Genomic DNA, 72089 nt, shown 5'->3' with positions numbered 1-72089 from the left:
TGCGCACTCCGCTGTAGAGCCTTCTTCTACTCTACAACCCTAAGACTCGACTTTACACTTCAACTTAGACTGAATGGTTCATCTTCTCTTAGATTAGTCGATCTCTCTTTACACTTAAAGCCTCACTCTATTTATACAATCCCATGGTCTGCGGACCATGGGTAGAACTTTCAAGCCGACATTACTTTACAAAAGTAAGGGTGAACAACCCTATGACTCAATTACAACCTCGCGCTCCGTGCCCACCAATCGTAGAGTCTTGACATTAGACTTGTCAAAACTTGGGCTTTAGGCCCCAAAAATTGCCTTGGGGGATCCCACACCCAACAGGCCCCCAACACAAACATCATGACTCACCCTCGAGTCACTCTGTTGATGCGAAGATCTTTATGTGCAAACCCCCTAACTCTGTCCAAACTCTTACAAGCTCGGCAGCGCACTGAGCAACTACCTATTGTACCTCTTGCATTCTTTGTTTAGTGATTGTGGTATCTGAACTACTTCCCTTTATCTTCTCTTATGTCCCCTGCATCTGCCTGAGCTTGCCTTCAATCGTTATTGTGATGATGAAGGCCTCATCAATCCACGGTTAGACATGGTCCTTCAGAACCACCTCTTTGTGTCACGCTGCATCTACTTGCTCCTTAAGGACTTCTACTTGTTGCATTCATGCGAGCCTCTGTGTAAGGGCCACCATCTGCACGATCCCTTTTATATCGTCATATCTTTGTTGCAGCCCACGTGCCTCTGTTTCTAAGTGTTGTATGTTCGAGTCCTCGTGTAAAGTGGTGAGGACCTTGGACGACTCTTCCAACATTTTGGTGTGGTCCTTCACTGCACTGTTGATCTCTTCTATTCCCGCCGTGATGGTGTTGTCACGTTGTTCCCTTACCTCTGGAGGAGTTGAAGACTGCGCCTTCAACCATAGCTCTGCTATCTGAAGGTTCCTCTCTAGCTAAACCTTGGCCATCTCTTCTCGCACCTTGCACACTCCTGCTACTAACCTCTAGATGCGCACCTCTGCTAGGATGGCCAACACAAGGACCATTTGGGACGCCTCCTCAACCACTTGCACCATCTGTCGATTCTGCACATCTAACTCATCATGATGCAATCTCAGTTTCTCTATGTTGATTCTTTGTTCACTTCACAACTACAGCACGCAACCCTCCCTAGCTTGTAGTTCTGTAATCACTCCATTCTGCTGGACGTAGAGTGTTTCCTGAGGGAGCATAGCCATGTTGATCCCTACTCCCTTCAACACACTAACCGTAGGCTTGTCAGCCTCATTTTCTATAACTAGTGCCCCCTCTGGCAATACTATTGTGTTGGTCATGTGGGCTCGCAACATTTCCTCAATGGTGGTCATTCCTACTGCAAGGCTAGTTGAGAGAGTACCAGCATGAGGAGTGCACACCTAAAACTCTTATATCTGTGCCTTGAGGGCCCCCAACACAATATGATTCTCCTTCGCAAGATGTTGGAGCACCTCCATGGTGACGTTAAATACTGTCTCCCCTATATCATGGAGATCTCCTTCGGTAAGGGTGATCAGGTTGAAAGAAGTCTTAGAAGCTTTCAACCTCTTTCGTGGCCCCATTTGCTCTATCAGGCACTGGCACTTCAACTGTGTAGATGTTGTTTCTGGGTCCATGCCACCTTCCTCTGTCTCAAGCTCTTCCTCGAGCGAGGGCGACTTATGGCCCTCGTGTTCCTTCTCTACTACCTGATGTTGCTCAACTGCTATTGATTCTTTTCTTCTCTTCTCTGCCAACTGCGTCATCTGCAATTTCGCCTCCTCCTTCTTCCACTATGTAGCAAACTTTTCCATTTCTATTGTAGAGATGGCTAGAGCACGCGACTTCGGTGGCCACGCCTCAAGTACGTTGAAGATAACATCATCCATGGCCAGGTATGGCAATTCATTCCACTTCTTCGTGAGTTCCTTGCATGCCATGATGTAGATGTGATGGAAGTCGACCTTAAACTGCACGAAGATTTGTAAGTTGTTATAGACAATGGATGATAACCGTAGCTTGTGGTTAATCCCCATTCTTATGTCAATCTCCATGAACACCTCGAATATTTTACTATCTTGGATCCTATGGGCATCTTTAGTGGCCCACAATAAAGCATACTTCGCGGCCTCCGGGAGATCCCTCAAACTTGGGGGGAATTGGCTGTCATCAAGCAATTCCCCAGCCACCAGCACTATGGACAGCAGAAACCATGCATAGTTGAAGTTTTTCCCCTGTTCTTGTGCCTCGTGGCAATTCTCCAAGAGCTCTTGGTACAAGTATTCATACCAGTTAAACTGGACCCCCTCTGCACACTATTCGGCAAGTGTAACCACTAGCATGGGCACCTCATCCATGCGACACTTCGGCGTGACCTTACCTGCCAGTATCTGGGTTGCAACTTTGACTGCCTTGTTTTTTATATTAGACATCGCGTAGCTTGTTTTTTTCTTCTCCAGCTTATATTTCTTTTTCATGTCCTTCGAGATGACCGAATCACTACTATTACCCTCCAAAATTTTTGCTGGGTCTTCCCCTTTACAAGGGAGTCAGGTAATTCTATGGATCAGGTGGTCCGTGATGGGGATGGGCTCATCCAGCTACAAACATCCATCATACACTAGGTAGATCAGATGCCTAATGACGATGATAGTCACTGGTGCGCGATGGTTATGCGGCACCTAGAGAAGGTTCAAAAACTTTGCCTTTTCGATGCCACGCAATCACTTGTGCAACTCCAACTCTGTGACTCTCATTTGGGTGTTTTTCTTCGACTTCATGAATTGTGAAGTTCCCAAGTGAGGGAATTTATCATGGTCAGTAAGATCCAAATCTTCAAACATCAAACTCGGTACCTGTCTCAGCTGCGCTCCTTCGAAAATGATATCGTCGAGTAGCAGCGGAGTTTGCAGAGAGCGTTTTATCTCATCTAGGTCCTTGGGCACCTTCAGCTTCCCCTTCTATGGAGGAACACATGCGGGTAGCCTGGTTAGAGGATCCATACCCATGGTTTATTTTTCCATGTCTTCTTCCTCATCTTCTTCTATCAGAATGTCCTCAAGGTCTTCCTCCTCCTCATCGGTTTCCAAATTAACTTCTTTCCCGTTTTCTTCCATTGTCAATTTAGTTCGCAGCGGGTTTCGAGGGGACACACGCATCGGAATCATGGGTTGCTTATCTTTCTTGGTTCTTGACGTGTGTAGTGAGTTAGGGATTTTTGTAACTATCCCATTGCTCTTGGGGGCATCTTCTACTGTCATGGCCTGCATGGCCTCTTTGGCAGTCATTTCTCCAATTTTCCCAGCTTCCTAAGACGTTGCCATTTTGTTTGTCCAAAAATCTCTCAACTGTTCAACAAGGTGCTCAAACAATGCTCTCAACAGTTTAAACAGGTCTTACTTCAGAATACTCTGGGCACACGACAGCTCAATTGTCAAATGACCAAGTGTTGTTTGCTCAGCAGCCCTTTGTAATTTATAGCACCTTTTGAATTCACATTCGACTGTTCTCCCTAAGTCTGGTCCATTAATGCTCCCTTGGAAGAAAATTTTCCAAAATCTTGCCCATAAAGCTCACCTTAAATGCCTACCACCCGCTCTGTTTGGTGTCAAACCAAGCATCACATCGTGAATAGTGACTATAATGGTCACTTTCTAGCCAACCCATGCAGCAACACAACCACCTTTACGTTGCCACGAACCTTGTGCCACTTCACTCTTGCACACATTCCCATCACCACGCAGCTCTTGTGCAGGGTATTTTATAGTCCTATTCCTCCTTTCAACTACCTGCAACACTAACACTATGCTTTCCATGGCTAGTTAGGTGGCTGGGCCACTTGTATATGGCTTCAATCGACCACCAATCACTTTTTCTGGGAAAAGTATACCTTTTATCTTTATTATCTACATAGCGCACTTCACCATCTACAACGAGCCATCATCAGTGATCCCTCTAGTAATATACAGTCCAATCCAAGCCGTCAAGCTAATCAACTCTCAGCAGCAGTCCCAAAATTTGTTAATGTAATCATGCACATCCTCTTGTATCACCAAAACCTTTTTGTCATGAAAATCCCTTTTTATTCCTTCCTTCAACTTTTTTACTTCTTCTTCTGCCATAGAGCTTTCCTCCCTCAAGAAAATTTTTTCTTTCATAAGTTGTTGGAGCCTAAGACTAGCCCGCTAGATCTCATTATTAATTCCCAAGTATTCCTCTTCTTTCAACTGCGCGATCCCTTCCTTCAAGGCCCCATGATCTATCATATCTATGGGCGCTACTATGCGTGGACTAGGCATGATATATTTCATCGGCATTTGATCTAGGTGGATGTTGGTGGCCACCTACCAAGTCCACCTGGAACCCCACCATTGTTTCTCTCAGCATTTTCAGTTTCCTTAATTGTAGCACAACTTACTATTTTTAGCAGTTTTTCGGGTCCTGAACTTCCGGAGCCGTTTTTAGGCCCTAAACGACGTTTTTTGGGAAATATGGGGCAACATGGGTCCATGGACCGATGTTGCCTCCCAAAGTAGTAGTGCTCGGGTAGATCTTTCTAACGAGCTATTGTACGCGTCAAAAAAAGATCGTATGCCAAAGTCATGACCTTGGGAAGTTGGTGTACCAATTTACCCAAACGGGGCCCATACTTTGGCTTTTCATCTTCTAGGGTTAGGTTTTGCACTGTTAAGGGTTTTCCATTGTTTCTCAACAATAAATAGGCCTTCGAGCCTCATTGTAACACAGTTTAGAGGCATGTAGCCACCACATCTCTTCTCAGAGATAAGCTACCATCGCCTTAGCTAGTTTGTTTCCATTACCGTTTGTAAGCATATTTTTGTATTTTACATTAATAAAATGAAGTATTATTTCCACTACATATATGTGTTTATGGTTATCTCTGTAATTTGTTACGTTCCTGTTTAAGTCCGGATCAGTGGTATCAGAGCGGTCTGCTTTTTCTCTGTTTTTCTTTGCATGTCCCCAACAAGGTCGGGATATAAGGAGATAGGGCTTGAACTGGTCGAACCTTTGCAAGACCAGCCTCGCAAATCCCGACGGCCTCCCATGGGAGATGACAAGAAAGATGAGGGGGCAGGAGATCCCATCAAAATCTTGCTCGAAGAAGCCCTCGAGCGACAACAGAACGCGATGATGGACAACTTTGCCCAGATCCTTCAGCGGCTACCCAGAAGCGACACATCGGCTTCCAGCAGCCACTCTGGAAACACCATGCCCTTTAAGGTAAAGTTAATTTTGAAATCCCCATATTTGAGGGTCAGATAGACGCAGATGCCATAGATAAATGGTTAAATCTACTAGACGGTTATTTTTCCGTTCATGAATTTTCGAGTCAGGAAAAGATTGTTTTTGCTCTTCTCAAAGCAGCCCCCCACATCAAGGACTAGTTGGAAACCTACTGCGAGCAGAAGGATGAAAGTACTAGCTCACTATTTTCAGCTGCACCCACCTAGAATTCATTCTGGGATGCCATGAAGGAGCAGTACTACCCTGACAGAAGCTATGAGGATGAATACATAAAGTGGACCATGCTGTGGCAGGGAAGGGACCAAGACGTGCCAGAGTTCACCAATCTTTTCCATACCCTTCGCACAAAGTTGGGTATCAAGGATTCAGAGCAGCATTTGATACTAAAATACCGTGGCTGCCTGCACAAGTACATCCAGGAAGAAATACAATTCCTGAACATCTCCTCGCTCGGCGAAGCATACCGATATGCCATCAAGGTCGAATAGAAGTATAAAGAAAAGAAGCGAGACTTTGGATCTGCGAATCTAAAGCAAGGGAAAGGTGCCCCTAAACCACAGAACAAAGGACAAAGCCAAGGCAGGGCAGCCCAAGACAACCCGCCAAAGCTGCAAGCAAAGAACAGCGTCGCGAGGCCGAAAAAGGACACGGGAAAATGGTGTGAGTTCCATAAGAGCTCCACTCACAGCACAAGTGAGTGTCGGGCCAAGCAGTCACTGGTGGCTGAGCTAAAGGTTTCAGAATCAGATGCATGTTCCGACTCTGAGTCAGAAACCGATAAAGGGAATGACAACGAGAAGCAAATCATTGATGCGGATCCCAACGCCACTGTTGCTACCGCCAAGATCTAGAAAAATGAACCTGAAGATCTAGAGGAGGAGGAGCATCTCTTCCACTCCCAGATGTGGGTAAAGGGATCCCCGATACAGTTCATTGTTGATAGCGGGAGTCAAAAGAACCTCATTTCGGCAGAGGTCGTGAAGCGGTTGGGCTTAGCAACCACAGCACATCCACAACCATACACCATTGGGTGGCTTCACCAAGGACGAGATCTTCGCGTGAGCCAGCAGTGTCGCCTTCCATACAACATCAAGCCCTTCACGGATGAGGTATTGTGTGACTTTGCTCCCCTTGAAGTTTGTGATGTATTATTAGGACAGCCATACTTGTGGAAGCGACATGGTGTGTATGAATCAAGGCCCCATGTTGTTATTATTACATTGGGAAATAAGTTGTACAGGATAGCAGAGGTAGCACCACCTACCGCCATCTCTTTGATTACTGCAAAACAATGTAGTAAGCTCATTTCCAAAGCCAGGAAATTTGTTTTCCCGATGATACGCCGTCATGGAAAGAAGAAGACGGTGGCTGCGACCTCCAGATAGGGCCCCTCTACACGACAACTACAGATGGACAAGATCGTGGAGGAGTACGAGGACATCTTCACCTCCCCCGCAGGGGTTCCTATGCACTGTGAGGTCAAGCACTCCATCGATCTGACCCCAGGTGCGCCGCTACCCAATGGACCAATTTATCGGCACTCTATTTTGGAGAACGATGAAATCAAGAGGAATATTCAGGAGCTCCTGCAGAAAGGTCACATCCATCCGAGTTCATCGCCTTGTGGGAGCCTGATCATGTTGGTACAGAAGAAGGATGGGACGTGGAGACTCTGTATTGACTATCGGGCACTGAACAAGATCACTGTCCGTATTAGGTACCCAAACCTGCAGATTGATGACCTCCTGGACCAACTAAAGGGGGTGAAATATTTCAGCAAGATCGATCTGAAGTTAGGATATCACCAGGTACCAATCGAACCCTCTGATGTGTGGAAGACTGCCTTCAAATCCAAGGAGGGCCTTTTTGAATGGTTGGTTATGCCTTTCGGATTGACGAATGCTCCTGCGACCTTCATGAGGCTAATGGATGACATTTTGCAGCCATTCACCAACTCATTTTCAGTAGTATACTTGGATGAAATTCTGATCTTCAGCCAGAGTTGGGAAGAGCACCTCCACCACATCCGACAGGTTCTCCAAACACTGCGGCAACAGAAGCTATGTGCCAATTTGGAGAAATGCGCTTTTGGCATGACCTAGGTTGAGTATCTGGGATACATCATTGATGAATAGGGGGTGCATGTGGATCTAGCCAAGATCCAAGTCATTTAAGATCGACCATCTCCAACCACTCTAACAGAGCTCTGCAGCTTTCTAGGTCTTGCCAACTTCTACCGCAGGTTCGTGTTGGGGTTTTCTCATATTACTTGGCCCTTGAGTCAAGTCACCAAGGGAGGGGCGAAAGAAAAATTCTTTTGCTCTGAATCTCAATAGAAGGTATTCATAGAGTTGAAGGATCACCTCTGCACGGCACCAGTGCTCGCGTTACCATAAATACAACAACCATTTGAGGTCAAGACAAATGGCTCTGACTATGCTATTGGGGCAGTCCTTACTCAACATGGACATCCAGTGGCATATCACAGTGAAACACTTTCAGACACAGTCCAGAAGTACCCCACTTATGATAAAGAGATGTATTCCATTGTACAGGCCTGCCGACAATGGAAGCATTACATTTTGGGGAAGGAAATGGTCATCCACACACACCACCAACCCCTGCAGTTCATACATACCCAAGGGAAATTGCAAAATGATCGCCATCAGAAGTGGTCTACATACCTGCAACATTTCCACTTGAATATCAGGTATAAGAAGGGCAACACCAATAATGTTGCAGATTGCCTCAGTCGACCACCGATCATGGCGTTAACCACCGTGCTCAACTCTTGTGGGCACGAGACTTCTGATTGGCCAATTCTCTACAAAAGCGACCCAGAATTCAGCCACACATACCAGACACTCTTGGATGCTTGGCATGTTCTAAATTTTCACCTCCAGGATGCCCTGTAATGCCACCTGGGTCACCTTTGTGTTCCTTCAAGCGAGCGTGCCAGGATGATTTGGGAAGCACACTACAGTTGGGTTGCTGGGAATTTCGGGGTCGAGAAAACAGTGGCAGTACTGCAATATTATTTCTATTGGCCGAATCTTTGACAGAATGTTGGAAAGTACATCAGATCATGTACTGCTTGTGCCATTGCCAAACTGACCATCAAGAAGCACGGCCTCTATACCCCGTTGCCTACCCCTAGTCGACCTTGGGAATCCATCACCATGGATTGCATATCAGGCCTTCCTTCCATTAAGCACGGAAATGACTGTGTTTTTGTGGTCGTCAACAGGTTCTCGAAGATGGCCATTATGGCGGCCTACAAGAAGAATATCACAGCAGAAGCCACTGCTAAACTCTTCTTTGAATGAGTGTGGGTGCACTTTGGGTTCCTTAGCACATTTTGGTCCAGTCTCTGGTCAATGCTGGACACAAAACTCACGAAGTCCACAGCCTTCCATCCTCAAACTGATGGCCAGGCAGAGGTTGTCAATAGGATGATTGTGCACATTCTGCGCATGTATAACTCAACGCATCCATGCACATGGGACGAGACCCTCCCCTATGTTTAACACAGCTACAACCGAGCTCTTCACAGCTCCACTGGCCATAGCCCTTTTGAGGTGGGTTTGGGATTCCAGCCATTATGCCCCATTGATGTGGCCATGCCATTTGTAGCTACTCACATAAATTCAGCTCATGTCCAGTCCAAAACAAATAATGCCACCAGCTTCATTGAGCGCATCCAACATATTTGCCAGCAGGTCCATGAAATTCTGGAGAAATCAAATGCCAAGTACAAGCAGCGACATGATCAACATCGGGTGCAACATAAGTTTCAGTTGGGCGATGAAGTCTGGTTGCATTTGCAAAAGGAATGCCTTACTGGAGCCTATTGGAAACTGAGACCACTTTGATATGGTCCTTACACCATTACTAAGGCTATGGGAGACAATGCATTTGAGCTCAGCATTCCCCCTTCATTGGCCTGCACCCAGTGTTCAATGTGGACCGCCTTCGACCATACTTTCCACCATTGCTAGACACATCCGACATTGCATAACAGCTCACACCTACAGAATTAAATCCAGATTGCATGGAACAAGCTACAATGGATCAGATCATGGACACACAAATCAAGAACACTCGCCAACATAATATCCAACTGTATCGAGTTGTCAAAGCAGGCCAACTCCTTCACCAAGGCAAGTGGCTCACTAGGGAACAAGTTCAGCAAAAGTTTCCTCACCTCATGGAGGAACTCAACGCAATGGGGACTATTGATTCCTAAAGGGGGAGGAATCATCCAGGTGGATATTGGTGGCCACCTGCCAAGTCCACCTGGACCCCCACCATTGTTTCTCTCAGCATTTTTAGTTTCCTTAATTGTAGCACAACTTACTATTTTTAGCAGTTTTTCGGGTCCTGAACTTCTAGAGCCATTTTGAGGCCCTAAACGACATTTTTTGGGAAATCTGGGGCAGCATTGGTCTGCCTCCCAAAGTGGTAGTGCTCAGATAGATCTTTCTAACAAGCTATTGTATGCGTCAAATGGAGATCGTATGCCAATGTTATGACCTCGGGAAGTTGGTGTACCAATTTACCCAAACGAGGCCCATAGTTTGGCGTTTCATCTTCTAGGGTTAGGTTTTGGAATGTTAAGGGTTTTCCATTGTTTCTCAACAATAAATAGGCCTTTGAGCCTCATTGTAACACAGTTCAGAGACATGTAGCCACCACATCTCTTCTCAGAGATAAGCTACCATGGCCCTACCTAGTTTGTTTCCATTACTTTTTGTAAGCAGATTTCAGTATTTTACATTGATGAAATGAAGTATTATTTCCGCTGCATATTTGTGTTTATGGTTATCTCTATAATTTGTTGCATTCCTATTTAAGTCCGGATCAGTGGTATCAGAGCGGTCTACTTTTTCTCTGTTTTTCTTTGCATGTCCCCAACAAGGTTGGGATATAAGGAGATAGGGCTTCAACTGGTCGAACCTTTGCAAGACCAGCCTCGCAAATCCCAACGGCCTCCCATGGGAGATGACAAGAAAGATGAGGGGGCAGGAGATACCATCAAAATCTTGCTCGAAGAAGCCCTCGAGCGACAACAGAATGCGATGATGGATAGCTTTGCCCAGATCCTTCAGCGGCTACCCAGAAGCGACACATCAACTTCCAATAGCTACTCTGGAAATGCCACGCCCTTTAAGGTACAAGTTAATTTTGAAATCCCCATATTTGAGGGTCAGATAGATGCAGATGCCATAGATAAATGGTTAAATCTACTAGAGGGTTATTTTTCTATTCATGAATTTTCGAGTCAGGAAAAGATTGTTTTCGCTCTTCTCAAAGCAGCCCCCCACGTCAAGGACTGGTGGGAAACCTACTGCGAGCAGAAGGATGAAAGTATTGGCTCACTATTTTCAGTGGCACCCAACTAGAATTCATTCTGGGATGCCATCAAGGAGCACTACTACCCTGTCGAAAGCTATGAGGATGAATACATAAAGTGGACCACGCTGTGGCAGGGAAGGGACCAAGACATGCCAGAGTTCACCAATCTTTTCCATACCCTTCGCACAAAGTTGGGTATCAAGGATTTAGAGCAGCATTTGATACTCAAATACCGTGGCTACCTGCACAAGTACATCCAGGAAGAAATACAATTCCTGAACATCTCCTCGCTCGGCGCAGCATACCGATATGCCATCAAGGTCGAACAGAAGTATAAAGAAAAGAAGCGAGACTTTGGATCCGCGAATCTAAAGCAGGGGAAAGGTGCCCCTAAACCACAGAACAAAGGACAAAGCCAAGGCGGGGCAGCCCAAGACAACCCGCCGAAGCTACAAGCAAAGAACAGCGCCGCTAAGTCGAAAAAGGACACGGGAAAATGTTGTGAGTTCCATAAGAGCTCCACTCACAACACAAGTGAGTGTCGGGCCAAGCAGTCACTGGTCGCTGAGCTAAAGGTTTCAGAATCAGATGCATGTTCCGACTCTGAGTCAGAAACCGATAAGGGGAATGACAAAGGGAAGAAGATCATTGATGCGGATCCCAACACCACTGTTGCTACTGCCAAGATCTAGAAAAATGAACCCGAAGATCTAGAGGAGGAGGAGTGTCTCTTCCACTCCTAGATGTGGGTAAAGGGCTCCCCGATATAGTTCATTGTTGATAGCGGGAGTCAAAAGAACCTCATTTCGACAGAGGTCATGAAGCGGTTGGGCTTACCGACCACAGCACATCCACAACCCTACACCATTGGGTGGCTTCACCAAGGACGAGATCTTCGCGTGAGCCAACAGTGTCGCCTTCCATACAACATCAAGCCCTTCACAGATGAGGTATTGTGTGACTTTGCTCCCCTTGAAGTTTGTGATGTATTATTAGGACAGCCATACTTGTGGAAGCGACATGCTGTGTATGAATCAAGGCCCCGTGCTGTTATTATTACATTGGGAAATAAGTTGTACAGGATACCATAGGTAGCACCACTTAGCGCCATCTCTTTGATTACTGCAAAACAATGTAGTAAGCTCATTTCCAAAGCCAGGAAATTTGTTTTCCTTATGATACGCCCTCATGGAAAGAAGAAGACAGTGGTTGCGGCCTCTAGACAGGGCCCCTCTGTACGACAACTACAGATGGACAAGGTCGTGGAGGAGTATGAGGACATCTTCACCTCCCCTGCAGGGGTTCCTATGCACTGTCAGGTCAAGCACTCCATCGACCTGACCCCAAGTGCGCCGCTACCCAATGGACCAATTTATTGGCGCTCCATTTTTTAGAACGATGAAATCAAGAGGCAGATTCAGGAGCTCCTGTAGAAAGGTCACATCCGTCCGAGTTCATCGCCTTGTGGGAGCCCAATCGTGTTGGTACAGAAGAAGGATGGGAAGTGGAGACTCTGTATTGACTATCAGGCACTGAACAAGATCACTGTTTGTAATAGGTACTCGAACCCACGGATTGATGACCTCCTGGACCAACTAAAGGGGGTGAAATATTTCATCAAGATCGATCTGAAGTCAGGATATCACCAGGTACCAATCGAACCCTCTGATGTGTGGAAGACTGCCTTCAAATCCAAGGAGGGCCTTTTTGAATGGTTGGTTATGCCTTTCGGATTGATGAATTCCCTTGCGACCTTCATGAGGCTAATGGATGACATCTTGCGGCCATTAACCAACTCATTTTTAGTAGTATACTTGGATGACATTCTGATCTTCAACCAGAGTTGGGAAGAGCACCTCCACCACATCCGAAAGGTTCTCCAAACATTGCGGCAACACAAGCTATGTGCCAATTTGGAGAAATGCACTTTTGGCATGACCCAGGTTTCGTATCTGGGATACATCATTGATGAATAGGGGGTGCATGTGGATGCAGCAAAGATCCAAGTCGTTCAAGATTGGCCATCTCCAACCACTCTAATAGAGCTCCGCAGCTTTCTAGGTCTTGCCAACTTCTACCGCAGGTTCGTGTTTGGGTTTTCTCATATTACTTGGCCCTTGAGTCAAGTCCCCAAGGGAGGGTCGAAAGCAAAATTCTTTTGGTCTGAATCTCAACAGAAGGCATTCATAGAGTTGAAGGATCACCTCTGCATGGCACTAGTGCTCGTGTTACCAGATTTACAACAACCATTTGAGGTCGAGATAGATGCCTCTGACTATGCTACTGGGGCAGTCCTTACTCTACATGGACATCTAGTGGCATATCACAGTGAAACACTTTCAAACACAGTCCAGAAGTACCCCACTTATGATAAAGAGATGTATTCGATTGTACAGGCCTGCCGACAATGGAAGCATTACATTTTGGGGAAGGAAACGGTCATCCACACAGACCACCGACCCTTGCAGGTCATACAAACCCAAGGGAAATTGCAAAATGATCGCCATCAGAAGTGATCTACATACCTGCAACAGTTCCACTTGAATATCAAGTATAAGAACGGAAGCACCAATAATGTTACAGATTGCCTCAGTCAACCATCGATCATGGCATTAACCACCGTGCTCAACTCTTGTGGGCACGAGACTTCTGATTGGCCACTTCTCTACAAAAGCGACCGAGAATTCAGCCACACATACCAGACACTCTTGGATGGTCGGCATGTTCTAGATTTTCACCTCCAGGATGCCCTGTTATGCCACCTAGGTCACCCTTGTGTTCCTTCAAGTGAGTGTGCCAAGATGATTTGGGAAGCACACTACAGTCGGGCTGCTAGGCATTTCGGGGTCGAGAAAACAGTGGCAGTACTGCAAAATTATTTCTATTGGTCGAATCTTCGATAGAATGTTGGGAAGTACATCAGATCATGTACTGCCTGTGCCATTGCCAAACCGACCATCAAGAAGCATGACCTCTATACCCCATTGCCTACCCCTAGTCGACCTTGGGAATCCATCTCCATGGATTACATGTCAGGCCTTCCTTCCACTAAGCATGGAAATGACTATGTTTTTGTGGTTGTCGACAGGTTCTCGAAGATGGCCATTATGGTGGCCTGCAAGAAGAATATCACAGAAGAAGCCACTGCTAAAGTCTTCTTTGAATGAGTGTGGGTGCACTTTGGGATCCCATAGTCTATCATCTCAGATCGGGATAATCGGTTCCTCAGCACATTTTGGTCCAGTCTCTGGTCAATGCTGGACACCAAACTCACGATGTCCACAGCCTTCCATCCTCAAACTGATGGCCAGACAGAGGTTGTCAATAGGATGATTGTGCACATTCTGCGCATGTATAACTCAAAGCATCCACGCACATGGGACGAGATCCTCCCCTATGTTTAGCACAACTACAACCGAGCTCTTCACAGCTCCACTGGCCATAGCCCTTTTTAGGTGGATTTTGGATTCTAGCCACTATGCCCCATTGATGTGGCCATGCCACTTGCAGCTACTCACATGAATTCAGCTCATGTCCAGTCCGAAATAGATAATGCCACCAGCTTCATTGAGTGCATCCAACATATTCGCCAGCAGGTCCATGAAATTCTGGAGAAATCAAATGCCAAGTACAAGCAGCGACATGATCAACATCGGGTGCAACATAAGTTTTAGGTGGGCGACAAAGTCTGGTTGCATTTGCAAAAGGAACGCCTTACTGGAGCCTATCAAAAACTGAGACCACTCCAATATGGTCCTTACACCATTACTAAGGCTATGGGAGACAATGCATTTGAGCTCAGCATTCCCCCATTCCTTGGCCTGCACCCAGTGTTGAATGTGGACCGCCTTCGACCATACTTTCCACCATTGCTAGACACATCCAACATTGCAGAATAGCTCACACCTACAGAATTAAATCCAGATTGCATGTAACAAGCTGCAACGGATCAGATCATGGACACACAGATCAATAACACTCGCCAACAGAATATCCAACTGTATCGAGTTGTCAAAGCAGGACAACTCCTTCACCAGGGCAAGTGGCTCACTAGGGAACAAGTTCAGCAAAAGTTTCCTCATCTCATGGAGGAACTCAACGCAATGGGGACCATTGCTTCCTAAGGGGGGAGGAATGATCCTGGTGGATATTGGTGGCCACCTGCCAAGTCCACCTAGACCCCCACCAATGTCTCTCTCAGCATTTTTAGTTTCCTTAATTATAGCACAACTTACTATTTTTAGCAGTGTTTCAGGTCCTGAACTTCCGGAACCATTTTGAGGCCCTAAACGATGTTTTTTGGGAAATATGGGGCAGCATTGGTCCATGGACCGATGCTGCCTCCCAACGTGATAGTGCTCGGATAGATCTTTCTAACGAGCTATTGTATGCGTCAAATGGAGATCGTATGCCAAAGTTACGACCCCGGGACGTTGGTCTACCAATTTACCCAAACGAGGCCCATAGTTTGGCGTTTCATCTTCTAGGGTTAGGTTTTGGAATGTTAAGGGTTTTCCATTGTTTCTCAACAATAAATAGGCCTTCGAGCCTCATTGTAACACAGTTCAGAGGCATATAGCCACCACATCTCTTCTCAGAGATAAACTACCATGGCCCTACCTAGTTTGTTTCCATTACTTTTTGTAAGCATATTTCAGTATTTTACATTGATGAAATGAAGTATTATTTCCGCTGCATATTTGTGTTTATGGTTATCTCTATAATTTGTTGCGTTCCTGTTTAAGTCTGGATCAATATTTTAGTGTGTGTTTCATAAACTAGCCTAGAAGGCGTTTCTTCCATCAGTTTCTTGCATGTCGCCCTATAAGCCCATAGGACTATTGGTACACGCAGGTCCCAATCACTTCGCTTTGTATTACATACCTTGTTCAGTGCTATACACACATTAGTAAAGGTTTCCACGTGGATAACCTTCTACACACTCGTTCTTTCCACATTCTGTCATTCCAATTTGAGGAGCCATTCATGCATTTGCCTCCCCAACACATGATTATTGATCGTATTTCCATCGCTAAGTTCATGTGCATCCACGCAGGCTGTTTATCTTATGCTTGTACCAACGTGGACAGATGCATGCGCGGACCAACCCGTCCATTGTATTTATGTGTTAGTCACATATTAGGCTTCCCAAAATGCATGTGCATCATTCTACTACATTCACGCCAGTCCTCAATGCTTCCTTGGTGCGTACCCCACCACCTCATGGGCGTAGCACGCAATGCCCACTTCAAAGCCTGGAAATGTTGCTTTTCTAGCACCTCCCTTTCAAATCTCACCAAGAAATCATCCACCTCACCTAATCCATCATAAGTAGGCAGATCCCTCAATTCTATTGATACGCAGTGCAACGATATTGTCATCATGTTACAGTTCAACATGGTTACCTCGTGTAACCTGTTCTGCCATCGCTCTATCTCCTCATCTAAATCTAAAGTACAGGATCTTTTGTGCTCCCATCAAATTCATCCATCCACAGTGGGATTTACCCAGTCTTTCTCTCACGCTATTATCTTATAGATGCAGTCCAAATCATTGTCGCTTTCATAGTCGTGCATTGGCTCTGTATAGTGTGATCCCTCAGCAGGGTCCAAAGGTATGACTATGTGCAGAGACTTCTTCTCAAAAATCATCTTGCACTTCTTTAGATTAATCATATCATTCATGTCAATGGCTCAATCAATTCTTAAGAGAAAGGGGTAGGGATTGCTATCATCAACAATCTTTATCACTTCAAATTCTACTAGCGAGCTCGCCCATTCAATATCCATAGTGATTCCCTGCAATCTCCCCACAGGTATTATCTTTTGCTGGTTCTCCATTCATATCTGGATAGGAGACCATTGCAGCATAGGCCTTCCCATGCGCTCCCATTTCTGCTTTCACAGAATGGTTGCATCCAATCCTAAGTCCAAAATTACTTGGTCCATCTCATATTCTCCAATTTGTGTGGTCAACCTCATTTCTCTTCCCATCCTCATCATATGCTTGCCAATCTTGCAGAATACATGCAGTTCTCCTGGCACGGTCCCAACGCATTTGTTAGTGAGCTCTTGCAATCCTTTTATAGCCTTATTGTTACGCAGTAGCTTCATGCATGTTTCTATGAATGTCGTAAGCATAGATGGGTCCATTTCTGGCTCCAATCTATCTTTGCTTCCTGAAGTGGAGGCATCAAGGAAGCTCTTCTTAGCTTCCATGAAGGTTTCATTAGTGTGCTCCAAATCAAACTCTGCTTCCTTTGTTGGAGCCTTGTGAACACAAGTACTATCTTTGGGCTATTTTCCTTTATCATCTCCTATCGTAATTCCACTTCAGAGCACAATGTTCACATTTCGATCTTCCTCGCATGGCTTAGACCTCATCATTTACAAGTTCTGAGTTGGGGGAGGTGGTAGCACTCCCTTGTCATGTATCCTAGCTATCAGTGTAGGACAATCCTTTGTTTCATAACCAAACAAGGTACAATACAAACATGATGGGCGTGTCGGATTCATACAATCAGGGGCATAATGTCATGGCCCTCTACAATTGTAGCATATCAACTGTCCACGACCTATTCTAGGTCCTCCTCTACCTCGACCTCGCTCGTGCCCCTGGAATTTGTTTCACACCATTCTTGCATTCTGGTCATGGGATCATGATTCGGCCTGATCTCTATAGGTGGGATTTCTATCCATCATCAGCTCGTTGCTTCTACAAGTGCACTCATCGTGTCCAACTGATCTACAAAAATTACAGAACAACTGTTGTCAATTCTATGTATACTTTTTTAATAAATGGCACTTTTATGTAGCATGCTTTCCTCCTATTTGGTAAATCATGCACCACAAAATAGGCACTGTGCTAGGTCCTTCTTATGCCTCCGGTCTTAATAGCATTGGTCCTCCTCTAGTGAGGTAATTCGTGAATACCAGGCAGTGGTCCTTGTCATGACCCTGACCCTTACATTTAACACACCATAACTCTTTGCCCACTTTTGGTTGTGCTATCCTGTCCTGTTTCAGACTCTGCATCTCAAGGCATAAATTTTTCAACTGTGCGTGCATATGTTGAACCACAAAGTTAGGATTGTGTATTGGGGTCTCATGTAGCCTCATCGTGATCTGCAAGGTTTTTTCCTGGGTTGTTAACCTCTATTGTGATAGCGTGTTCCTCAAATGTGGCATTAGTGATGCTACAAACCATTCACAGTGCTTTCCATCTGTCAAAGTCATATTAGCTTCGCGAATTGTACACTTTAGTCTCTGATCCAACTCCCAAGGATTTTCTCTTGGCAGCATTCTGGTATCTTTGAATCCAATGATCGACTGTGCCTTTGACTTCGTCCTGCTAGATTATCTGTTCAGTGCAATTTGGATATCCGTGATCCCCGCATTCAGATTGTCATTAGAATGCTTAATATACCAGGTCATTGTGCGATCCTGTAGAACACTGACCATCATCATTTTATTTATATTATCATTTGTAACTCCTTGTTCTCCTCAGATGTCTATTATCACAAACCAAAATTGGTCTGGATCTTCATTCCCTACTCCCTTTAACACAAGAAACTTTATCTCGCTTGCCATATTGACTTGTGGTGGTGGTGGAGGTGGTACGGGTGAAGACAGATGTGAAAGCGGTGAAGATGGTGGTGGCATGGGTGGGGGTGGTATGCGTGGAATCCTCTATGTTATCAAATTGATCACACTTTGGGGAGGTACTTTCGCAAGCTCTTCCTTGTCCCCTCACAGAGGTGAAATAAAAAGGCTATTCTTTGGTACCTTACTTCCTTCATTTCTATAGGTTTTTCCACTTTGCGTAGCTCCAAACATCAAGGTAATTACATAACCTTACTTTCACACAATAACAATTTAATCCAAGTATCTACCACACACTCAATAATGAATCCTCCTATAATTCGATCAAGCCAATGATAAACAGTGTGCGTAATCTTATCCTATTATGCTTTCAATCTGCGCACCAACTTTAGGTTCCACACAATAGGATTGTCGAGTTTCCACCTTCCTTGGCTATATACTAGCTTCACGATCCACTCATACAACTCAATAGGGAAAGATGCGAAGAAAATTTCATGGATCTCTGTGTACAGGTAGCAGTCTAACCACACTTCTTTTGTCAGTCATAGATTCCTGTTCTCCTATGCCACGAACTCATGAATTCTCCTGTCCAACCAACCCTCAATTTCCTTCTTAGTTGGATTCCAATGATATTGGCTTGAGGGGGCCTGACCCAGGTTTAGAGTTATTTAGCCAAACAAATCCTTGTACTACTGGCCCTTTCGACAACAGCCCATGGAGCGCAAACTGAAGTCTCACCCAAAGCAGTATGGTGGGATGCTCAAACCACATTTCCACACCCTTGAGATGTATGAGGGGTCGATTTAGTTCAATTGTGAATACCTTCATGCAGGTAACTTCGCACACTCTCTTGACCCGCGAGGCCTTCACGATCTATTGTAATCGCCTCTGTGTAGCCCTAACCAGGGCTGAGGTTCTTTCACGCTGCTAAAGCAACGATCTGCACTCTTTCCCCCAGTTACACCATGGGTCTTATTCATCTTCTTATAACAATTAGTTTTCTTAACCTATATAGATACTTTATCTTATCTTCCCTTTATCAACACTTTCATATAAGTTCGCAAATCATTTAGACAATAGAAATGCAATTTATATCTGACACATTCAATGCACAAAATAGGAAAAGATTTACAGAAATAATGTAAAACATTTCTTTATTAATGCTTCAATCAGTTATAGACTCAACCTGCCCTACGCGCTCAACTGCAGGGGTCCATGCACTCAGCTACGGACTAGTAGGCCTTTGCGAATTCAGTTGCAGAGACTTCTCCTACTCTACAACCCAAAGACATGACTTTACACTTCAACTTAGACTCAATGCTTAATCTCCTCTTAGATTGATTGATGTCTCTTTACACATAGAGGCTCACTCTATTTATACAATCCCTTGGTCCATGGACCATGGGTAGAACTCTTAAGCCAACATTACTTTACAAAAGTAAGCGCAAACGACCCTATGACTCAATTACAACTTCGCGCTCCGTACCCACAAATCTTGAAGTCTTTACATCATACTTAGTCAAAACTTGGGCTTTAAGCCCCAAACTTGCCTTGGGGGATCCCGTGCCCAACAGTCCAGAAGATCGAACCTAAAGATCAAGAGGAGGGGGAATGCCTATTCCATTCACATATGTGGGTGAAGGGTTCTTCGTTGTAGTTCATTGCTAACAACGGGAGCCAAAAGAACCTTATTTTAGCAGAGGTTATGAAGTGGCTAGGCCTATTGACTACATCACATCCAAAACCATACACCATCAGGTGGCTTCACCAAGGATGAGATATCCACTTTAGCTAGCAGTGTTTCCTTCCCTAAAACATCAAGGCCTTCACGGATGAGGTACTATTTGATGTTTCTCCTCTTTAAGTTTGTGATGTATTATTATGAAAACCATACTTGTGGAAGTGACATGTTGTATTTGAGTGTATAGTTCACTCTCTTATTATTTCTTTAGGTAGTAAGTTATATAGGATTCCGGACGTTGCCCCGCCAACCACCATCTCTTTGATCTCTGTTAAGCAATGCAGTAAAATCATCTCCCAGATTGGGAAATTTGTCTTCTTTTTTATTCAATCTCAAAGTAAGGGGAATATCATAGCCACATCCATGGCCCCCTAGAAGGGTTCCTCACATAGTAGAAGCAGGTGGATACAGTCATGGAATAATACAAAGACATCTTCTCCTCACCCACAACGATAGCCTTGCACTGTTATGTCAAGGATTCGATCGATCTGATTCCCATAGCACCTCTACCCAACAAGTCGATATATAGTTGCTTCATTCTAGAAAATGAAGAGATCAAGTAGGAAATCCAGTAGTTGCTACAAAAATGGCACATCCAACTAAGTTCCTCACCTTGTGGGAGCTTGATTGTATGTGTAGAGAAAAAGGATGGGGTCTGGAGGCTCTGCATTGATTATCAGGCACTAAAGAAAATCAATGTTAGGAACAAGTATCCAATTCCACAAATTGATGATATTCTACACCAACTCAAGGGGCCTAAGTATTTTGGCAAGATTGATGTGAAGTCTAGCTATCACTAGGTTCCAATAGAGCCCACAGATGTATGGAAGACCACCTTCAAATCCAAGGAAGGCCTTTTTGAATGGCTGGTTATGCCATTCAGTTGAAAAATTGCCCTGCTACGTTTATGAGGCTACTGGATGGCATCTTGCGGCCCTTCACCAACTCATTCATGGTTTCTTATCTGGACAACATCCTCATCTTTAGTAAGAGTTGGGAAGAACACTTGCAACACATTCAACATGTCCTTGAAATCCTTCGGAAACACAAACTATGTGCAAATCTAGAGAAATGCACCTTTGGCGTAAGCTAGGTCAAATATTTGTGTTACATCATAGATGCACGTTACGTGTAGGTGGATCCAACTAAGATCCAAGTAATCTGGGATTGGCCATCCCTGATCACTCTAATAAAGCTTCGCAACTTTTTGGGCCTTGCAAATTTTTATCAAAGTTTTGTGTTGGGATTTTCCCATCTCACTTGGCCTTTGAGACATATTACTAAGGGCATGGTGAAAGAAAAATTTTCCTGTTATGAGTCCCAACAGAAGGCATGAGTTGAAGCACTGACTCTGCTCTGCATCGATACTGACACTCCCAGACCTGCAACAACCATTTGAAATCAAGACTAATTCCTCAGACTATGCTATTGCTGTAGTCCTCACCCAAAATGGGCATCTAGTGGCCTATTATAGTGATACACTTTATCATACAATTTAGAAGTACCCCATATATGATAAGGAGATGTATTCCATCGTGCAAGTTTTATGGAAATGTAAGAATTATATTCTAGGGAAGGAGACAATCATCCACACCAATCACCAACCTCTTCAATTTATACGGACACAAGGGAAGTTGTAGAATGATCTCCATCATAAGTGGTATGCATATCTGCAATAATTCTACTTAAAAATTAAATACAAAAAGGGTAGCACCAATAATGTTGCATACAGCCTTAGTCGACCCCCAGTTCCAACATTGATTATTGTTCTCAACTCTTATGGCCACAAGACCTCTAGATGGCCACAACTATACAAAAATGATCCCATGTTTGCTTCCACATACCATATTCTAGTGGATGGAAAGAGAATTCCTAATTTCCACCTCCCAAATGCATTATTATGCTACCTAGGCCACATTTTTTTTCCTTAAAGCGGGTCTGCCAAGCTGATTTTGGAGGCGCACTACAATCGGGTCACAAGACACTTTGGTGTGGAGAAAATTATGGTTGTACTACAGAAGTACTTTTGTTGTCTCAAACACTAACTGTATGTTGGAAAATATATCAAAATATTCTTTGAACGAGTATGGGTAGATTTTGGGATTCCGTAGATGATTGTATCAGATCGAGATAGCAAGTTACTAAGCACATTATGGTTAAGCCTCTCGACACTATTAGGTCCACGCTGACCAAGTTGATTGCCTTCCATCCCTAGTCTGATGGCCAGATGGAAGTCGTCAATAGGATGATAGTGCACATACTCTGCATGTACAACTCCAAGCATCCACAAACCTGGGATGAGACTCTTCCCTATGTGCAACACATTTATAATAGAGCTCTCCATAACTCAACTGGTTGCAGTCCCTTTCAAGTGGGTCTCGGATTTCAACAATTGTGTCTGATTGATGTTGTCATGCCTCATGTGACTACATAGACATAATCCACTCATGTATTTTCTGAGGCTAAAAAGGTGACCATATTTATTGAATACATCAAATGCATCCACAAGAAGGTTCACAACATCTTCAAGAATTCAAACTACAAGTACAAGCATTGACATGATCAACATCAGGTGCCACAAAAGTTTCAGGTGGTTGACAAAGTTTGGTTGCATTTGCATAAAGAACGCCTTACCAGAGCCCATCAAAAGCTTATACCACTCTGATATGATCCTTACACCATTACCAAGGTTGTGGGAGATAATGCTTTTGAGCTCAACATTCCCCCATTCCTTGACCTACACCTAGTGTTCAATGTGCACCGACCTCGACCATAATTCCCACCATTAGGCAACAAAGTTTCCTTGCATTTGCAAAAGGAACACCTTATTGGAGCCCATCAAAAGCTTAGACCATTCATTTATGTTCCTTACACCATTACTAAGGCTATGGGAGACCATTCTTTTGAGATCAACATTTCCACATTCCTTGTCCTGCACCCAATCTTTAATGTGGATGACCTTTGACCATAGTTCCTACCATTACTAGACACATCAGACATTGCAGAACAACTCACACTAATAGAGTTAAATCGAGACCGCATGGTGTTACAAGGAAAAGTGTCTATATAGAACTGCTCTATCCCACTAAGGTGTGACAACTGCCTTAGAAACAAACAGAGAAAAGATACTTATGTTTTTCCTTTATGAATTATAGATAGAGAGGAATAGAAAGACTAACCTCTGTCTTGCGCTAATCCCTTGATTCGATCCCTCTCTTCTTTGATGGTCCCTAGCTACTTGTTCCCTTGCATGCCCAGCTTCACAAAGTACCTGCAAGATCACAGAAGCATAGCACTATACAAAGACATGGATCTATATTCATAAACAATCTAGGATCAGATGTAAATTGACCATACAAATGTAACAAGCATCAATGATACAAAAGCATGGAGGAAAACTCAAATAGCTTTTATTGATAAAACAATAAAAGATCCAGGAGGAGTTACAACCAGTTGTTCTGACCTAGCATCAACCTCCCAGCAAAGAAGCCCCTCTTCACCTCAAACAAAGCTTAGATCACCCAACAATCTGATGTTTTGTCTCTAGAAACCAACAACAATTCCTTACAATATGCAAATTCCAGCCTCTGGATCTCTGGGATGAGGGATCCATATATAGATATCTGTAAGGGGGATGAGTCAGCTTGTGATTTGATTAGTGTCTTATCTCTAATAGTTCTTGCTTCCACTTGGAGACTGAGGGCCTCTTACTCATCCTTGGTCGAATTCAGTGAGACAAGTGTCGCAGGGGAAGATTCTGGAAGCTTTCATTGCCTCTCCACCTCGCGGAAGGACACTGCCATTTGTCATTTCTCGCCCATCGCACCCCATAGAAGGGACTTTTGAAATGCAACGCACCCTCACAATGTATTTAGGTGAGATGCAATGCACTTAGCCAATGGAGCAGCTGCAATGATCCTGTTTTGACCAATTCTGAGCAGTTTCTGGTGGAGAACTTCTGGGAGAAGCTGTAATCTATTGACCTTGTTCCTTTAGGGGTTAGAACAACACTTTTAGGGACTTAGGAGCCCTTGGTTTATGGACATTTCATGCTTGGGGTTGTAGGGCACAAAAATGTCTATAACAGTTTCCCCCTAAAGTATGAGGCTGTTAACCTTTTGGTGTCGGGTGAAATGCTTTATTATAAGGATCCGAAGTTCTTTCAATGCTGGGAGGAGACCTGTAATAAGATACAATACAATACATTATCTTCATAATATTTTCATGATCTAGCTGAGGCGGGAATTATCATGCTCAGCTTTATAAATTCATTTTCATGTACATAGGACAGACAACCGTCTGAGTGTAGACTGATGATTCTGATAGAGCCATCATCCTTTCGGTAGGATGATTATCTGTGCTGCAATGATGTACATTTAATGTTTTTATTTCCCTGAATATATATCACAGCCCGGATGGATGAAACTAGATCTGGGGTCTTCAATCTCGTCTGATCTTCACTCGAAGTACAAGTCGATCCACGTGAGAAATGTTTTGAAGTCGAACATGGAAAGACATCGCTTGATTACCAGCCAATGATGTAAATTGTTAACAAGCGCGAGAGGAATCACTGATAATGATAATGACCCTTAAGGTACTGTAGTACAATTCACGTGGTGTGAATAAAGGACTTGGCGTCGAACACCACGCAAAATCTTTCGGTCGAAGGCCATTGATGTAAACCTATCGCCAGAAGTGAGAAACTTGCCATTGAGGCATGCAAGCTTCAAAGCACTGAATGGGGTGTTCCTAGATCAACTTCTTGGATAATGAGCTGATGTCGACAAGAAGTGATCCGTCACAGGAGGGCCTTAATGAATCCCACATCAATGACATGGAACGGAGCAAATGATTTTAATGGAGGTGAAAACGATCTGGTGATATAAGGTTCAGGGTAGCGGTCATGAAAGAATGGAGTATAATGTATGGTAGTGGGTGAGACACAGGTGAATCCTCTGAATGACTTCTCTTGAACATATCGGTGACACTGATGTGAAGGATCGGTAGCATTAACCCCAAATATGGATGGTATGTCGTGACCATGGTGATGTGACCGGTGAATGAAACAACCCAACCCGACTCGGACACGGAGCGGAAGTGTCATGTTCAAGAGCGACTTGCTACCAACAAAGTTTCTTTGAGTTTTCTTCCCAATTGTTCCCCAATCATTGCTGACCAGTACCTCTTTATTTTTGTCAAGCTTGAGGAGGATACCATATGCTTGTTCTATAATTTTCCCTTCGGGAAAACCCATCGCTATGTTTTAACGAGCCTAGCGATAGTGAAACTCGTTCTCGTCTATAGACAAGTTTGTCGCTATTAATCTTTTTAACAAATTTAATGACAAAGATAACTCGATCCTTTTCAATTTTAGAGAGTCTAAAAAGGAATGTAAAGGTAACTCCAAAATTCCTTTTTCGTCATCTAATCCCTTAAGTCCGAAAAAGTATAAAACAATACAGAAGGGATGAATTTTCGATACTTTTAACGAGCCGAACAAAACAAGCGCTCGATCTTTTTATGTAATAATCCCTCAGGTTCAAAAAGGATTAAAATCTAGAGGAGGGATAGCACTTCCTGTCCCTTTAACGAGCTGGAAAGGCCAATGGCTCAGCAATCTTTTCATATTTTACGAGTCAGTTGAAAAGAGCTTAAAGGAGACTCGTCTTTTGAGGAACGAGTGATAAAACGGGTAGCAGCTGATTCCAGGTAAGGTTTGGAATTTTCCAATCACGGCAGTGTCACAAGGATGGCTAGTGAAATCACTCTTCGCGGCTGTTCCTCAAAATGGGTAAACAATCAAATGGAGGTGAATGATTGGCCAATGAAAAGTGGAGGTGACGGTGCAAACACGACCAAGGCTTTAATGGCTGAAGTACTACATTCATGATGGTTATTTACCGGGGAATAGTTCATTTTTTAACGAGCTTAAACGCGAGTGGAAACATTTGCTCATGTCTTATGTTTATTTTTTAATGAGCTTGAACTATGTGTTAAAACTGCTCGATTAAATGGTCCCTTTTTTATTTTACTATAAATAGCTCTGTTCTTTCAAAGATTGTACTATATCTTTAACTGCTTCATCAATATATGCTTGAAAATGAGTTAGAACACAAATATTTTACTTTTAACTACGTAAAAAGTAATGAAAAAGTGTTTTTACCTCTCATTTTACTATTTCATTTGAACTTTGGTTTGTTGGAGCTTTGGAGGTGCTTTTTCCCCCTTGATTTTCATCAGCTAATTTTGAGAGATTCTGTGGACGATTCTCGGCGCCGTCTTGACCAAGTAGGAGCTAAACCTGAGCTCTTTCATTTCATGGTTTCCATTTTGCATTTTGACCTTGATTCCTAGCTTTTTCTGAGCCCCTAGGGTTTGAAGAACTCGTTTTGCCTTCAACGCACCCTCTGTGTATCAAAAGTTGCATTGAATGTTGACCTGTCTAAAGGCTATCTGACATTCAATGCACCTATAAGACTGTTGTAGGTGCGTTGGGCGCAGAAAAGGAATTTAGTGCACAATTTTTTGATGGAAATTATGCCTGTTTCTTACCAAAATCAGGATCTAACTCTTCTCTTGTTTTTTTTTCAGAGATCTTTGGAGTAAGATGACCATTACATGGCGAGAACGTGAGCATGAAGAAGAGGACATGCTTGCCCTACATGATCCGGTTACAATAAATGCACTGCGGAACTGTGGCTTGCTGAAGTTTTTCCGCATTTCTAGCATGAGACAACAGATCAACTTACTGCCGTATTTACTCGATGCTTGGGATCCTACCAACCAGGCTTTCCAGATCAGGGGCAAATCTATCCCCTTGACTGTAGTAGACATCTATTTCTTGACTGGCTTGTCAAGGCGGGGTGCCCCCATCTCTTTGTCAGGTTCGGCCCGAGGAGGCGACTCTGTGAGAGATTATGTCTGCCGGTACTGCAGAGAAGGATCTCAGCCGAGTAAAGATGGCAAGATCATCGTTCGTGATGTCACTGACAGGTCCCTGAGGACTATTCTATTTACTTTTGGTAGGATGGCCGGTGGTGTGGCTCTTCATGTAGCCAACCGATCTTACATGCAACATGCCTTGGAATGCCTCCAACCGAAGGTGTTCAACTGGTGCGATGCAGTACTTCTTGTGATGAAAGAACAGTTGACCAAGATAAAGAGCAGGAGGTTGAAGAACTTTGGGTATGGTTCTATTTTGACCGCCTTTGCCTTCGAGAAGATACCATTGATGCAGCCGCAGTACATTGCACTCGATTTACCTTCTCCTACTGAACCACGTATGCAGAGATGGGTTGACCATATGTCTAGTGATGCTGGCCAGTCTCAGATTTGATTTTCTGATACCTTCTTCAGGTGGTTTGATCATCAGGAGATGGTTTATTTTGAGTATCCATACACTGGCATGGACTTCCGGGGTGATCCAGATTTAGTACTGCCGGATGGCGAGCAGTGGGGCGCCATTGGTAAAATCTTTGACCATATCCCTGTTTATCGTTTTTTGTTTATAATGTCCTTGTGCTTTATTCTATCAAGACTTTAATCAAACTCATGTGTACATGCAGATGTTGGTCCTGTTCGTCCAGTAGTTCACCTGAGAGTATCGGCTGCTGCCCCGGCAAGAGAGGCCGTCGGAAGGGCTATCCTTCACGACCTCGACGTGGCTGAGACTCTCACAGCATTACAGGAGCAGGTTGAGGGCCTCACTCTTGGTATTCCAGATGTGAGGACTGACGAGCTACCTTTGAGGTTACAGCGGCATACTACTAGTGTGCCCAGACGATGGACTCATCTCTTACGCATGATCGCATAGGCTGTGACTTGCTATCACGAGCATCATTAGACTAGGGTGCCCCCTAGCATTTTGAGTTTTTGGGTCATTTGACCGATTTTGTCTTGGTTACAGAACATTATGTGTAAACCATAAACAGTTATATATATTTTTGATTTTCGGAGTTTTACTTTGGTTAAATTACATGATCCAAATGCAAACACTGATGGTATGTTTCTTTTTATAAATGTTGCAAATGTCTATCTAACACATAATTTGCTAATGTGTCAATTAATGTGTTTAAGTTTCTAGAAATATGTTGATATTGAATAAAATCAAATTGTCTTTCCAAAATATTAACCCTTAGGAACATGCGATAAATAGCTGGGTTTCGGATGGAATATATACCATTGAGTTGTAGTATTACGAGCTGTGAGTCTAGCCCGACAATTAGTCGATGTATACCATGTGTGATGGCATCAGAGAGAAGTTCTATCAACGCGCTATATTCAGCGATGTTATTTGTTGATTGACCAATACATACCCCTCTGAAACTTACTAACTCGCCACTTGGATCAAAAATAGCCCAGGCTGTGGAAGATAGGTTCCGTGAACTACGACTCGCTCCGTCGGTATATCCAACACATGACTCCAATAGGTTTGACATCTGCAACAAATGTAAAAAGTGGATTACTTGACCAAAATAAACACTTTAGCGAAAACAAAAACATAACAAAAGCACACAGGTTACCATTACGCATAGTAACGCTTGAGGTACAACCCATTACGAGGTTGCGCCAGTGGAATTCCGTCATAATCCATTAACTCGTAGGCTCCTTTTGCTAACACTCGTTTAACAATATAGGGGCCCATCCATAAAGACTTAAATTTACCTGCTCCCAATTTATCGGATTCTTGGTCATAAAGCAAGACCAAGTCACCTTTTGAGAAGACACGGGGTTTGAAATTTTTGTCGAACTGCGCCTTGACTCGTTTCTTATGGGCTTCGTTAGCCAAAGCGGCATCACGACGGGTTTCATCCAATTGGATTAATTCCAAGAAACAAGCTTCTTCTTCTGAAGTTCTTGGGAGGAGATCAATTGCGAGTTTGAGAGACGAGATTTCACACTGGATTGGTAAGACTGCTTCCAGGCCATATACCAGTTGGAAAGGTGTGAACCCGGTTGCATTCCTTACCGATGTTTGGTAAGACCACAAAGCTGAGTACAGGATTAGGTGCCATCTTCTTTTGTGAACTCTAATCATCCTTTGCAGCATTCATTTGAGGAACTTGTTGATTGCTTCAACTTGTCCGTTGGCTTGCAAATAATATGGAGTAGAGCTATCGTGAGACAACCCTAGTTTGGCAGCTAATTCGACCATCATGTGATTGCAAAAATGCGATCCATGATCTGTGACTATAGCCTGCGGCACGCCGAATCTGGCAACTACATGATTGAAAAGGAAGAGGGCAGTTGTTTCACCAGTATTATCTAATGTAGCCATCGCCTCGGCCCATTTGGTAAAATAGTCAACTACGACTATAATGTACCCATGCCCCCCGGTCGAGTTGGGGTTACATGTCATGAAATCGATGCCCCATTTGGCGAATGGCCCAACAGCTACTATTGGTTGCAAAGGTGCGGGTGGTCTTCTAGTTTTGCTATCGAAAATTTGACAAGCATGGCAACTTCTGACTGTGGTTATGCAATCTTTGAACACTGTTGGCCAGAAGTATCCTGCTCGTAATATTTTTTGCGCTGTAGCATATCCAGATTGATGCCCCCCACACGCGCTTGAATGACAATCATTCAGGACTTTTTCGGCCTCCTCATGGGTGAGGCACCTTCTCAGAACTGTATCGATACCACGACGGTAATGTGTATCACCGACGATCATGTAGTCTTTTGCTTGGTATCGAATGCGTTTTTGTTCGGAGTGGGAGGTGTTTGGCCTGTATTTTTGGGTTTGGAGATAAATGATTATATCCCCATACCACTCATTGCTTGTAGATATCAGAAACAAACTTTCGTCCACGATTGTTTCTTCGGATGTGTCATCGTTGGACGACGATGGGAGATCGCACAATAATTCTGCGAAAACTAGAGCTTTCTTTGACTTGGATTTTACAAATTCCAGATCAAACTCTTGTAGGATTGCTATCCATTTTGAATATTTCCCCCCAGCAACTGTCACGACAATATATAAGTCATGGGGTTGCAATCTGACAGAATGGTAGTTTTCCGAAAGAGGACATAGTGTCGAAATCTCTGTATCGCTTGAACAGCTGCGAGTGCTAGCTTTTCAACGTAAGAATATTTGCTTTCTGTATCATTTACGTTTTTACTTAAATAATATATAGGACGTTCAATTCCATCAACTTCTTGAACTAAAACCATTGCGATGTTCGTATCCGCTGCAACCAGATACAGGTTAAAATCTTTTTGATAATCGGGAGTGTACATTAATGATGCTTTCATTAGGGAATCTTTTAAAGCATCAAAGGAAGCTTGCGCAACCTGATCCCAGACAAAGGGTACTTCATTTTTCAAAAGACGTGTATAACCTTTAGCAAGTTAGGCGTAATTTGGAATGAACCTCCTCAGAAAGTTCGCTTTCCCTTGGAGTTTCTGAATCCGAAGCAAATAAGAAGGTGGAGGAAAATTTATGATTGCCTGGACCTTACATGGGTCGAGACGAATCCCGTCCTTTGAGACTAAAAAGCCAAGTAAACGACCAGAACTGACGCAAAATACACATTTGTGTGGATTGAGTCGTATCTTGTAGTGTCGGCAACATAGAAATATCGCTCTTAAATGCTGCGGGTGATCAGTCCGCTTTCGCGAATGAGCCGGAAGGTCATCGAGGTATGGTTGAACGATTTTTTTGATGTCATGGAAGGCATAATTCATTGCCCTCTTAAACGTCGCCCCTGCGTTCTTTAAACCAAAGGGTAATTTTCGATATGCGAATGTGCCCCACGGACAAATAAATGAAGTCTTTGACTGGTCCTGTGGGCAGATATCTATTTGATTATACCCAGAGAATCCATCCATGAATGAAAGGATTTCACATCCAGCGCATTCATCAATTATCTAGTCAATGAAGGGTGTAGGGTAGTTGTCTTTTGGACAAGCTTGATTTACATCCCTATAATCAACGCACACTCTAATTGTTCCTTGTTTTTTAATAACAGGGACAATATTCGATACCCAATCGGTTAGAGGAACTGGGTAGATGAAACTAGCATGGAGAAGTTTTTCAACTTCTGCCTTAATGGCAGCGGCTTTCTTGGGGTGCACCTGCCGTAGCCGTTGTCGTACTGGTTTGACATCTGGATACATCTTAATTTCGTGTTCAACGATACTCGAGTCAATGCCTGGCATTTCATCATATGACCAAGCAAAGACATCTCTGAATTCACGAAAAAGAGCGTTATATATCTCTAGTTCTGAAGGAGAACAACATTTGCCGACATAAATATTCTCTACAAGATCTATTTTGGTCGAGATATTTATGGCGATAGTCTCTTCAATATTGGACAAGTTTCGCTCAGAATCCACCGTGTTTATAGTATTTGATAGAAAATCAAAACTAAAGGATGATAAAGGTCATCTTGAGTATCTTCTCCACAATTCGGAAGAAGGGAATGATGGTGGGAATCATTCCATGGTGCTCCTTCAATTACCATTGATTGGACAATTCCTTCGTCGGTGACATGCACTTGCGACCAAGGATCTGAACGGGTATCATATTCTTTAGACCTATCTATCCAAACGCTTGATGAGCGTTGATTTGGGTTTGCCTCCCATGCTAGGAACATTGATTGCTACAATATTTTCGTTGGGCTTGGGGGCAAAACCATTGCATGATCCATGTCGATATCATTTTCCGAGATCTTTTTAGAAGATATCATGTAGCAGGTTCCTATCGACGCCACTTTTTCCAGGTTGATTGGAGGTGGAAGGGTGAAAGTTCCCATTAGTATAGGATCTTTTAATAGGCCTACTCTGATATTTTGAAGCGAATGAGGGCTTCCATGCATCATGGAAATGCTTCCTATAACTTGAGAACCATTGGGGAGGAAGTTTTGTTGATCGAAGATTGTAATCCCTCCTCGAAAGGGAAATGCAATATTCCTAAAATAGGTCGACACAATAGCCGCCATAGCATATATCCATGGCCTTCCTAGTAGGATGTTGTAATCAAGATTTCCATCGATTACTTCAACATCTATTTCTATCGTTTTCCCTCCTAGTTCAATTTTCAATTTACTTAGAATACCATATGGGGTATATGTCCTTCCGTCGAATGTTTTTAATGTCGTCAAAGATCGTGACAAGGTTGGAGATCCTAAAGTTTTCCAGCAACTCATCGACATGATGCATGTAGATGCCCCCTCATCAATAATTGTTCGATGAACAGTTTTGTTGAGGGCTTTCACTTGAACAAGGAAAGCTAGTTGAGCTGGTAATTGAGGATCGTATCCTTTATGATCGAAGGATACAAGATTGGAATCCTTTGGGTTTATCCCACCAATGGCTGATAATAAAGCCTGCCTTTGGGATGGGCAATTCTGTAGTACTTGAAGAGTCGACATAGCGGATGACGATTGGGCCAAATCTTCCACTATATTATAATGTTGTGCCGCTCTAGCGTGGGGATTAAATGTCGACTTGTGTACTACTCCCTTTGGCGGTTTTATCGTCAATTTAGGAATGGTAGGTGGCGCAACTTCTGTCGAAGCTGTTGTCGAACTACTAGGTTGATCTATATCCTTGTTGTTCGAGAGCTGTGGATTCCCATAATCTTTGTTCCTTGTCGATATCAAAGCATCATTTTGCTGTTTTGAAACTGACAACATTAGCACTTGAGACGGGGAAGCATTTTCACTTTCAACCAGATTTGTTCCTGGATTTGGAAACGGATCAATTAACACTGCTGAGGGTTTTGAATTCTTGAAGAATTTCTTAACCTCAGCTCTGTGTGGACAATTTGTGGTCCAATGATCCTCATCGCATATAAGGCATGGATTTTTTGGTTTCCTATCTCCAAGAGGGTTTGAAAAATATTTTTCAGGTGATGATTCCTCCTGTTTCTTCTTCCTCCCTTTGCCTTTCTTCTTGCTCCCTGGTTGTTTGGTTTCTTTGTCTTTATCTGTCGATACGGCATTTACTTCCGAAGCAAGAATTTCATCTTTTGCATTTTGACCTGAAATCTTATGGGCCTTTTTGGATGTAGCCTTTGTCGATTTCATGTCTGTTGTGCCAATCACGCCATCGCCGGCATGAGAGTCATTGTTTGATTTAGGAGGAGGAGGAATTGAGAATTCCGGTCTAGGGGCGTCAAGTATTTTATCGTATAGCGTGCCGGACTGAGTGTAAATCAAGTCTAGATATTGCGCACGAGCGATAACTTGATCTTCTGTTACGACTCCCCCCTTTGCCACATCTTTTGTGATGGAAGGCAGTAATGACTTGATAAACCATTCAGCTAATAGTTGATCGGGGACATATGTTTTTACCATTCTACGACGACGTCGCCGCTCATGTATATGATCAGATATGTGAGTGGCCATTGTCTGTTTGAAATTGGTAAGAAGTTTTGTTCCTGTTTCGTACCTTATTGGTAACTGAAAATGGGTTAAAATGGTTGTGGCTAAGGTACTGAAGTTGTCGAATGAAGCTCTAGGCAATTCGATGTACCATTTTGCCACCGGACCCGTTAACGTCCTCTGAAAGAGGCAAAGTCTTATCGAATCATCATTTAAGGTGTTTGATGAACACCATAGATGAAAGGTCGTCACATGATTCGATGGATCTTCACCCAGATTTCCATTAAATTTAGGAATATCTGATGGAAGTTTATGCGGAATTGTTGGCCACCAAGGGGCGTAAGCGATTGGATCGTTTGTTAACCGATTTAAATCAGGTAACTCTAAAGTTGTCACAAAGGGTACCTGTTGGTTCAAGTTAGGTGAAGCATACCCAGGATAAGATGTGATTGCCTGAGCAGTTGGTCTTTGCATACCGGCATAATGCATTTGATGCTGGTATGTTTGGTAAGGTTGGTGGGCATGACCATTGTAAAATGGTTGATTTTGACTGTTTTGAATATACGGTTGTCCACTATTTGCAAAGATTTGTTGCTCAGAACCTTGGTATACTTGTTGGAATTGCGGTTGTTGGTATTGCACTAGCCATGGTTGTGAAGCCATGTTCTGTTGCCCGATACTAACAGTTTGACCAAGATGAGGGGTAATTGTACCCGTCTGAACCTGTGTCATTCCACCAGTCGGCGATTGTGGTTGAGTCGCAGGGTCAAGGGGCTGTTGCATTACAACCTGAGAAACCTGAGGTTGGCATACAACAGGCAGTGCTTGAGCTTGTGACACCGTCACAATAGCTGGCGTAGTTGGGATATTTGACGTAGGTAAGCATTGTTGCATCGAGTATACAACTCTTGGTTGTTGAGGTAGTATAGGTACCCAACTGCTTGAGGTAATTCCAGTATAACCTAAATGTTGTTGTGAACTGACGTATGGATATCCTCCCGGAGGGGATAATGAAAAGGTATACTGCCCCCCATACGGTGGTAATCCAGAACTCAAGGGAATGGTTTTCCCTTGGGGGCCGGACTACCCAAATTGACATCCAAATGGATCAATTTGTTGAGACTCAACATAAGAGTTTCTGGATGAACAAACAAGAACAGACCATACTGTCGAAATAGCCCCTAAGTGGGCTCCTTCTAGCTGTTGAGAGCTAGTCGGGATAGATGGTATACTGGCAAACATTGTCGGAGTGATAGCAGGGAGTTATGCCGTCGTTGTGTCAGACGACATAGTCCTAGATGTTGATGGTTGTTCAGACATTTGTAGTCTATCCAAAAGATTACCTAGCGATTCTACAGGAACTTCCACTAGTGGTAGACTAACTTCTGATGAAGAAGGATATAGAGTGATCCCGACTTCAAATTGGGTTGGGGTACTTGTTGGAGGATCTTCTACAATTTATTCTATGGCAATCAGACCAGGTGGAAGGTGAAGACCGTCAGGTTCGTAGAATATTTCTGGTGCCGAAGAAGGTATGGAATCGGCAGCGACAGATGTTCGAAGAGCAAGACTTTCTGAACCGGTTGTAGATGGAACTAGTTCTGTAACACAAGTGTTTACTCTCAGACTAGGATCAGTATCACTGTCCTTCTGTGGCTACTCAACTTCTTCTGTAGAGGCAGGGATTCCAGAAATGTTTGGAGTAACCGAAGTCTCGGATGTCGTTAGAACACTTGTTCTAACTTTAATAGGAGATTTGGAACTGGTTAAACGAGTTCGCTTTGTCCATACTGGCTTCGATTCTGGAGACAAAGACGGTTGACTCGTAAGCCTCCGCGAACAAAGGGGTTTCAATTGACTTTCTTCCACGATTGCGGATTACTCGATCAACTAAAAGAAATGGGAAGTATGTTTCCGAATTAAATGAATTTTAGACGCTTTGACACAACTTGTTTTTTCAGTTTTTAAGAGTCGAGAAAAAACAAAAGATGACTCTAGTCGCCTTGGATTTTTAATGAGCCTGAAGTGACAAGTGCTCAGATGGACCTTTTCCGTTAAGGAGTCTGAAAAGGAACGAAAGGGACTACTCTGGAAATCTAGGTAGAGGGAGTACCAAACCAATCGCAAAACTACAGAATACTTTTTACGGTACGGCAGTCAATCTTCCCGAATGTTGTGTTCAGTGCATTGCGATCGATAGGGCGGCAGACATGGCTTCCTATGGATAAAGGATTTAAGCCTATAGGGGTCTCCCAAAATATACTCGACGGTACGTGGGAGCACAAGTCCGTACTGGCACTTATCGTCTCAAAGTGTAGGAATCACCCAACCATCAGTGATAACAACAGTTACCAGGCTTTACGACGCCGGAATACGTCTCTAGCCTAGACCTCTAAATGTTGTGCGTTAAGTTCCAAAGCGTTGTTAGATTCATTGAATTTATTTTAAGTTGATCCTGTTTATGAAGTTTTCCTTTCGGGTTCACCACGAGATGTAGATGTAATTCCTAAAATGTAATCTAAGATGATAAACAAACTTTTTATCTCTTTTATGCAATGAAAATCCTAGCTACTAGGGAAAAGAAAGACAGAATCTTTTCACAAAGAGCAAAGAGCACACTGTAAATGAACTTTCCTAAATCAAGCCAAACAGACTGTCTATATGCAAATGCTCATGCATGTATTTGTTTTTCGACTTTCTTAGTATATGGATGCTAAAAATAAAGCTGATGCACAAATATGAATTTCTTTTCAAGCTACAAATATAAACAAGCTTCTTTTCGAAATAAAAAATGGAGACGATTACGACACCTTACGATTTTGAAATGAATACTCGTTCTTGACACTATAAAATTACAAATTCAGACCAAAAGCAATAGTAACAGGATAATCAACCATCAACAACAATCAAACTTTTTCCTACGATCGAAATCGACACTTGCGACAATTTCAAATCAAAGGACAACAGTACGATTATGCTACTTTTGCAAAGGAGAACTGTAAATGACTCAACAAACACACAAAAACATCTACAGTTCTTTTATACGAAGGAGGCAGAATAACAACAAAGAAAAGGGGTTTCAAACAGACATATACTGATCACAGGCAACAAAATTCAGGAATAGAACTAGAAAAAATGAATCACAGAAGCCACAACTGCACAGAGCTAGTCTGATCAGCGCACTTGTAACATAGAGAATCTGAAATGCAGCGCAGGTTGTCCACTCGGGAAGTGCGCTGAAATTCAGAATCTCTGAACAGCACCTGCGCTGGGCCAGAAACGAGACTCTGTTCGGGTTCCGGGTCACAGTTTGCAGTTCAGTCCTTGGTTTTTGGCCGAGTAAAAAGCAATCAGTAATGCAACAATCAGGGGTAGATCTAAAGAGGATCTAAGAGATATCACAAGGGAAATCAGATAGTTCGTGAATCAGCTGTTTAAATCATAAACAGATCCAGTGAATGGATTGAAGCAGTAGCTATCTACTTTGGATTTGTTATGGCAAATGCAGTTCGAATGCTACTTGTAAGTTTATGAAAAAAACAACAAAGAATGATAAACAAACAAACTAATTAGTTCCCCACCGGAGTCGCCATTTTGTTACAGGGAGAAGTGTCTATATAGAACTGCTCTATCCCACCAAGGTGTGACAGCTGCCTTAGAAACAAACAGAGAAAAGCTACTTATGTTTTTCCCTTATGAATTATAGATAGAGAGGAATAGAAAGACAAACCTCTGTCTTGCGCTAATCCCTTGATTCGATCCCTCTCTTCTTTGATGGTCCCCAGCTACTTGTTCCCTTGCACGCCCAGCTTCACAAAGTACCTGCAAGATCACAGAAGCATAGCACTATACAAAGACATGGATCTATATTCATAAACAATCTAGGATCAGATGTAAATTGACCATACAAATGTAACAAGCATCAATGATACAAAAGCATGGAGGAAAACTCAAATAGCTTTTATTGATAAAACAAGAAAAGATCTAGGAGGAGTTACAACCGGTTGTTCTAACCCAGCATCAACCTCCCAGTAAAGAAGCCCCTCTTCACCTCAAACAAAGCTTAGATCACCTGACAATCTGATGTTTTGTCTCTAGAAACCAACAACAATTCCTTACAGTATGCAAATTCCAGCCTCTGGATCTCTGGGATGAGGGATCCATATATAGATATCTGTAAGGGGGATGAGTCAGCTTGTGATTTGATTAGTGTCTTCTCTCTGATAGTTCTTGCTTCCACTTGGAGACTGAGGGTCTCTTACTCATCCTTGGTCGAATTCAGTGAGGCAAGTGTCGCAGGGGAAGATTCTGGAAGCTTCCATTGCCTCTCCACCTCGCGGAATGACACTGCCATTTGTCATTTCTCACCCATCGCACCCCACAGAAGGGACTTTTGAAATGTAATGCACCCTCACAATGTATTAAGGTGAGATGCAACGCACTTAGCCAATGGAGCAGCTGCAATGATCCTGTTTTGACCAATTCTGAGCAATTTCTGGTGGAGAACTTCTGGGAAAAGCTGTCATCTGTTGACCTTGTTCCTTTAGGGGTTAGAACAACACTTTTAGGGACTTAGGAGCCCTTGGTTTATGGACATTTCATGCTTGGGGTTGTAGGACACAAAAATGTCTATAACACATGGAACATGCCAAAATTGATTATATTATGGAAACATAGGTCAAGAACACTTGCCAATAGAAGATCCAACTATATCAGGTTTTCAAAGCTTGCCAATTCTTGCACCAAGGCAAGTGGCTCACTAGGGATCAAATTCAGTAGAAGTTTCCCCATCTCATGCAGGCACTCAATGTAATGGGTACTGTTGGAAATAATACTGAGAGGGGGGGTGAATCAGTATTATCAAATTCTTTTCAATATATCTTCCTTATTTATACTTTGAATAATTCTTCAAATATTGATCATTACTTTGTATGTCAGAATCATAAAATAATGAGCAGGAACAAGAAAGAAAATAGTCACACAAAAGAACACCAGATATAAGGCGGAAACCCAATGTGGGTGAAAACCACCTGCTGCAATATGTCTCTATCTTCTTTTAATAAGAAACTCCTTTTACAATGATTTTGTACTGGTGCAGTCCTTTACCAGTACGCAGGCTACAACTTGCAGAGAGCTACAACTCTCTCTTTCGTTTTCCAGTCTCTCCTGGAAGGGAGCTACAACCCCCTACTTCTTTTCTTTCAAGGACCACTTTTCATAAATTTTCAAACTGGATCCAATAACATCAAAAACCCATCAACTACACTTGCATCATCAATCTCTAATTTCACCAAAGCCAACCCACATACAGATCTACAAATATTTCCTTATAACTTTGCAGTTGTTACATCAGACATACCCAGATCATAACATGTGTAAAATAAAACATGCATCAATAATTCAGACCCAGATTATTAGATTTATAGATCAAGCGTATGCCACATATCACAGATCAAAATCATATAGAGATACCACTATTCCAGCCTTAAGATTTTGACCCATCAATAGAACTTATCCTTCTCCTTACGCTCAGGTTCCTTCTTCATTCAGATCCATATCTGCACCAAAACCCAATCACAATATTCCAGATCTAGCACTTTATCAGATATTCAATAATTCAGAAGATGCTTTGCCAAATGATCTCCTTCCTCTTTTATAGTCTTAGGCCTTTCACAATACCACGAGCCAAAACCATAGGATCAAAAAAAGATGTTGGACTAATACCATGAACCAACCATGAAAGTACGTGAGATCAAAACTTTTGGATGCAATACCACGGGCCAAAACCATAGGATCAAAAACTGTCGGACTAATACCATGAACCAACCATGAAATTGCGTGAGATCAACACTTTTGACGAGGTACCATGGTCCAAAACCATAGGTTCAAATACCAAGGACTAACTACCATGGACCAAAGGTAAGTTCTCCAACATATACGCGCTTTTCCTTGCATGAAAGTGCGTGCCATGGTCCAAAACCATAGGTTCAAATACCAAGGACTAACTACCATGGACCAAAGGTAAGTTCTCCAACATATACACGCTTTTCCTCATAGGTTCAAATACCAAGGACTAACTACCATGGACCAAAGGTAAGTTCTCCAACATATACGCGCTTTTCCTCACAGGTTCAAATACCAAGGACTAACTTCCATGGACCAAAGGTAAGTTCTCCAACATATACGCGCTTTTCCTTGCATGAAAGTGCGTGAACTTTTTCTCTACATGAAATAAACTTTTCTCTACATAAAAGTGTGTGAACGTTTCTCTACATGAAATAAACTTTTCTCTGCATAAAAGTGCGTGAACTTTTCTCTACATGAAATAAACTTTTCTCTGCATATAAGTGCGTGAGCTTTTCTCTACACTATAATTTATTATCTGAGATGAGTGGGTTGCCATCAAATACAACATATGTATCATAATGCCAACAATCTCCCCCTTTGGACTTGATGGCAACAACAACCAATCACTCTCCCCCTTTGACATCAAGGGAAAAGGGTTATGCTCCCCCTAAGAACATGCTCCCCCTGACTATAAACTAGATCTGCAAAGAAGAACCATAATCCATGACCATGAAAGAGATAGAGACGTATTGCAACAATATTCAGACCAGCATTCATGATCTCCTTCTGTACTTCCTCCATAATGCCAACAATGCATGATATGATCCCCCTGAACCTGTGCCATTCGATCTTTGACCAATCCGCTACCCAGCACATGTACGCATATACTTCAGATGAACCTTGTGTACAACCAACAATCATAAGAGATTTAACAACAAGATGATGCATCAACAACCCCCAACTTTTTCCTAAGGTATTCAAAGGTCTCCCTAGGCAATGGTTTGGTGAGTATATCAGCAACCTGTTCCTTAGAAGGAACATACTCCAACTTGACCTTTTGTTCAAGCACTTGTTCCCGGAGAAAGTGATACTTGATTGGTATGTGCTTGGTTTTTGAATGCATGACTGGGTTCTTTGAAATGCTGATTGCACTTGTATTATCACATAAGATGGAGATGGGTGGTGTACAAGTGATTTGAAAATCATGCAAGGTCTGCATCATCCAAAGGAGTTGAGTGCAGCAAGATGCAGCAGCAACATATTCTGCTTCAGCTGTAGACAAGGAAATCGAACTCTGTTTCTTGCTGAACCAAGATACTAATCTGGAACCCATAAAGAATGCACCACCACTTGTACTTTTCCTGTCATCCACGCTTCCGGCCCAATTTGCATCTGTATAAGCATGAAGTGTGAGATCTGTATCTCTAGGATACCATAAGCCATAGTTTTGAGTCCCTTGAAGATATTTGAAGATTCTCTTTACTGCCTGAAGATGAGTTTCCTTTGGATTTGCCTGAAATCTTCCAACTATTCCCACTGCATGCATGATGTCTGGTCGGGTACCTGTCAAATAAAGTAGACTTCCAATCATAGATCTGTAAGTTGGTTGATGCATTGCTGCTGATTCATCATTTGCACTGAGGTTACATCCTGTGACCATGGGTGTACATACTGGTTTTGCTTCTTCCATACCATATTTCTTCAAAATTTGCTTGAGATACTTGGTTTGAGACAAGAATATCCCTCCTTCATTTTGTTGGATTTGCAAACCAAGAAAATATGTCAATTCTCCAAGCAAGGACATTTCGAATTCTTTTTGCATCACCAAGGCAAAGCTTTGACTCATAGATTCTTCATTGCTGCCAAAGATAATGTCATCTACATACACAACAAGTATTAGCAATTTGTCATTTTCAATTTTTATATAAAGATTGATATCTGCTGATCCTTTTGAAAAACCTTGTTGATGAAGATATTTGTCCAAATGATAGTACCAAGCCCCTGGAGCTTGTTTAAGACCATAGAGAGCCTTTTTCAATCTGCATACAAGATTTGGATCATTTCCAAGAATGAAACCATCTGGCTGCTCAATGTATACTTCTTCTTCTAAGTCTCCATTCAGAAAGGCTGATTTCACGTCCATTTGAAATACTTTGAACTTTTGAAAGCTTGAGAGAGCAAGGAACATTTGGATGGCCTCAAGTCTTGCAACAGGAGCAAAAGTTTCCTCAAAATCTATTCCTTCTTGCTGCACATACCCTTTACAGACAAGTCTTGCCTTGTTTCTAATTACTTCCCCATTTTCATTCAACTTATTTTTGAAGACCCATTTTGTCCCTATAACATTCTTATCCTTTGGTCTAGGAACCAACTCCCAAGTGTTTTTCTTTTCAATCTACTCAAGTTCTTCATCCATTGCTTTGACCCAACATTCATCTTTGCATGCCTCTTTTACATTTTGTGGTTCAGTGGAGGAGAGTAATGCCAAATAGCTTGAAGCTTCTGCAATTGTTCTTCTTGTTTGTACACCTGCTTCTTTCTGCCCCAAAATCTGAGATTCTGGATGATTCTTCTGAACGTACCAGGATGGAGTCTTCTCTTCTATTCTTATCTGTTCCTCTGGTGCTCCTTGAGGTTCTTCTTCTTCATCATTCTGTCTTTGAGGGTAGTCTTCATCTTCTTCGATATTTTCATGATTTACTTGCCTAGGAATGTATCCCTTTTCATCAACCACTACGTCAATGTTGTCAACAATTCTTCCAAGTCTTTTATTGTAGCACTTATATGCTTTGCTGTGTGGAGAATAACCAAGAAGAATGCCTTCATCTTCTCTAGGTTCAAGTTTGCCAAGTTGCTCATTAGTATTCTTAATATAGCATTTGCTTCCAAAGATTTTGAAGTGCTTTACCGAAGGAGTCTCACCATACCAGAGCTCATGAGGAGTTTGAGTGTTGTTCACTCGGACATTTGTTTTGTTGAGAATAACAACTGCAGCATATGCGGCTTCACCCCAGAAAGTTGCAGGAGTTCCAGACTCATCCAGCATAGCACGAGCCATTTGTTGGACTGTTCTGTTCATCCTTTCCACCACTCCATTTTGCTAAGGAGTTCTAGCTGTAGAGAATTCTCTTCTTATCCCATTTTCTTCATAGAAATCGTAAAATTCATTTGAGGTAAACTCCCCACCTCTGTCAGACCTGAGGCACTTAATTTTGTAACCTGATTCATTTTCAACCAAGGCTTTGAAGGATTTGAATTTCTCGAATGCTTCGTCTTTGTGCTTCATAAGTCCTAACCAAACAAACCTGGAGAAATCGTCAATGAATAATATCAAGTATTCTTCTCCTCGAGGTGTCCTTTTCCTAAATGGACCACATACATATGTATGGACTAGCTCAAGAGGCATGCTAGCTGATCCTTCCTTCTCTGCAAAGTTAGTTCTGGTTTGCTTTCCAAACTGACATGATTTGCATATGGTGTTATCTGGAATTTTGATATCTAGAAGACCACGAACTGCCTGATATTTGCATGCTTTCCTTATTTGTGAAAAGCTTAGATGCCCCAACCTCTGGTGCCATAACCAGTGCTCATCATCCTTGCTCAGATAGCATTGTTGTTGTCCTTCTTCAAATATGTATAGATTATTTGGAGTTCTTTTACATTTGATCACTATTTTACCTGTATCAAGATCATGAACAAGACATCCATTTGATCTGAATATCACCTCGGTTCTTTGATCACACATCTGGCTGACACTTAGAAGATTATGTTTCAATCCATCAACATACAAAACATTTCCAGCTTTGACCTTTTCTTTTAACTGAGCAGTGCCTTTTCCTTTTATAGTTGCAGGAGTATCATTTCCAAAAGAAACTTTCTTTCCTTTTTCTAGAGCAGAATATGATTCAAGTTTTTCTTTATCACCTGTCATACGCTTCGAACATCCACTGTCAATGTACCATAGATTTTCCTGTCCCTCTGCATAAAATGCTATCCCACATCTTTCTATTTGTGGTTCCTTTATTCTCCATGTTTTGGTGCTTGAGGCTTGTTCCTTTGTCTGCTGAAACCTGCTCCTGCATTCAGAATCTTCATGACCAAATTTATTGCAAATAGAACATTCAACTTCATTTTCAAGAACTGAAAAGTCGTTATAGGTCCTTTTTGTAATCCCAGTCATACTTCTTTGTTTTTGAGCTTCTCTAGTCATGACCGTTTTATATGCAACACATTGAGCTGCTTTGTGACCAAAGTTATCGCAAGAAAAGCATTGTCCATTGAAGAAATTTATGTGGTTATCAAATCTTCCAGCCAAGCGATTGTAATTTCTATTGTCATTCATTCTTGAAGCAAATTGAAAGGATTTTACCTGTGGCTGGTTGTAGCTTTTGTTCATCCTTAAGACAGATTGCCCCTGATTTGCCTGATAGTCTTTGTTTGTAATTGGTCCCTGCTTTACTTGGTGATCTCCATTGGCTTTTGCTCATTCCTTCTTGCTGCATCAAGATAACTCTTTGAGGTGGATGCTTGAGAAGTTTCTCCATTATAGCCCAGACCTGTCTTGTTTAGAGGAGAGTGTTGTACATTGATGATCTCATCCAGAGTTTCAGATCCTTTGACAAACTTAAGATTAATAGCCTTTGTTTTCTCAATCTCTTTTCTAAGACCAACAATTTTGCCTTCTAACTTTTCAAGATATTTTTCTTTTTCATCAATTTGAAGTTGTAGAGTATCAATGATCCTATTCTTTTCTTCTATACATGTCTTGATTCTAGAAATTTCTTCACAAAAGCTATCCACATCGATAGCATCCATGTAATCATCATCTTCAAATGCCATTAAGAGTTTATAGTCATTACCTCGTTCATCTTCATGACTATTTGATAGACCATCACTATCTTCATGAGTGTAGTAGCTTTTCTTATTTGCAATCTGTTTCTTGTTCCATCTAGCAGGTTCCTTTCCTTTATCCTTATGAGGACATTTTGCAGCATAATGACCTACTCTTCCACAAGCAAAGCATTTAAAAGGTAACTTACCTCTGAACCTTCCAGTTCCCCTTTGAATATTTCTGACAAAATTTGATTCTTCTTCTTCTTCTTCTGACACGTGACTTGCTTCATAATAGTCTCCTTTGCCTGAAGCCTTGAAAGCAGCTTCTCTTCTGTCTGATGGACCTCCCTTTCTCATTTCATAAGCAGTTAGAATTCCGTGTAGCTGAGACATAGTAAGAATTCATAGATTTTCCTTTTCTTCTATTGTAGACACTTTAGATTCAAACTTGGGGGAGAATGATCTTAGAACTTTTTCAACCACAATAGCCTCTTTTATTTCTTCACCCAAGTTTTTCATGCAATTAACAATCTCATCTACCTGAAGGAAATAGTTAGCCACACTTTCATCATTATACATTCTGAGATTCTCATACTGAATCCTGAGGGTTTGAAGTTTTGCACGTTTTACCTGTTCATCTCCTTCGTAGCTCAAAACAATCTTGTCCCATATTTCTTTTGCGGATTTATATTGCATAACCTTCACGAATTCAGATTGAGATAGACCACCTAGAAGAGTATTAACCGCCTTTGCATTTGTTTCATATTTCTTCTTCTCAGCTGAATCTGTAGGAGTAGCTGATACCAATTGTTGGAAATAATACTGAGGGGGGGGTGAATCAGTATTATCAAATTCTTTTCAATATATCTTCCTTATTTATACTTTGAATAATTCTTCAAATATTGATCATTACTTTGTATGTCAGAATCATAAAATAATGAGCAGGAACAAGAAAGCAAATAGTCACACAAAAGAACACCAGATATAAGGTGGAAACCCAATGTGGGTGAAAACCACCTGCTGCAATATGTCTCTATCTTCTTTTAATAAGAAACTCCTTTTACAATGATTTTGTACTGGTGCAGTCCTTTACCAGTACACAAGCTACAACCTGCAGAGAGCTACAACTCTCTCTTTCGTTTTCCAGTCTCTCCTGGAAGGGAGCTACAACCCCCTACTTCTTTTCTTTCAAGGACCACTTTTCATAAATTTTTAAACTGGATCCAAGAACATCAAAAACCCATCAACTACACTTGCATCATCAATCTCTGATTTCACCAAAGCCAACCCGCATACAGATCTGCAAATATTTCCTTATAACTTTGCAGTTGTTACATCAGACATACCCAGATCATAACATGTGTAAAATAAAACATGCATCAATAATTCAGAACCAGATTATTAGATTTATAGATCAAGCGTATGCCACATATCACAGATCAAAATCATATAGAGATACCACTATTCCAGCCTTAAGATTTTGACCCATCAATAGAACTTATCCTTCTCCTTACGCTCAGGTTCCTTCTTCATTCAGATCCAGATCTGCACAAAAACCCAATCACAATATTCCGGATCTAGCACTTTATCAGATATTCAATAATTCAGAAGATGCTTTGCCAAATGATCTCCTTCCTCTTTTATAGTCTTAGGCCTTTCACAATACCAGCGACCAAAACCATAGGATCAAAAAAAACTATTGGACTAATACCATGAACCAACCATGAAAGTACGTGAGATCAACACTTTTGGATGCAATACCATGGGCCAAAACCATAAGATCAAAAATTGTCGGACTAATACCATGAACCAACCATGAAATTGCGTGAGATCAACACTTTTGACGAGGTACCATGGTCCAAAACCATAGGTTCAAATACCAAGGACTAACTACCATGGACCAAAGGTAAGTTCTCCAACATATACGCGCTTTTCCTTGCATGAAAGTGCGTGCCATGGTTCAAAACCATAGGTTCAAATACCAAGGACTAACTACCATGGACCAAAGGTAAGTTCTCCAACATATATGTGCTTTTCCTCATAGGTTCAAATACCAAGGACTAACTAACATGGACCAAAGGTAAGTTCTCCAACATATACGGGCTTTTCCTCACAGGTTCAAATACCAAGGACTAACTACCATGGACCAAAGGTAAGTTCTCCAACATATACGCGCTTTTCCTTGCATGAAAGTGCGTGAACTTTTTCTCTACATGAAATAAACTTTTCTCTGCATAAAAGTGCGTGAACTTTTCTCTACATGAAATAAACTTTTCTCTGCATAAAAGTGCGTGAACTTTTCTCTACATGAAATAAACTTTTCTCTCCATATAAGTGCGTGAGCTTTTCTCTACACTATAATTTATTATCTGAGATGAGTGGGTTGCCATCAAGTACAACATATGTATCATAATGCCAACAGGTACCATTGCCTCCAAAGGGAGGAGGACTGATTGAAGTGGATGTTTGTGGCGACCGACATATTCCACTTGGAGCCCCATCACTATCTCTTTTAGTTTTTCAGTTTTCTTAATTCTAACATAGTTTAGTATTCTTTGCAGTTTTTCAGGTCTTGAACTTCCGGAGCCATTTTGAGGCACTAAACGATGTTTTTTTGGGAAAACCGAGGCCAACATGGGTTTTTAATTGATGTTACTAAAATGTTGTACTCCTAAGATATATCTTTCTAACGAGGTATTGTGTGCATCAAACAAATATCGTATGCCAAAGTTATGACCCCTGGAAGCTGATGTACAAATTTACCCAAATAGCGCCCATGGTTTTGGTGCTTCATATCCTAGGGTTAGGTTTTTTGGATGTCTAGGGTTTTTCGTCGTTTCCCAATAATAAATACGCCTCTAAGCCTAATTGTAACATATTTTAGAGGCATGTAATCGCCACATCACTTCTCAAAGATAAGCTATCTTCGCTCATGCCAGCCTTATTTCCATTTTGTTTGTAAGCATATTTCAATATTTGATATTAATGAAATGAATTTTTATTTTTACTGCATATTTGTATTTATGGTTATATTTGTAATTTGTTGAATTCCTGTTTAAGTTTGGATCATAATTTCAACCGTACTAAACTTTCTAATTTATAAAAATAACTTTGCATTTTTTTTTAATGTATGTCGTTTTACATGTAATTTCACATATAAATTTTTTATATAAGCTCACGACTACATAATATATAATAAATTTTTTTTCATAAAAACAAACATCATGATGATAACCATCTAAAAAACATAAACATCATCTAAGATACACATTCAAATTCACTACCATCATTTAATTATATACACCTCTAGCACATATAAATGTCTTTATCTAACAAAACACAAATATTGTAATCTAACATCATCATGATGCACATCCTCAAACTAATATATATCTCATGTCAAATAACTTCTATCACATACACATCTATTTGCAAGTAGATTAAATGAATATATCTAACATGACTTAACAATATACACATAAACACCAATAGATAAATTAAGTACATAAACACGAACAAAACACACACACACACACACACACACTCACACACACACACACACACACACACACACACACACACACACACACACACACACACACATATATATATATATATATATATATATATATATATATATAAGTCAAATAACCACATCAACTCAAATAACTACAATCAAATATTTGATACAACAGATGTAGTAGTGACAACCTGGTCTATAGCTGCAGACAATGGATGGTTAACTACTGTCTCAAAATTTATCGAACTCTAAGGTGGAGGAGGAGGTGTTTCATCTGAAACAGAAGATGATGGATCGTTAAATACTAGCTAAATGTCTATTGGACTCTAAGGTGTTGGAGGAGGTGGCTAGTCTACTCTATGAAGAGAAACATGAGGCACATACTCATCTCTAGCACCTAATCATTAGGAAAATGACAAGGAGGTGTAGTACCTAAAGGATCAATGAAACCCTAACCATGATCCAATGGGGTAGTACTACTATAAGCATGATCACCGCCATGATAATCATGATCCTATGGAGTAGCACTGCATGAAGGCTCATCTAACATATCTAGCACTACATGCCCTGCATCCCTCATCACTGTTAGTAGCCCACTAGATCAGGTGATTTAATGTATAAGAGACATCATCTCACATAGAAAATACTTTAGGAGATCCATGAACCTAGGATCTATGTTGACGTCTCGATCCCTTGCAGGGCAAACTCCCTCCTCAACCAAAGTTCTAGACAATTTATCGTAGTAGTCCATCCTAAATCTCATATCAGCACTATGCGCCCAAGTTCCCATGCCTTCATTAGGATCTGCCTTATCCTCCTGGGCCTCACCCTTCCTCCCCTACTCCCTTTTGTGGGGGAATAGGCATGTCCCCAAGGAATGTGTCGATGTATACAAATATATAGTACATAATAATAATTAGGAAATTACATTAAACGATTTAATGAAATAAGTTAAATAATATGTTATAAAAAAATTATTCTAATTAATTCAGCCGATAAAATGAAACTAGATTAGTTTAAATGAAACAATAATATTACCTCTCATTTGTAGGCTCATTCGGTGTGAAGAGGATGTTGGAATATTGTCTCCAATCAATACCTGCATATGGAAATGACAACAAGATAAACATTTGGTCATCCTCACTAGCTAGCAGCACGAGTGGCTAGACGAGAATCTTGGTCAGATATTCCAAAAGGCCCCTGTTGGACATTGTTTGGCCCCACATGCACATCAAAACCTCATTCACCTACCTAGGAGGGCAATGGTCAAATTTAGGCATCGTCTCTAGAAAACTATTAAAAAATAAACGAAAAATCTCTCAAGCGAGAGGGAATCTTGTCCATTGATGTATCATCACAAAAAACCATCTAATACATCATGGAACTTGAATAAAATAATTGACATAATACAAAAGAGGGAAACTGATCCACTTCCGATCACTAGTGAAGTGTGAAATAGTGGTCACTAATAACGAAAGGCACCTAGCTTCCTATGTAGGAAAACAAGAAATTCGTAGTTTTCCACCACGCAACTGAAAATTTGTTGGACAGGTTGCATGAGGCCCACCATATATTTGAAAGTAGACACGTTCACTCTCTCTGGCAACCCCATGGGGGACATAAGGGAACTGGGGAAAATCCTCACCTCTCCTAGATAGGTGAGTTATAAAATATATGTCCTCAAAAGGCCTATACCTCTCCTTAGGATCGACCCAAAAATCCTGCTCCTGGAAACACCACCTGTAGATTAGATGTGCCAACAAGATAGAGTGTTCCTTAAGGGATGTAGCCTCCTCATACTACTTGAGGAGGCCTACATTCCTCAAGAGCACTCAATTAGTTGTGTTAATCAGGTGAGGGTATAAATCCCTCTCCCTCTCTCAGGCTTCCCATAGCCAAAACACATTGAATTGGTTTTCCATTTTCTCGTGCTCCTGTTGTTGCTCCCTTTGTTAAAGTCTCTACTACATGATTGAAATATAAAATACATCAACCTCATACATAAAAAAAATATTAAATGAAAAATGTATTTATAAATATGGAAACATAACTTTCAGTTAAAACAAAAAATCCTTGGTGCACCCAAAAAATAGTCATGCATTGGCTTTGGCGCACTATCAAACACAAACAAGTTAGATACAATGCATACATATGTATGAAACACCACTTTTAGTTCACATATTTAAATTTTTATCACAGTGCCTCTCAAATTTATGCATCGATGTGCACGTATAACCTTTCCGCACCATTACAGAGCGTTCAAGTTATCGAATGCATAGAGCTATATTTTTTAATATTATTTTTGTGGTGCATTTAGTAAATAAAAATGCACCAGGAGTAACCTAAGAATGTACACACTGACGTACAATTTATATATTTTCCTAGTGCATTTTCAGTTACGAAACAGACTGCAAAATAACGATGCATTAGGTTCACGTACCAAATGGTGGTGCACCTTCTAAATTTATAGGGTGCGCCGCTATCGATGCGAGTTCAAACTATGGAGAGCATTGCACAAGATTTTTTTTCCCAAGAAAATGTGGATTTTTTAGCTATTTTTCAATTGTAATACACTAAAAACTAAAATTATAGAGAAACATAGATATTACCTAGACATTTTCTCATTTGGGAGGCATTGTAGACATGTAATTGCGAAAAAAAAAATATCACTGTCATTTGAGAAATTTCGAAAGCCATGCATTGAGTATGGTACAGAAGGATGGTGAGCAAAAGAAGCACTAATGTTAGGGTGCTTTCATGAGGAAAGAGTGGCACTGGTGCTTCAGATATCTACAACATTATAGATGGAAAAAATAAAATTTACGACCAAGAGGGCTTTTTATTTTACGCTCTTTCGATGTGTTATTATAACTACACTAGTGTGTCAGATATCCAAGAGCACCATTTTTTTTAATTAAAAAACCTATAATGATGATTTTGTGAAGATGCCCTGGGAAATTGTAATACATGTATTGCACTAGTGCTTTGTTGGACTATAGCACTTCATTTTATAAAAATTGAAAACCCCCTCGAGGTGCTCTTGATAAGACACATCATGGCATTTTGATACATGAACAACACTGGTGTTTCGTTCGAATATAACACCACATTTTTTTGAAAATTAAAATCTATAGAGGTTTTCCTTCTATGTATATACTGGGGAGTTTTACTGCAAGAAGAGCACCAGTGATGCGGGCGTATATAGCACCAAACTTTTTTAAAATATAACCTTTTTCCAATTATATTGATGATTCAAGCACCAATGTGTGGTATATTGTGCACACACCAGGTCATTATAGTACTATTTTAATGTCGGGTTGTCATCATAATATAGCATGGGACTGGGAAAAATGAATTTTAAAACTGACATTTTTGTAAATTTAACCCTTTTCTAATGTTATTAAGTAATATATGCACTCATGCTCTTTCTTATTTAGCACAACATTTTTTTTAAATAAATATGCCATGGTGAACCATGTTCTATTCAACAAAGGTGCTTATATTGATAGTAAAGCACATGTGCATTTGTATATTGTAGACACACCATCAAAAAAATTTCTTCCAACCCACCACCACTACAAATGGATATTTGGGCTATTTTTATAGGGGATTCCACAAAAAATTATGCTAGAGGGTATTTTCCTTGTAGTGTAAATAGGGTTGTTAAAAATTTCCCCTTGAAATACTTCATAATGGTAGCATACAGGCTTTCCTTCCTACATCAAGACTTGTCCCATAACATACCCTCTCACATCTATCTCCACTTCAAAGGATTACTGAAAGTTTGGTAATGCCAAAAATGGTGCTTCATCGATCTTCTTCTTTAGCTCCTCGAAAGCTGTTTGTTGACCCTTTCCACACTGGAAACACTTGCCACTTATTTTGATGACATGGAGTGGTGGTGCTACTATTTAAAATGAGGCTATAAATTTCCTTAGTTACTATGTTTTCCCAGTGAAACTCCTAACCTCAGAAAAATTAGTAGGCATTGGTCATTTCATGATGGCCTCCATTTGGCTAGGGTCTATCTTCATCTCTCCTCGACCTATCACATACCTTAGATACACCAAATGCTATTGTGAAACCTCACACTTATTGAGACTTTCTATTAGTTGGTGCTTCTTAAATGTCTCCAGCGCCTATGTCAAATGTGTGATCTGCTCCTCCTAGTTAGCACTATATACCAATATATCATCTAAATAGGAAATAACAAATGAGTCTATAAATGGGTGTAGTACATCATTCATTAATCTCATAAACATAGTTGGTTCATTTTACAGGCAAAATGGCATGACAACCCGCTAATACAAACCTTGCCTCATTTTGAAGGTAGTCTTCAAGGTATATTCTTCTTTGACTTGAACATGCTAATATATAAACTTTAAGTCCATGTTGGTGAAGTAATTCACTTTCTTCATATGATCCAACAAATCATCTATCCTAGGGAGAGGGTAACTATTCTTCATCATGATCTTGTTCAACACCCTATAATCTACACACATCCACTAAGTCTCTTCCTTATTTGGCACAATAATGATGGGTGACCCACATGGTGATGTACTTGGTCAAATGATGCCCTATTCCAAACATTGTTGCAATTGTGACTTCACCTCACTTGCTTCTATAATATACTTCCTATACAGCCAAATGTTTGGAAATGGGAGTCTAGCAATAGCTAGATCTCATGTGCCACTTACCTCTTAGGTGGTAACCCTTTAGGTTCTTATAACAAATCCCAATATTCTTGTAACAAATATTCCAGTTATTGTTGCTATTTCTTAGTACACCCCTCAAGGGATTCTTTTTCTCTTACTAACTCTTATACATATTATTTTTTATTAAAAATAGTAAAACATGCTTGCTGAACTAATCAATTTCTTGGCTTAGTTGGCACTTACTAGTGAAATTTGTGACTTGCCTGTGTGCGCATTGATGGTGAACTCCTTTCCATCCTTGATGATCCAATACTAATTGCCTCTCCATATGAATATTGAATCTTGCATGAAAATGTAGGGACTCCCAAATATAACTCCACATACATCAAGGAGAACAAGGTCTAGTTCTACTTCATCAATAAAAAGAGCACTGATGGAAAATCTAATTTTGCATTGTTTTTTTCCCTTTAGATTTGCATCCTTATTCACCCATCCTGATGGATATAAACTTGGATGATCATGAACTTCCAATCCCAATTTGTTGAAGAGCTCTGTGGCAATGAGATTCACATGTGACCTCGAGTCACCTCTTTTTGCACTTATGTAACAATGATCTTCTCATCCACGTCCAAGCTACTTTCAACTTGGTTCCTCGAATTCGGGGTCATGAAATTCTTCTTGTTATTGTCTTTTTGTTTGTTCTTAGAGTTAATATTTGGATGAAACTACCAACATTTCTCCTCTATATGGGTGTTAATGTTGGAGTGGTTGTTGGTATCTTTTACCTAGTGTATTGTGGTTGTCATCATTTTATCTTTTCCTCCTTTTCTCTTCTTCTTCCCTTCCCTAGAAGCATCATGTTACTCATTCTTCTTCAATCTTTCTAAAAACATACATGGAATGTAAAACCACATATGATAAAAGTTAATTGCATTCAATTAACAATATTCACATATTTATATATTTGCTTGTGAACCTTGGCCTTCATATACCAAGTGGTCCTTTTCAATCTAGTAATTGTTCGCATTCTACAGCAACCCTTAGTGGATTAGGTATCCAACATTCCCCCCTTAATCTAAAGGGGTATATATGATTCCAAGAAGAGAGTTGTAATACAAAATTACAATAATACATGACAACAATAAGTTTAATGTTCTCTTTGAGATGATGGCATAAGGCTTGAGAACTCGACGTCTCAACCGACGGTGGTTTAAGGATGACCACCAATACTAGAACGCTTAGTGCAATTCTCCAAACTCTTCCAAATATGGCTAGAATTTAAAGTCTTCTGCTAAAGTAAGTGTCCCTAATGATTTTAAGAGGAAGACCATCAACCTAAAAATGTGGGGTCTTCAACCTGTGTAAAAGAGGGAGCACCTCTACTTAAAAAGGGAGGTCTCAACCTGTGTTGGTTTAAGGTTGACCACCAAATCTAGAACAGTTAGTGCAATTCTTGGAACTCTTCCAAATCTGGCAGGAAGATGAATTCTTCTGCTAGAGGAAGTGATCCTTGATGTTTTAAAAAGAGAGACCTTGAACCTGGAAAAAGTGATTTTTACAAGGTCCTGTGGTGGTTTACAGAATGCCACCAACCAAAGGCATTCTTAAGGGCTTTTGTGCCTCTCTCTATAGCTTTGAATATGGGTATTGCTATCTCTAGTTGTAGGCTTAGGTAGCAGGTTTAAGTTGTGGCTTAAGCTTGCTTGATATATCTATAAATCTTGTATATGAACATCAATTCCCCCCTGTCAGATAAAAGGTCACAATATGAAGAGATATTGACTACAAGATCTTTCAATATTCAAGAACAAATTATGTGATATGAGTGAAATAAATTCTTGGTTGTTAAATAACATTGCTAAGAAGCGATCCATTCATGGTGAATATTTGTTCTTGTAGGATGCTTGTTTCTGAAGCATCTATTTAAATGATCATTATGCTAACCACAATGCTAACATGAATGAAGATAAACAAAATGATATTTCATATGGCCAACTCTATCACAATATTGGTATTTGAAAAAGTGTCGTGAGTGAGGAGAAGGAAGAGGTTAATATCAATTTCCATGAAGAAATATAACACTTTGATATTGAATGATCTTGGAAGAGTCTGGTGTATGAAAGGTCACATCCTCATCATATTCAAGACCATTTGTGTGTTTGTTTTACAAAAAGATATTCCAAAGGTATGATGATGGGTTTGGAAGTGCAGGTTGAATCTTTGCATGTGCATGAAAATGTAATCTTGAAATGGTTACATGATGGGAGTCTTGACCTTAATGTCACTAATTTTATCACTTGCTAACAACAGATGGGAGAACATTTTAGACTAAAATAGAGGTTTTCTCTGAACAAAAACAAGTTCAAAATTATTCCTTTTCTATTGTAAATCATCTTACTGAAGTTGACACGCCAGCTGCTAAACTTCAATGTTTTCTTATGCATTTTGCAAATAGGTTTTAATGTCAGAAAAATTGTTTTTTTCGGATTTTTGTGGTACTAGACTCAGCAATGGACAGTATGAGAGTATCTAGAAATTTTAATAACTTAGTAGTTCTGACAATTTATTTAAAAAATCACACTCAAAAATTGAGGAGAGTGTCATTTTCAACTTGAAAATTCACCTTCTTAAGTCATATAAGAAAGAGTGATAAGAGACCAAACACACAATGTTGTTGCACATTCTCTAGCTATCTCTTTAGTTGTTTCTTCAACTGGATAATTGATGGGTCTCACATGACTGGATCTTTGATTGAGTATTTCAATGAGACATGTGTTTACATTAGCATCCCTTTAAATTTTATTTCACATCTTCGATGCATAAGGTTGGCTTACTAATTATTTAATGGAGACAACTATATATAAATACAAAGACCACCACCTACTTAATTTAAAAATAATAGTATAGGAACACTCCTCTTGTAGTTTCTATTAATACAGTGTAGATATGATTTACAAATTTGTTGATGATACAATCATGAGGATATTCATTATAATGATTATACAATGTAAAGTACCTCACTATCATAACTTCACTATCCCCTTTTCACTTTTGTTTTAGTGATGCTACATTAACATTTGATCTCCAATATATTTTAGAACCTACTACCAACAAAATATGAATAAAATCCTATAATAAATAAATGAATCAATTTGTAAATCCATGAGTAACCATTAATGTAGGAAACAACAACACAACAACATGAAAGATAATGGAAGTACAAACAATAATAAAGAGGATTTTTTTAATGGAGCAGCATGTCGTTCTCAAAACTCTCACTGTGATTGTCCCCATAGTTGTGGTACATTACCACCAACATTGTGTTGGAAGTATGTTTTCATTGACGTTGACAGGTGGAATTAGGAGGCATAGTTGTCAAAGAAACACCTTAAGGAGTAGGCTTCATGCCCACAATAGGGGAAAAACATCAAAATCAGTGCAATTTCTTTGGAGCCCTTTTTGGGGAGCTAGACCATCTCAGATGTTGGTGTAAGCCACTTATATGGATATATCTTTGAAAGAGATTTCCAACTATATATGGAAGTCCTAAAATGGTCTCTTGGATCAAAACATAGAGCAAGTCAAAGTTTGGTGACCCTAAGGCCTTCATAGAAGAGTTAAAGGTTACTGGAGTCTTTGGCACACAACTAAAGTTGGCACAAGAGCAAAAATTTACACCAAGACTGGAGGAGCCTCTAAACAAGAGCTCTAGGTAGATTTGGAAGTAATGGGCTAGACCACAAGTGGAGCCCACCTCGCGAGATTCACTTGACGAATTTTTTTGGTGCCCAACACTAAGCAACAGGGAAGATGAGGACCGAGATGATGCCATCTTGGCCTTGGTACCCTAGTGGGTTCATCCTGGAGGTTGTGTAACGACACCCAAGTATAAGGGACTGGGAGGTAGTCACCAAGACATGAAATGTAAGTCTTTTCCAATGGCGAGCAAGCAACAGAGCCCACAGTACAAGATGTCATAGCAAAGGTAGCACAGAGGGTGAAGCCCAAAAGTTTGTGCATGATGCACATGGCTAAGCATCGGGAGGAAAGGGTCAGGCCACGTGTCATCTCTATGATGGAATTTGATACAACCATTTAGGTGGATTTTATGGTTACAGGAAGTGGTTTCCTGCATACTTGATCATGCTAATCAACAATGAAGAGCTACTTTTAGGACACTCCTCCCAAAAACCACAATCCACTGATTAGTGGTGTTGAGGAAAAAATTCTTGAACCTAGTGGTTTTTTAGAAAAACAAAACATAAAGTAAAATGGTCACAAAATAGGCCTCAGAGGACCTTTCTCTCTCCTCTCTAACAATGACAGGAGTAAAAAATTCATTGGCCAAGATGATGTCAGAGGATGACATTAGCATGGACACATGGCAGGAGGATTCAATATTTTTGGGTAACATAATGGCCCATTTTGAAGTGACATGTGTCACCACTCATAGGTCGACACATGGCAGGAGTGACGCCATGGTGATGCCATCCCGGTGGAATGAGTCTGAAAGATTTAAAATGGTGCACAAGAGGCACTTTCAAGGGAAAGGTGAATAGAAGGAACCAATGAAATGGGTGTCATACTATCCCCATGGACACGTCAACCTAGAGGTTAGATGTTGTGTTATCACCAAAAAATGATAACCTAGCCATTTCTAACTAGGTGGATCGAAATACACCATGTAGAATTAACTTTAATATAGTAAAATCACTTTCACCATGGGAAATAATTTAGTAAACCATTTTTATTAAACTATTTTCTGATTTAAATTAAGAAACCCCATGAGAATAATTGAATAAATCATTATTTTTTTAATCTTCTCTATGAATAATTATTAAATCACTATTTAATAATTATTTTAATTTCACATCATTCTTAATCCTCGTGAAATAATTAATAAATCATTTATTTTTGTTAATTATTTATAAATGAAAATATTTAACCATTTTAAATATCTTTTCCCTCTCCAAAAAACATGATAAAGTATTCCTAATGGATAGATCTTAATTTGGTCAATATTATTGTAATATTCTCCATTTTTTAGTTTAACTTAATACTTTGTTATAAATAAGAGGGTGTTTCATTCATTCTTTACCATGATCATTATCATCATCACCATTATCGTCTCTTTTCACTTGCTCTCCCATTTGAGTTCTCCACATTGGTTTTTGTTTTTCACATATTGAGAGAGAGAATCAATTACTAAATCATCAAGGACATCAAGGGACCCATCCCATAGAGGGGGATTTATAGACCTTTTGGTATATCTCCTTCACCAAGTCTTATCAATAAAAGGTTCATTCATTTAAAAAGTATTTTCATTTGGGTTATTGCATTTGATATATATAGTGTTGTTTATTATTTTCAATCGTATATGATGTTTTATTGCAAGTTTTTCCAAGTGTTTTAACATATCTGAAGTGTAAGCAACCACAAATTGTTGTTAGGGCCACATGTCACCTAGTGACTTAAGTGAAGTGTTTTTCGTACACCTTCCAAGAAATTTCACACTAACAGCTCAACGAGTCATTGTGGTGCACATAAGTGAAGGTGTTAGGAGGACGAGAGCCATGGGATAAGTGCCCGCACATGGCCCTATGCCACAAGTAGAAACCAAGTGCATAGAGATATCAAGAGATGTGAATGCTCCAGGATTGGCTGAGTGCCAAATCCTTGGATAGTTTTGGGTAGAAAAAAAAGAGCATTGGCCTTTGGGTTGATGTTTGGTCGCTTAATGTAGAAGAGAGATCAATGCAAATAGATCTTTTAACAAAGGAAACTATTCTGTGTAGGTCTCAATGGGCTTAAGTGCCCAAACTATTAAGCCAAAGGTTGCCGAGACCAGTTCTATGGTGACAAAAGAAGTAAGGGAGAAAAGTGAAAAATGCTTGAAGTTGAGATAACAAAACTTCTAGTTTTGGCAATGAAATTTGGCAGTTAAGCCAAATTAACTACGGATAAATATAGAGGAACACTGCTAAAACTTGCAAAAAAGGAAGATTGACAAAAATAAGCAGAGAAAATCAGTTTAACTCACAGAGAATGGCTATTGAAGTCAGATAACTTGGAGAACATGTCTAAAAGGCTGAGATAAATAAGACACGGGCAAACAAAAATAAACGCTTAGTGTAGAAATTTAAAAAATAAACAAAGCCAAAGTTAGCAAAACAAAAATCTATAAAAGGAGGCATAATTAAGTAGAATTAAGAAATAATTTTGTAGAGATAACTTCTAGTGTAGCGAGGTGTTAGTATGGTGTTCACATTAATTAGATATTGATGTAGGCTTTTTTTTTGAGTGGTGACTGAGATAAATTACTGGTTAGAAAAGAAGAGAAGGCAATCATTGATACTAGTATGAAAATGGATGAAAGATGGAATAGTGGTTGTCAAAGAAAGTTGTAGTTTGCGGTATGAATGAATTGAAGACCATTTCTAAATGTTACTTGTTCTTGTGTGTTCCATTGTGATTGTTGACATTAATATTTTCTATGGTTATTTAATTTATTACAGAAGTATTTAATGATGGACACAAAGTAAAATAAAGCTTTAATGTGGTAAAATTCCTACACTAATGATTCACCCCCCTCTCATAGTCTCTTAGTTTCCAAAAATTGGTATTAGAGAAGGTTAATTCAAAATATTATAATAGCTAGAAGAAATATACAGGACCATGGAAAATGGGGAATGAGGTCATACCAACTTGGCACCTATGTTCATTGGAACAAACTATGTGTTTTGGAAAGTGAGGATGAATAACTACATTCAATCACTTCGAGCTAATCTATGGGATGTTGTGGAAGAAGAATATCAAAGACCTCTAACATTGGTTACAAAAGCTCAAAAGCTAGACTTCACATGCAATGATAAAGAAATTAATGGCCTACTTACTAACCTACTTGAATCATAGCTTTTCAAGGTGATGGATTGCACATCTACCAAATAAATATTGGACAAGTTGAGCAACTTCTATGAAGGAGACAACAAGGTAAACAAATATGAAGTCCAACGTTCTGGGACCTAATTTGAATCATTGAGCATGCATGATGATGAGGATATTGTAAAGTATTTTTTAAGAGTTGATGAAGTTGTGAAAACCATAAGAGGGCTTGATGAGAAGAAATATGAATATGTGGTAGTTCAAAAAAAACTAAGATCTTTTACTGAGAGGTTTAATCCCAAGGTGTTAGCCATCGAAGAAATTCCAAGTCTACGAAATCTCACTCTTGATCAACTACCTGGTATGGTCGTTTCCCATGAGATGACAACTTTGAAAGGCAATTATGCGGCTAAAGATTCAACCTTAAAGAAGAAAAGAAGTGTAAGAATGAGCATGATGACTCATGCTATGAAACAAATGAAGAAGAATCCAACTTTGTGAGGAGGATCAAGAAGGTATAAAGGTAAGTTATTGTGAGGATGATCAAGAAGGTGTAAAGGTAAGTTACCATTTAAATGTTTTAATTGTGGAAATTTTTGTCATTATGCATCAAACTTTCCTAAAAAGAAGAAGAAAATAAATGATCCTAAAGATAAAGTTAGATTTTCTTAAAAGGACAAAAAAATGGTTGAAAGGAGAGGTTTATATGTTCAAGAAGATAACTCCTCGAAAAGTGAATCTAGCCAATCCTTAGATGAGGGTAGAGATGATGAGATCCCTACAGAATTCTTGCTGATGGCCATAGAATCTATAAGTTGAGGCTATTTATGAAGATGAATAAGGATAATTTTACCTTGAAGGAGAACTGGTAACTGCTATTGAAGAAATAGAAAGGATGAGGAAGAAAAATAAAGTCCTGAAGGAGTCTTTGACAAAAAAAAAGATTAATATTGTGGAGCCATTACTCTTGCAAATAGAAGAAGGTAAGAAGATAGAATATTCCTTGAACCAACAACTAAATCAAAGGAATCAAGCATGTGAAAGGATGGAAGGAGAAATCGTTTATCTTAAGAAGGAGTTGGAGAAGGCTAAAACACAACGCTTTTTCAATTAAAAATTCAGAAAAGAGACTAAACATTTGAATGAGATATTCAAAGCACAATGAGCCTCCTCGAATCAAGTTGGTCTAGGATATGAAGTTGATTCCAACGCAACAACTGAATTAAAGGGTAAAAATACAATTACCATTGTTCCAGAAAAGAAAGGACTAAAAAGTAGTAGGAGATAATTTCTCAACAAACGGAAAATCAACAACAACAAAAGAATAATGATGGCCAAGTAAATTGAACTACCGAAAAATCAGCTCAATGAAAAAGGTATCCTTTCAAGAACAATGATATCTTACCATGTATTGTTTCACATGCACCAATTATGACCACAAAGTAGAAAATTGTGGAATTAATCTCTCTTTTAGACACCTAAAATCTAGCAGAAGAATTCAATAGAGAAAAAGAAGACCTGGGTACAATAACTCTTTTGCTACTCTAAAGTATTTGGTGCAATGTTTTAAATGTCAAAATTTTGGGCATATATTAGTCAATTTTAAGCTAAAGTAGAAGATTACAAAGTGAATAATTGGGAAAATTGAGAAAAAAACCCAAGGTTTGGAAAGAAAAAGTAAAATTTGAGCAATGTGATATTGTGTTGTATCCCAAAAATGGTGGGAGACATTGGTATTTCCAAAATGGATATTACAGGTACATGATAGTAGACAAAAGGAATTTTATGACTTAGAAACTAGTTACAAAAGGTAATGTGCCTTCTGGAAACAATTCTCGAGGCAAGATAATTGCAAAAGGAATGATCAGTCTATTAGATGAAAAAGCTAAAGCCAAACATGTTTTATGTGTTGATGGGCTGAAACATAATCTATTGAGTGTGTATGAGATGTGTGATCAAGGATATGATGTGATCTTGAATGCTAAAAATTGTCAAATCAAGTCCACAAGTACAAGAAAAATAGTTGTTGAAGTTGTAACAATAGATAACACTGTCTATGTGCTAAAAGAAAGGAAAAAAAGCATTGTTTGACGAAGATTGATGAGAGTTGGTTATGGCACATAAAGATTGGAAATCTAAACTTTGACTAGATTATCATGTTGAGAAAAAAAAAATTAAGGAATTTCCTAGGCTTTCATAGATAGATAATATTATCTATAAATCCTACCAATTGGGAAAGCAACCTTGAGTTCCTTTCAAGGAAAAGGAAAACTCTTCAGCAAATCCATTACAGTTGGTACACATGGATTTTTTTGAACCATCCAAAATGCATTCAACCACGGGTAATTGTATTTTATGCTAATAATTGATGATTTCAACAAGATGATGTGGGTGGCCTTCCTTGGAGAGAAATCTGAAGCTTTTGAGAAATTCAAAGAGTTCAATGCCATGGATGAGAATGAAACTGATAGAAAAATAAAATGCATAAGGTGTGACAATGGAGGTGAGTTCACTTCAAAGGAATTTGATGAATTATATAAGAAGAATGACATCAAAAGACAATTTACAATAGAAAATAATCCCTAGCAATATGGTGTAGAAGAAAGAGAAAATAGGTTAATGCAGTAGTTAGCTAGAGTGATGATGACATAAAAGAATGTTCAAGAAAGGCTTTTGGGTAGAGGCAATTTATATAGCACTAGTTATTCTAAAAAAATCTCATTTCAAACCAAATAGTGACAAAATGCCCTATGAGATGTGGTGTGGCAGACATGCAACATTTAGACACTTCAAAATATTTGGTAGTAGATGCTACATTAAGAGAAATGATGAAAAACTTGAAAAATTCGATGCTAGAGAAGATGAAGGTATTTTTCTAAGATATTCACACTACAAAAAAAGTTATATATGCTACAACAAAAGTCAGCAAGAGAATCACTCACCCCATCGATGTGGAGGTGGGTGAGCACGTTGATCAAGAAGTGAAACAACTTGAAAAATCTAGAGTTCATGAACCAGTGATCATTAGTGAAGAAAATGACGAGGCCAATACAGAAGAAAGAGAGGAACATCCTTCTAGTTCTCAAGCTAGAGATCCCACAAGATGTGTACAAAAACATCACCATGTTGATTAGATTACTGGTGAATTAAACTCTGGAGTGAAGACAAGAAGGTAGTTTCTTAATGCCTCTATGAAAGCACATGTTTCCATACTTTCCACAGAGGAACCAAATGATATTATTCAAGCTAGTTAAGATCAACATTGGCTAAATTCCATGAATGAAGAATTGGATCATATAGAGAAAAATCAAACTTGGAAACTTGTTCTAATACCTGTTAACAAGAATGTCAATGGCACAAAGTGGGTTTTCACGAATAAATTAAATGACCATGGAGAATTGGTAATAAACAAGGCGAGGTTGGTATGCAAAATATATTCTCAAATAGAAGGTTTGGATTTTGATGAAACATTTTCTCCTACTGTTAGATTAGAACTAATAAGATTTTTTTTTTGCATTTTCTTTCTTTAAGAAATGCAAAATATATCAAACGGATGTAAAATATGATTTTCTTAATGGAGAGATACATGAGGAAGTTTATATTGAGCAGTCAGAAGGATTTCAACTGATAGAGAAAATAGATTATGTTTGTAGACTAAAGAAGTCTTTGTATGGTCTCAAGAAATACCCTAGAGCTTGGTATTCCATGCTGGACAACTACCTGGTCAATTGTGGATTCAAAATAGGTATAGATGACAACAACTTATATGTCAAAGAAAAGGATGGAAAACTTATTGTGGTAGTCATATATGTTGATGATATCATCCTTGACAATAATTCAGATTTTTTGAACAGTTAGTATGCAACTGATATGAAAGTCAAATTTGATATGTCCATTCTTCAAGAGCTACCATATTTCCTTAGATTATAGATAGCATATATCCCTAAAGGAAATTTTATTTCTCAAGGAAATTATCTCAAGCAAGTGCTAAATAAATCTGGCATGGAAGAATGCTATTTGTTTAGCACTCCAATGGTGATGCGTCCCAAGCTTAGTATGATGGATGAATCTCCAAAAGTGGACCAGACCTTATATAGATCCATCCTTGGAATCTTTAAGACTAGACATGATGCAATTGTTGCTATAGTTGGAAAATTTCAAGAAACTCCTAGACAAAGCCACCTATTAGCATCCAAGAGGATCCTTAGATATCTTAGAGAAACAATGGACTATGCTCTGTGGTACCATAGAGGTAAAGATTATTCATTTATTATTTATATTGATGTTGATTGGGCATGTAACGTGGATGACAGAAAAAGCACAAGTGGTGGTGCTTCCTTTCTTGGAGAAATTCTAGTCCCATAGTTAAGAAAGAAGCAAGCTTCCATTTCCTTATCTATAGTTGAAGAAAAAAATATTGCAACAACTTCTTGTTGTACTCAAATGTTGTGGATGAAGCAAACTTTACAAGATGTATAAGTGTTTCATGATCAGTTGATCCCTGTTATTTGTGACAACATAAGTGTAATAACCATGTTAAAGATTCCAACATTTCACTGAGAGACAAAATATATCCCCATCAAATATCATTTCTTGAGAGAGAAAGTAGTTACCCATATTATGAAGTTGGAGTATGTTCCTACCAAAGAAAAAGTTGACGATATATTCACCAAGCCACTTCCTAGAGAATAGTTTCAATCCCTAAGGCAAATATTGAGAGTCATTCCTTTTGCCTCCATTCACTAGCTCCTTTTCCAAGAGGAAGTCAAACAATTGGTATATTTTTTAGCATATATTGGTGAATCTACTAGGTCCACAAGGATGAAGATAACGAAATAAGTATGGTGAAAGGGGGAGTAGGTTAGTGTCTTTTCCATTGATGTCAAAGTGGGAGAGATCTAGTGGAATCAAACGAAATTAAAAACTGGGGGAGAGATCTATGGAAGGAGAAATATAAAGGGGGATAAATATATAAGATAAAAGGAGGAATAGTGGTGATCAAGAACAATAGCAATACAAGTAGTAGTACTACAACAATAGAAGTTTATCTCAGGGGTGAGTAGCACTCACAATCTGGTAAGGGTGTTCCTAGAATACAAAAAGGTGTTTTACTTGATTTTGATGTTGCCATTAGTGCGAAAGGGGGAGAATTTTGGAAATATGTTGTCATTGATGTCAAAAGGTGCCAGCAGGAGGCATAAGTGTCAAATAAATGCATCAAAGAGTAGGTTCCAGGGACACAAGAAGGGCAAAAGATCAAAACTAGTTTAGTGGTTTTGGAACCAACATTGGAGCAATAGAATATATCATATGTAGGTGTAAGTCACCCATATGGATAGAGGTATGAAAGATATTTCCAATGATATATGGAAGTTCTGAAAATGGCTACTTGATCAAAAGATAGAGTTAGTCAAATTTTAGTGACTCCAAGGCATTCATAATAGAGTTAAAGGTGGTTGGAGTCTTGGCACACAACTAAAGTTGGCACAAGTGCCAAAATTGGCACTAGTACTGGCAAAGTCGCTAAGTGAGAGCATCGAGCAGAGGTGGAAATAGTGGGTTGTACCAAAAATGGAGCCCACCCAGTGGACTTAACCCAATGAAATTATTTTGGTGCTAAAGTCTGAGCGACTACGAAGAGGAGGACCAAGATGACATTATCGCTGTGGTGGTACCTCAGTTGGCTCACCTTAGAGGTTGGCTAACAATTCGCAACTCTAAGAGACTGGGCATTAATCACTGGGACATGACAACTAAGTATTTCCAAATGGTGAGCTAGAAGTGAGGCCCATAATACAGGCTCACCCAGTGGAAGCCGCCAAGAGAGTGAAGCCTGAAATTTTATGCAGGACACACATAGCTAAGAACTGAGATTAAAGGGTAGAGCCATGTGAAGGCTTTCCACTGGAACTAGATAAAACCATTTAGACAGGACTTGTGGTCACTAGAAGTGGCTTCCTCCACAGTTGAGCACATAGATCAATGATAAAAATATACTCCATGGATACTCCTCAAAACCATAATCCAATCTGGAGGGATGTCGAGGAGAAAAGGCTTGAAGTCGGTGATTTTTGAGAAAAACAAATTATAAAGGAAAATGGTCACAAAAAGGGCCTAAGAGGACCTTGCTCACTTCTCCCTTATGAGGAGAGGTGGCATAAATTGAATGAACTGGATGACATGAGAGGATGACATTAGCATGGACATGTGGCAGGAACATTCAACATTTTTGGGCACACTAATGGCCCATTTCAAGGTGACATGTGTCACCACTCACAGGTCAACACATGGTACGAGTAATCGCATCCCAGCAAAATGAGCCCAGAATATTTAAAATGGTGTATAAGAGGTATTGTTAGGGGACAGGTGTCGAGACATGTCGACAGACAAAACATAGAAAAAACCAATGAAATGGGTGTCGGGCAGTCCCCATGAACACATTAACTCAAAGGTTAGAGTCTGATGGGTCGTTATGGTGCACCTAAGTGAATGTGCCAAGAGGAAGGGAGATATGGGCTAAGTTCCCACACATGGCCCTATGGAATTGGTATAAACTAAAAGTGGTGAAGGCTATGGGAGTAGCTAAGTGCCAACTACTTGGATTTTTTCACATCGAAAGAAAGGAGTGTTGACCTTTGGGCTGATGGTTCATCACTTCATGTTGAAGTAGGACCAACAAAAAAAGAGTTTCTAACAAAGGAAATTGGCCCACATAGGTCTCAAGGGGCTTAAGAACCCAAAGTATTAAGCCAAAGGTCATGGAGACTAGTTCTAGGGTAGAAAACCTGGTTAGGGAGCCAAGCGAAAGGTGCTTGAAGGAAAGATAACAAAACTGTCAGTTTTAGCAGCAATGCCAAATGAACTGCAGATAAAAATAGAGGAATATTGTTAAAACCTGTAAAAAATGCATATTGACTGAAATAAGTAGAAAAACTCAGTTTAACTTGCAAAGAATGGTTGTTGAAGTCAGATAAGTTGGAGAACATGTCTAGAAGACTAAGATGAACTAGACAAAGGGGAAACGAAATAAGGCTTCATGCATAAATTGAAAAAATAAATAAAGCCCAAGTTAGGAAAAAGAAAAAATCTACAAAAGCAGACCTAATCAAGCAGAATTAAGACAAGTTTCTGTAGACAAAGCTTCTGGTGTAGCGAGGTGTTGGCATGGTGTTCACAACAATCAAATATTGTTGCAGGTTTTTTTTTTTTTTTTTAGTCGTGAATGAGATAAATTACTTGTTACAAAATCAAAGAAGGCAATCATTGATCCTACTATGAGAATGGATGAAAGATGGAACAATGGGTGTCAAAGAAAATTGTAGCTTGTTGATTAGCTTTTGGTGCTTATTCTAGTGGGTGTTGGGGAATAGTTGGGATTGTAGCTCCATTTCGTTGTAGCTAATAAATTAGGGAGTTGTAGCTTCTTGACCGTTGTGGCCAGAGAAAAGGTAACAAAAAGTTGTATCTTGCCCTATGAATGAATTAAAGAGGAGTTATGAAAATTACTCGTTCTTTTATGTTCCATTGTGATTTTTTACATTGATCTCTATTATGTTTATTTAATTTATTTCTGAAGTATTTAATGATGAAGACAAAGTAAAAGAAGTATTTAATTTGGTAAAATTCTTACACTAATGAATCAAACCCCCACCCCCCCGGTAGTATCCTAGTTTCCAAAACACTAGTTAATGTCAATGAGTTATATGCTAACACAACCTATATATAGGTTTCATAAATGTGCAGTCAACAAAAAGATTGCCTCCATCATGCCTAGGTGCATAATCAACACCGCCAAGTGTTCAACTGACTTACTAACAACCTCGACCTTACCACAATCATGCTCTCATAAATAGAGGATTCAGGTTGGCATTGATCTTATCACAATTTACGATGGGTTATTAATAATAGCTATTGTTGTATCATTGATTTCATCCCTACACTGAGTTATCATGCCGAGCTATAATTTCCTTCTCTAAACTGATTGTTGGCGTCAATGCATGTCACTGCCAAGTTCTGTATTAGCTTCGTCAATGTTGAAGTGATGCTTTTGGGGCTAAGCATGTTGCCATAGCCTGTGAGTGTTGGTGCTATTTTGTGATCCTTAGATGTAATGTGACCCTTGAATTCCCAAACTAAGGAAGAATACATATAGAAAAATGGAACAAAATAAGATATGTCACGAGCTTATTTTATGTTTTTCTAGATAGATAACTTGACCACCTTTGAATTTATTTACACACATGCCTTAAATAGAAAATAGGGAGGAATTTCAAAACTTAGCTAGTGGCATTGCATTAATATAAGTGGAAATTAGGATCACATAGTGCAGAGAAAGTCAAGGAGGAGGTAATTGTAATGTTCAACTTCTTGATACTGACAATTTTGTCCGATAGGCACTAGTTTTCTAAAAAAGACAATAAGATCAAATGAACAGACGGGCACATATCTGAGCTTAATTCAAGATATCGATAGAGCATATTCCTTTCTACCTTACATAGTTGACATAGTAGAACATTATTTCAGGGGCTAATATCTTAGAAAAAATCGCTGCAGACATGGCTAAGGAATGACATACTTGAGGAATGGAGGTAGGTATGATGGAAGAACTGACATACAAATATAGGGAAACTAGTAGTTCAAATTTGAGCAGGAAGAGAGTACGCCTATTATAATACCATGTTAAACATATATATGGAATGGACACCTAAATAGGATAAATGTGAATTGCATTCTGTTAACAATATTTACATATTTATACATTTCCTTGTGACCCTTTTTATTAATATAGAAATTTGTCTCTTGGACTCCAATTATTGCTCACATTCTACACCAACCCTTAGCGGATTAGGTGTCCAAAAAATCCACTTGATTTCACTTTCTTCAAGACAATCTTCTCCACATATTGTGCATGTATATAAGCATAAATCACCAATTTCGGATTGAACAACATCACTTTCTCATACAGATGATGGTGTAGACCTTTCAAATACTTTAGAAGTACATTTGGATTCTTTGGGGAGATGCCCAACATTATGGCTATCTTTTTGAACCTTATGGTGTGCTCCTGCGCACATTGCCCCAACTTTTTCTTAAAGTAGTGCCACTAGATCCACTAGTCATCTACATTCCCAATAGGTTAAAACTATGACTTAATCAGGGTTTTAATTTCATCCTACTTAGTCACTGAAGTCTCTCTTTCTAGCTTCAAGGTCTTCGCATGTCTTTCCCACCATGTTAGTTCATGGCCCTCTAATTTCAGCTAGACAAATGAAATATTTTCTTCCTCCTTTATATGATAAACACTAAAATACACTTCAAGTTACTACAACCAGTGATTTAGATTCCTAGACTCGATATTTCTTTAGTGCAAATTAATATCAACCTTCACTTCCATTTTGAAAAGGGACTGTGACCAATTCATGGCACATGAACTAGGTTGATCTTTTCGAGGTTCTTTCTTCAGCTAGTTCTTTATTTCTTCTCAATCTCCCAATCCCTATTCTAACTTTCCTCTATATTAGAACTGCCATCTTCTTTGAATATACCAAGCTTATTTCTCAGGGTCATCATGAGGATATCTACATTAAATTTATATCTATGACTTATTGTTCCAGCCACAAAAACCTCTCCTCTATAGGATCAGGATGGTAATTCATAGATTCATTGGCCATGATTAGGGTTTTGATGAATTTAGGACATGTCAATATAGATCCCCTATATATATCCAAAATATACCCAACGAAACCTACTTTGATACTAATATGATCAATAAACTAACATGGATATTCCAATGAACATTTTTTGTCGCAACATATACAATAAAATTATATTTAAAAATTCCAAAATTTTTACAATATTATAGTTTTATATTTCTTTATATGTTTATATCTATAGATTACAGTTAATAACATATCCATGTGAATTAAAATTATGCAGAAAATAAATAAAAATGAAATGAAATATCACACACATATTTGACACAAGATATGACCTAGGAAACCCTTTTAGGAGAAAACCCAACTAGAAGGCAAGGTCACGTTTAGCTCTTTTTATAAATAGAAAATGTTTGTGAGAACAAAGAAGTATTCTTATTTCTTATGACTCATACATTCCAAAATTCATCTCTATATATTCTATATCCTATTCCTCACAATTGTTATTCTTATTTATGGAAAAAATATACTCGAAACACTAGAACCCCTTTACCTTCTAGTGGCTTGGTTATAACACAACCGATAGCCTACTAGTTGTTAGGTTTAAATGTCTAAACTCTTAACCAAAGTTACAATAGATTCTCCTCTAGAGTCTTCTTCATCATAGTCATGTGGCTATATATTTTCCATGAATTATGGGGGTTCATGTGGCATCCTCTCAAAAGTATGGTAGTGAAAACAAGATGGTCAACTTTTGAGTGGCATAACTTTCACGTCCTGACTTTGATTGATGTAATTATTTCATCATTGGAAAGATATCTCTGTGTAGAATATGAAAAAAAATATTTCCCTAAAGGGAAAAACTATTACCCACAAAAAACATCATTTTATGCCTCAAAACACTTCTGATAGGTTTCAGACCCTATTTTGTGAAACTGTGTCCCAAGGGTAAGAATGGTCGTATGAGTTTATTCCTCCACCTTTTCCACTCTAAAAGAACCGATATGGATGAAAAACAATATAATGATCCAATATAGATTATGAATCTTTGTGAAGAAATATACAACAATGTAGGAATGTGATGGAATTCCAAAGCATGAAAAAATGAATGACATTGCTTAAAGTGTCCATAAAGGACATGGAAAATGAAATGTAGAAGGCATTTCCTTCATTATTTCAAGGCTTTAAACTGTATTATAACACTGAAGATGATGTTGAAACATAAGGTGGGGAAGAAATGGGATACCCCATATGAAAATAGTTTGGTATGGTTAGTTATTAGTTGTTTAAAGAACGTGGTTAACTATGAAAATATTATAATTAAATAAATAACTAAAAATAGGTTTGATAACTTCCTACTTAAACCATTTGTGAAAAATAAACACTTTATGTTGTAAAAGATTTAGTTGCGACATATTTCAATTATTATTCTTATAGTAGCATGGAAAAACCTTGACCAAGGTGCATAATTAGCCACCGTATTTTTTGGCAATTAGTTGCCAAATGGAGAAAGAGAAATTCATTCTACTAAATATAAATAAAAAAATTCTTTATTCTATGGGAGAAACCAAAAAGAGGTTTTGAAAAAAATTATTAAGAAATTAGTAGTTGAAAACTGAGAAAATAAATTTGATAAAGTGAAAATTTAGACTATATTATTTTTACATCATAGAAGTGGGCTCAGGGAAATAATCCATAATAATCCTGTTAGTCAAATTTGTGGTTGGGAGTAGAAAAATTCCGTTACTTATTTACAAATATGTTTATTATTCATCGTTACTATTTATTTATTTACATATATGTTTATTCTTTTTTAATTTTTTTTATTAATTTTTTTATCTTTAAAAAATGTTTATTCTTAAAAAAATTGCTAAAAAGTTTGATAGTTTGATATTAAATTAATACATTATAATATATTAAATAAATATTCTTATCATATACATTATTATATTGTTGATTTATTTAATTATTTGAAATAAAATAATTGTTGAGTAGTTTGAAATTAAGTTAGTTCAGTATAATGTATTAAATAATTATTCTAATCACAGAAATATTTATTTCAGTATTGATTCTAATATTAGAAACAAAAAAACAATAAGTTTTAAGAAAATACTAATAGAGTAGAATACTCCTTATTGTATAAAAGTAATTTAAAAAAAAATCTATAAAAAAATCTTATGTATATTACACTAAATATATTATCTGGTTACTAAATTTTTTTTGAAAATTAAGTAAAATTGGAACCTATTTAATTTTTTATAATTTTCAAAAACAAAATAAAAACATATCCATAATATTTACTAGAGAGGAACTATTATTTGTTTCTCTTCCCCAAATATATATATATATATAGATTCTAGTAATCAATGGATATAAGTAGCAATGATTGTTAACTTTTAAAAAGGAAAAGAGAAATTAACACGAGAATACATGTACAAAGTAACAACTTTTCTTCTCTTCATTTTAAAATGGTAAAACTATTTTTACCTGAGACAATATGCAAAGAGTAAGATACAAGTTTGAAGCATTAATACCATCATTCGTTTCCTTTCATATTAAGTATAATTTGAACAAAATGACATAGTGATTTACCTATAAAGTTTCATATATAAATCAATATAGTTATTTGATAATTGTAATTGGTCTTTGTCACAGTGTCTATGATATATTGGTACTGAAAGAAAAAACAATTCAAATACAATAACATGTTAGCTAAAGTCACTTACCATTTAAACATTCACAGTTAATTGTTCTAGATTTCATTAGATATATATATATATATATATATATATATATATATATATTTGTGGTGGGATGAATAGAACATGAAAAATGGTATTAAATTCAATGGTGCAACTTATCTAATAAAGGAAAAATAATTAATAAATTATTATCGAATATAAATGTATAATACTCAATTTTTTTATCTATTTAATATAAAAATAATTGAAAATGTGATGTTGTAAATTTGAGGATATCTTGATCGGCTTGGAAGAATGGTTATAATTTCTCCCACCTAGGTTTAATTTTGTGAAACAAACATAACTATGAGAAATGTTGTTGGAAATTATTTTATTAAAAAAAATTGATATGAACAAGTGTTATATGAAATGAGTTATGCTTTTTGGCATGTGGTATTGGTAAACGATAATATTGGCCCATGATATTCTAACAAATTATATTTATAGATTTAGGATATCCTTAATGAAGTGTCTATAAGTGTATTAACAATCATTGGTCATTTAACTTATATGGATGGACTAGCTTTATAACAGAGAACCTATAAATTCACTAGAATTCTTATTAAATATTAAATATTCATGTTGAAATAATAAAATTGTGTGTATATATATATATATATATATATATATATATATATATATATATATATA

Source organism: Pinus tabuliformis, chromosome X (assembly GCF_031772625.1).
Source record: "Pinus tabuliformis cultivar Carrire ecotype Pingquan chromosome X, CPIR1, whole genome shotgun sequence".
NCBI classification, from domain to species: Eukaryota; Viridiplantae; Streptophyta; class Pinopsida; order Pinales; family Pinaceae; genus Pinus; species Pinus tabuliformis.
Note: the sequence above shows the minus strand (reverse complement) of the source record.